Here is a 70610-nt window from a genome sequence, read left to right on the forward strand (position 1 = left end):
TCTGTGGTCTCCACAGGGGATTCAGACATCCTTTCGTCTTGGGAGATGCAAGACGAGCCTGCATTCAAGTCACTGCAGGGATATCCGGCTTTATTTCGAGTCAGGGCATGGCGGTGTCCATTCCACTTGAGGCCGCAAACTCAGGTTCCCTCTCACATAGAGCTGAGAGAAGCCTCCTCTTGAGGTGCTTGTGGTAAGGTGATATTCCTCTGGAGTCGAAGCCAGGGACTAACCTCTCATCTCGAGTTGATTTTTGGTCCACGGAGCTCTTTCGTGTTGCTACAGTGACCTCAGGATCCCTCTAGCCTTGAAACAGTGTTCTTGGGGTTTCTCTGGAGTGCCATCAAGGAAATCAAGGCTCCTTTCCTGTGTGATGTGCAACACGGCATTGCTCTGCATGCAGTGCAGGGGAATCGGGCCTCATCTCGCGGCGAGGGGGAAGTCTCATGGTTTTTCTCGAGCTGCGGCGGGAATCTGGGGTATATTCTCGAGTTGCGACGGGGATGGTCCTTCCACACACGTATTTGTTCAGCGACGTCGGGACTCCTGCCTAGTTGCGAGGGACAACTTGGGATTCTCCTCGAGGGTTCGCAGGGCAATTGGGACGCCTCTCCAGCTGAGGCGGGAGACCAAGGGTCCCTTTCCACGTGCCACAGGAATCCTGGGACTCCTATCAAGTTTCACGAGGAGTCAGGCATCGTCTCCTTTGGAGGCACTGATCTCCGTGTCCCTCTGGAGTTTTCAAAGGATGTGAGGCCTCCGGTCGCGATGTGTTGGGGAACGAGGTCTTTCTCTGTGGTCTCCACAGGGGATTCAGACAACCTTTCGTGTTGGGAGATCCAAGACGAGCCTGCATTCAAGTCGCTGCAGGGATATCCGGCCTTATTTCCAGTCAGGTCATCGCGGTGTCCATTCCACTTGAGGCCGCAAACTCAGGGTCCCTCTCACATACCTAGAGCTGAGAGAAGCCTCCTCTTGAGGTGCTTGTGGTAAGGTGGTATTCCTCTGGAGGCGAAGCCAGGGACTAACCTCTCATCTCGAGTTGATTTTTCGTCCACGGAGCTCTTTCGTGTGGCTACAGTGACCTCAGGATCCCTCTAGCCTTGAAAGAGTGTTCTTGGGGTTTCTCTGGAGTGCCATCAAGGAAATCAAGGCTCCTTTCCTGTGTGATGTGCAACACGGCATTGCTCTGCAGGCAGTGCAGGGGAATCGGGCCTCATCTCGCGGCGAGGGGGAAGTCTCATGGTTTTTCTCGAGTTGCGGCGGGAACCTGGGGTATATTCTCGAGTTACGACGGGGATGGCCCTTCCACACACGTGTTTGTTCAGCGACGTCAGGACTCCTGCCTAGTTGCGAGGGACAACTCGGGATTCTCCTCGAGGCTTGGCAGGGCAATTGGGACGCCTCTCCAGCTGAGGCGGGAGACCAAGGGTCCCTTTCCACATGCTACAGGAATCCTGGGACTGCTATCAAGTTTCACGAGGAGTCAGGCATCGTCTCCTTTGGAGGCACTGATCTCCGCGTCCCTCTGGAGTTTTCAAAGGATGTGAGGCCTCCGGTCGCGATGAGGTGGGGAACTAGGTCTTTCTCTGTGGTCTCCACAGGGGATTCAGACATCCTTTCGTCTTGGGAGATGCAAGACGAGCCTGCATTCAAGTCACTGCAGGGATATCCGGCCTTATTTCGAGTCAGGGCATCGCGGTGTCCATTCCACTTGAGGCCGCAAACTCAGGGTCCCTCTCACATACCTAGAGCTGAGAGAAGCCTCCTCTTGAGGTGCTTGTGGTAAGGTGGTATTCCTCTGGAGTCGAAACCAGGGCCTATCCTCTCATCTCGAGTTGATTTTTGGTCCCCGGAGCTCTTTCGTGTTGCTACAGTGACCTCAGGATCCCTCTAGCCTTGAAACAGTGTTCTTGGGGTTTCTCTGGAGTGCCATCAAGGAAATCAAGGCTCCTTTCCTGTGTGATGTGCAACACGGCATTGCTCTGCATGCAGTGCAGGGGAATCGGGCCTCACCTCGCGGCGAGGGGGAAGTCTCATGGTTTTTCTCGAGTTGCGACGGGAACCTGGGGTATATTCTAGAGTTGCGACGGGGATGGCCCTTCCACACACGTGTTTGTTCAGCGACGTCAGGACTCCTGCCTAGTTGCGAGGGACAACTCGGGATTCTCCTCGAGGCTTGGCAGGGCAATTGGGACGCCTCTCCAGCTGAGGCGGGACACCAAGGGTTCCTTTCTACGTGCCACAGGAATCCTGGGACTCCTATCAAGTTTCACGAGGAGTCAGGCATCGTCTCCTTTGGAGGCACTGATTTCCGCGTCCCTCTGGAGCTTTCAAAGGATGTGAGGCCTCCGGTCGGGATGAGGTGGCGAACTAGGTCTTTCTCTGTGGTCTCCACAGGGGATTCAGACATCCTTTCCTCTTGGGAGATGCAAGACGAGCCTGCATTCAAGTCACTGCAGGGATATCCGGCCTTATTTCGAGTCAGGGCATCGCGGTGTCCATTCCACTTGAGGCCGCAAACTCAGGGTCCCTCTCACATACCTAGAGCTGAGAGAAGCCTCCTCTTGAGGTGCTTGTGGTAAGGTGGTATTCCTCTGGAGTCGAAACCAGGGCCTATCCTCTCATCTCGAGTTGATTTTTGGTCCCCGAAGCTCTTTCGTGTTGCTACAGTGACCTCAGGATCCCTCTAGCCTTTAAACAGTGTTTTTGGGGTTTCTCTGGCGTGCCATCAAGGAAATCAAGGCTCCTTTCCTGTGTGATGTGCAACACGGCATTGCTCTGCATGCAGTGCAGGGGAATCGGGCCTCATATCGTGGCGAGGGGGAAGTCTCATGGTTTTTCTCGAGTTGCGACGGGAACCTGGGGTATATTCTCGAGTTGCGACGGGGATGGCCCTTCCACACACGTGTTTGTTCAGCGACGTCAGGACTCCTGCCTAGTTGCGAGGGACAACTCGGGATTCTCCTCGAGGCTTGGCAGGGCAATTGGGACGCCTCTCCAGCTGAGGCGGGACACCAAGGGTTCCTTTCCACGTGCCACAGGAATCCTGGGACTCCTATCAAGTTTCACGAGGAGTCAGGCATCGTCTCCTTTGGAGGCACTGATCTCCGCGTCACTCTATAGCTTTCAAAGGATGTGAGGCCTCCCGTCGCGATGAGGTGGAGAACTAGGTCTTTCTCTGTGGTCTCCACAGGGGATTCAGACATCCTTTCGTCTTGAGAGATGCAAGACGAGCCTGCATTCAAGTCACTGCAGGGATATCCGGCCTTATTTCGAGTCAGGGCATCGCGGTGTCCATTCCACTAGAGGCCGCAAACTCAGGGTCCCTCTCACATACCTAGAGCTGAGAGAAGCCTCCTCTTGAGGTGCTTGTGGTAAGGTGGTATTCCTCTGGAGTCGAAGCCAGGGACTAACCTGTCATCTTGAGTTGATTTTTGGTCCACGGAGCTCTTTCATGTTGCTACAGTGACCTCAGGATCCCTCTAGCCTTGAAACAGTGTTCTTGGGGTTTCTCTGAAGTGCCATCAAGGAAATCAAGGCTCCTTTCCTGTGTTATGTGAAACACGGCATTGCTCTGCACGCAGTGCAGGGGAATCGGGCCTCATCTCGCGGCGAGGGGGAAGTCTCATGGTTTTTCTTGAGTTTCGGCGGGAACCTGGGTTATATTCTCGAGTTACGACGGGGATGGCCCTTCCACACACGTGTTTGTTCAGCGACGTCAGGACTCCTGCCTAGTGGCGAGGGACAACTCGGGATTCTCCTCGAGGCTTGGCAGGGCAATTGGGACGCCTCTCGAGCTGAGGCGGGAGACCAAGTGTCCCTTTCCCTGTGCCTCAGGAATCCTGGGACTCCTATCAAGATTCTCGAGGAGTCAGGCATCGTCTCCTATGGAGGCACTGATCTCCGCGTCCCTCTGGAATTTTCAAAGGATGTGAGGCCTCCGGTCGCGATGAGGTGGGGAACTAGGTCTTTCTCTGTGGTCTCCACAGGGGATTCAGACATCCTTTCGTCTTGGGAGATGCAAGACGAGCCTGCATTCAAGTCACTGCAGGGATATCCGGGCTTATTTTGAGTCAGGGCATCGCGGTGTCCATTCCACATGAGGCCGCAAACTCAGGTCCCCTCTCACATACCTAGAGCTGAGAGAAGCCTCCTCTTGAGGTGCTTGTGGTAAGGTGGTATTCCTCTGGAGTCGAAGCCAGGGACTAACCTCTCATCTCGAGTTGATTTTTGGTCCACGGAGCTCTTTCGTGTTGCTACAGTGACCTCAGGATCCCTTTAGCCTTGAAACAGTGTTCTTGGGGTTTCTCTGGAGTGCCATCAAGGAAATCAAGGCTCCTTTCCTGTGTGATGTGCAACACGGCATTGCTCTGCATGCAGTGCAGGGGAATCGGGCCTCATATCGTGGCGAGGGGGAAGTCTCATGGTTTTTCTCGAGCTGCGGCGGAAACCTGGGGTATATTCTCGAGTTACGACGGGGATGGCCCTTCCACACACGTGTTTGTTCAGCGAAGTCAGGACTCCTGCCTAGTTGCGAGTGACAACTCGAGATTCTCCTCGAGGCTTGGCAGGGCAATTGGGACGCCTCTCCAGCTGAGGCGGGAGACCAAGGGTCCCTTTCCACGTGCCACAGGAATCCTGGGACTCCTATCAAGTTTCACGAGGAGTCAGGCATCATTTCCTTTGGAGGCACTGATCTCCGCATCCCTCCGGAGTTTTCAAAGGATGTGAGGCCTCTGGTCGCGATGAGGTGGGGAACTAGGTCTTTCTCTGTGGTTTCCACAGTGGATTCAGACATCCTTTCCTCTTGGTAGATGCAAGACGAGAGTGCATTCAAGTCACTGCAGGGATATCCGGCCTTATTTCGAGTCAGTGCATCACGGTGTCCATTCCAATTGAGGCGGTAAATTCAGGGTCCCTCTCACATACCTAGAGCTGAGAGAAGCCTCCTCTTGAGGTGCTTGTGGTAAGGTGGTATTCCTCTGGAGTCAAAGCCAGGGACTAACCTCTCATCTCGAGTTGATTTTTGGTCCACGGAGCTCTTTCGTGTTGCTACAGTGACCTCAGGATCCCTCTAGCCTTGAAACAGTGTTCTTGGGCTTTCTCTGGAGTGCCATCAAGGAAATCAAGGCTCCTTTCCTGTGTGATGTGCAACACGGCATTGCTCTGCATGCAGTGCAGGGGAATCGGGCCTCATCTCGCGGCGAGGGGGAAGTCTCATGGTTTTTCTCGAGTTGCGACGGGAACCTGGGGTATATTCTAGAGTTGCGACGGGGATGGCCCTTCCACACACGTGTTTGTTCAGCGACGTCAGGACTCCTGCCTAGTTTCGAGGGACAACTCGGGATTCTCCTCGAGGCTTGGCAGGGCAATTGGGACGCCTCTCCAGCTGAGGCGGGACACCAAGGGTTACTTTCCACGTGCCACAGGAATCCTGGGACTCCTATCAAGTTTCACGAGGAGTCAGGCATCGTCTCCTTTGGAGGCACTGATCTCCGCGTCCCTCTGGAGCTTTCAAAGGATGTGAGGCCTCCGGTCGGGATGAGGTGGCGAACTAGGTCTTTCTCTGTGGTCTCCACAGGGGATTCAGACATCCTTTCGTCTTGGGAGATGCAAGACGAGCCTGCATTCAAGTCACTGCAGGGATATCCGGCTTTATTTCGAGTCAGGGCATGGCGGTGTCCATTCCACTTGAGGCCGCAAACTCAGGTTCCCTCTCACATAGAGCTGAGAGAAGCCTCCTCTTGAGGTGCTTGTGGTAAGGTGATATTCCTCTGGAGTCGAAGCCAGGGACTAACCTCTCATCTCGAGTTGATTTTTGGTCCACGGAGCTCTTTCGTGTTGCTACAGTGACCTCAGGATCCCTCTAGCCTTGAAACAGTGTTCTTGGGGTTTCTCTGGAGTGCCATCAAGGAAATCAAGGCTCCTTTCCTGTGTGATGTGCAACACGGCATTGCTCTGCATGCAGTGCAGGGGAATCGGGCCTCATCTCGCGGCGAGGGGGAAGTCTCATGGTTTTTCTCGAGCTGCGGCGGGAATCTGGGGTATATTCTCGAGTTGCGACGGGGATGGTCCTTCCACACACGTATTTGTTCAGCGACGTCGGGACTCCTGCCTAGTTGCGAGGGACAACTTGGGATTCTCCTCGAGGGTTCGCAGGGCAATTGGGACGCCTCTCCAGCTGAGGCGGGAGACCAAGGGTCCCTTTCCACGTGCCACAGGAATCCTGGGACTCCTATCAAGTTTCACGAGGAGTCAGGCATCGTCTCCTTTGGAGGCACTGATCTCCGTGTCCCTCTGGAGTTTTCAAAGGATGTGAGGCCTCCGGTCGCGATGTGTTGGGGAACGAGGTCTTTCTCTGTGGTCTCCACAGGGGATTCAGACAACCTTTCGTGTTGGGAGATCCAAGACGAGCCTGCATTCAAGTCGCTGCAGGGATATCCGGCCTTATTTCCAGTCAGGTCATCGCGGTGTCCATTCCACTTGAGGCCGCAAACTCAGGGTCCCTCTCACATACCTAGAGCTGAGAGAAGCCTCCTCTTGAGGTGCTTGTGGTAAGGTGGTATTCCTCTGGAGGCGAAGCCAGGGACTAACCTCTCATCTCGAGTTGATTTTTCGTCCACGGAGCTCTTTCGTGTGGCTACAGTGACCTCAGGATCCCTCTAGCCTTGAAAGAGTGTTCTTGGGGTTTCTCTGGAGTGCCATCAAGGAAATCAAGGCTCCTTTCCTGTGTGATGTGCAACACGGCATTGCTCTGCAGGCAGTGCAGGGGAATCGGGCCTCATCTCGCGGCGAGGGGGAAGTCTCATGGTTTTTCTCGAGTTGCGGCGGGAACCTGGGGTATATTCTCGAGTTACGACGGGGATGGCCCTTCCACACACGTGTTTGTTCAGCGACGTCAGGACTCCTGCCTAGTTGCGAGGGACAACTCGGGATTCTCCTCGAGGCTTGGCAGGGCAATTGGGACGCCTCTCCAGCTGAGGCGGGAGACCAAGGGTCCCTTTCCACATGCTACAGGAATCCTGGGACTGCTATCAAGTTTCACGAGGAGTCAGGCATCGTCTCCTTTGGAGGCACTGATCTCCGCGTCCCTCTGGAGTTTTCAAAGGATGTGAGGCCTCCGGTCGCGATGAGGTGGGGAACTAGGTCTTTCTCTGTGGTCTCCACAGGGGATTCAGACATCCTTTCGTCTTGGGAGATGCAAGACGAGCCTGCATTCAAGTCACTGCAGGGATATCCGGCCTTATTTCGAGTCAGGGCATCGCGGTGTCCATTCCACTTGAGGCCGCAAACTCAGGGTCCCTCTCACATACCTAGAGCTGAGAGAAGCCTCCTCTTGAGGTGCTTGTGGTAAGGTGGTATTCCTCTGGAGTCGAAACCAGGGCCTATCCTCTCATCTCGAGTTGATTTTTGGTCCCCGGAGCTCTTTCGTGTTGCTACAGTGACCTCAGGATCCCTCTAGCCTTGAAACAGTGTTCTTGGGGTTTCTCTGGAGTGCCATCAAGGAAATCAAGGCTCCTTTCCTGTGTGATGTGCAACACGGCATTGCTCTGCATGCAGTGCAGGGGAATCGGGCCTCACCTCGCGGCGAGGGGGAAGTCTCATGGTTTTTCTCGAGTTGCGACGGGAACCTGGGGTATATTCTAGAGTTGCGACGGGGATGGCCCTTCCACACACGTGTTTGTTCAGCGACGTCAGGACTCCTGCCTAGTTGCGAGGGACAACTCGGGATTCTCCTCGAGGCTTGGCAGGGCAATTGGGACGCCTCTCCAGCTGAGGCGGGACACCAAGGGTTCCTTTCCACGTGCCACAGGAATCCTGGGACTCCTATCAAGTTTCACGAGGAGTCAGGCATCATCTCCTTTGGAGGCACTGATCTCCGCATCCCTCTGGAGCTTTCAAAGGATGTGAGGCCTCCGGTCGGGATGAGGTGGCGAACTAGGTCTTTCTCTGTGGTCTCCACAGGGGATTCAGACATCCTTTCCTCTTGGGAGATGCAAGACGAGCCTGCATTCAAGTCACTGCAGGGATATCCGGCCTTATTTCGAGTCAGGGCATCGCGGTGTCCATTCCACTTGAGGCCGCAAACTCAGGGTCCCTCTCACATACCTAGAGCTGAGAGAAGCCTCCTCTTGAGGTGCTTGTGGTAAGGTGGTATTCCTCTGGAGTCGAAACCAGGGCCTATCCTCTCATCTCGAGTTGATTTTTGGTCCCCGAAGCTCTTTCGTGTTGCTACAGTGACCTCAGGATCCCTCTAGCCTTTAAACAGTGTTTTTGGGGTTTCTCTGGCGTGCCATCAAGGACATCAAGGCTCCTTTCCTGTGTGATGTGCAACACGGCATTGCTCTGCATGCAGTGCAGGGGAATCGGGCCTCATATCGTGGCGAGGGGGAAGTCTCATGGTTTTTCTCGAGTTGCGACGGGAACCTGGGGTATATTCTCGAGTTGCGACGGGGATGGCCCTTCCACACACGTGTTTGTTCAGCGACGTCAGGACTCCTGCCTAGTTGCGAGGGACAACTCGGGATTCTCCTCGAGGCTTGGCAGGGCAATTGGGACGCCTCTCCAGCTGAGGCGGGACACCAAGGGTTCCTTTCCACGTGCCACAGGAATCCTGGGACTCCTATCAAGTTTCACGAGGAGTCAGGCATCGTCTCCTTTGGAGGCACTGATCTCCGCGTCACTCTATAGCTTTCAAAGGATGTGAGGCCTCCCGTCGCGATGAGGTGGAGAACTAGGTCTTTCTCTGTGGTCTCCACAGGGGATTCAGACATCCTTTCGTCTTGGGAGATGCAAGACGAGCCTGCATTCAAGTCACTGCAGGGATATCCGGCCTTATTTCGAGTCAGGGCATCGCGGTGTCCATTCCACTAGAGGCCGCAAACTCAGGGTCCCTCTCACATACCTAGAGCTGAGAGAAGCCTCCTCTTGAGGTGTTTGTGGTAAGGTGGTATTCCTCTGGAGTCGAAGCCAGGGACTAACCTGTCATCTTGAGTTGATTTTTGGTCCACGGAGCTCTTTCATGTTGCTACAGTGACCTCAGGATCCCTCTAGCCTTGAAACAGTGTTCTTGGGGTTTCTCTGAAGTGCCATCAAGGAAATCAAGGCTCCTTTCCTGTGTTATGTGAAACACGGCATTGCTCTGCACGCAGTGCAGGGGAATCGGGCCTCATCTCGCGGCGAGGGGGAAGTCTCATGGTTTTTCTTGAGTTTCGGCGGGAACCTGGGTTATATTCTCGAGTTACGACGGGGATGGCCCTTCCACACACGTGTTTGTTCAGCGACGTCAGGACTCCTGCCTAGTGGCGAGGGACAACTCGGGATTCTCCTCGAGGCTTGGCAGGGCAATTGGGACGCCTCTCGAGCTGAGGCGGGAGACCAAGTGTCCCTTTCCCTGTGCCTCAGGAATCCTGGGACTCCTATCAAGATTCTCGAGGAGTCAGGCATCGTCTCCTATGGAGGCACTGATCTCCGCGTCCCTCTGGAATTTTCAAAGGATGTGAGGCCTCCGGTCGCGATGAGGTGGGGAACTAGGTCTTTCTCTGTGGTCTCCACAGGGGATTCAGACATCCTTTCGTCTTGGGAGATGCAAGACGAGCCTGCATTCAAGTCACTGCAGGGATATCCGGGCTTATTTTGAGTCAGGGCATCGCGGTGTCCATTCCACATGAGGCCGCAAACTCAGGTCCCCTCTCACATACCTAGAGCTGAGAGAAGCCTCCTCTTGAGGTGCTTGTGGTAAGGTGGTATTCCTCTGGAGTCGAAGCCAGGGACTAACCTCTCATCTCGAGTTGATTTTTGGTCCACGGAGCTCTTTCGTGTTGCTACAGTGACCTCAGGATCCCTTTAGCCTTGAAACAGTGTTCTTGGGGTTTCTCTGGAGTGCCATCAAGGAAATCAAGGCTCCTTTCCTGTGTGATGTGCAACACGGCATTGCTCTGCATGCAGTGCAGGGGAATCGGGCCTCATATCGTGGCGAGGGGGAAGTCTCATGGTTTTTCTCGAGCTGCGGCGGGAACCTGGGGTATATTCTCGAGTTACGACGGGGATGGCCCTTCCACACACGTGTTTGTTCAGCGAAGTCAGGACTCCTGCCTAGTTGCGAGTGACAACTCGAGATTCTCCTCGAGGCTTGGCAGGGCAATTGGGACGCCTCTCCAGCTGAGGCGGGAGACCAAGGGTCCCTTTCCACGTGCCACAGGAATCCTGGGACTCCTATCAAGTTTCACGAGGAGTCAGGCATCATTTCCTTTGGAGGCACTGATCTCCGCATCCCTCCGGAGTTTTCAAAGGATGTGAGGCCTCTGGTCGCGATGAGGTGGGGAACTAGGTATTTCTCTGTGGTTTCCACAGTGGATTCAGACATCCTTTCCTCTTGGTAGATGCAAGACGAGCCTGCATTCAAGTCACTGCAGGGATATCCGGCCTTATTTCGAGTCAGTGCATCACGGTGTCCATTCCAATTGAGGCGGTAAATTCAGGGTCCCTCTCACATACCTAGAGCTGAGAGAAGCCTCCTCTTGAGGTGCTTGTGGTAAGGTGGTATTCCTCTGGAGTCAAAGCCAGGGACTAACCTCTCATCTCGAGTTGATTTTTGGTCCACGGAGCTCTTTCGTGTTGCTACAGTGACCTCAGGATCCCTCTAGCCTTGAAACAGTGTTCTTGGGCTTTCTCTGGAGTGCCATCAAGGAAATCAAGGCTCCTTTCCTGTGTGATGTGCAACACGGCATTGCTCTGCATGCAGTGCAGGGGAATCGGGCCTCATCTCGCGGCGAGGGGGAAGTCTCATGGTTTTTCTCGAGTTGCGGTGGGAAACTGGGGTATATTCTCGAGTTACGACGGGGATGGCCCTTCCACACACGTGTTTGTTCAGCGACGTCAGGACTCCTGCCTAGTTGCGAGGGACAACTCGGGATGCTCCTCGAGGCTTGGAAGGGCAATTGGGACGCCTCTCCAGCTGAGGCGGGAGACCAAGGGTCCCTTTCCACGTGCCACAGGAATCCTGGGACTCCTATCAAGTTTCACGAGGAGTCAGGCATCATCTCCTTTGGAGGCACTGATCTCCGCGACCCTCTCGAGTTTTCAAAGGATGTGAGGGCTCCGGTCGCGATGTGTTGGGGAACGAGGTCTTTCTCTGTGGTCTCCACAGGGGATTCAGACAACCTTTCGTGTTGGGAGATGCAAGACAAGCCTGCATTCAAGTCGCTGCAGGGATATCCGGCCTTATTTCCAGTCAGGGCATCGCGGTGTCCATTCCACTTGAGGCCGCAAACTCAGGGTCCCTCTCACATACCTAGAGCTGAGAGAAGCCTCCTCTTGAGGTGCTTGTGGTAAGGTGGTATTCCTCTGGAGTCGAAGCCAGGGACTAACCTCTCATCTCCAGTTGATTTTTCGTCCACGGAGCTCTTTCGTGTTGCTACAGTGACCTCAGGATCCCTCTAGCCTTGAAAGAGTGTTCTTGGGGTTTTTCTGGAGTGCCATCAAGGATATCAAGGCTCCTTTCCTGTGTGATGTGCAACACGGCATTGCTCTGCACGCAGTGCAGGGAAATCGGGCCTCATCTTGTGGCGAAGGGGAAGTCTCATGGTTTTTCTCGAGTTGCGGCGGGAACCTGGGGTATATTCTCGAGTTACGACGGGGATGGCCCTACCACACTCGTGTTTGTTCAGCGACGTCAGGACTCCTGCCTAGTTGCGAGGGACAACTCGGGATTCTCCTCGAGGCTTGGCAGGGAAATTGGGACGCCTCTCCAGCTGAGGCGGGAGACCAAGGGTCCCTTTGCACATGCTACAGGAATCTTGGGACTGCTATCAACTTTCACGAGGAGTCAGGCATCGTCTCCTTTGGAGGCACTGATCTCCGCGTCCCTCTGGAGTTTTCAAAGGATGTGAGGCCTCCGGTCGCGATGAGGTGGGGAACAAGGTCTTTCTCTGTGGTCTCCACAGGGGATTCAGACATCCTTTCGTCTTGGCAGATGCAAGACGAGCCTGCATTCAAGTCACTGCAGGGATATCCGGCCTTATTTCGAGTCAGGGCATCGCGGTGTCCATTCCACTTGAGGCCGCAAACTCAGGGTCCCTCTCACATACCTAGAGCTGAGAGAAGCCTCCTCTTGAGGTGCTTGTGGTAAGGTGGTATTCCTCTGGAGTCGAAGCCAGGGCCTATCCTCTCATCTCGAGTTGATTTTTGGTCCCCGGAGCTCTTTCGTGTTGCTACAGTGACCTCAGGATCCCTCTAGCCTTGAAACAGTGTTCTTGGGGTTTCTCTGGAGTGCCATCAAGGAAATCAAGGCTCCTTTCCTGTGTGATGTGCAACACGGCATTGCTCTGCATGCAGTGCAGGGGAATCGGGCCTCATCTCGCGGCGAGGGGGAAGTCTCATGGTTTTTCTCGAGTTGCGACGGGAACCTGGGGTATATTCTAGAGTTGCGACGGGGATAGCCCTTCCACACACGTGTTTGTTCAGCGACGTCAGGACTCCTGCCTAGTTGCGAGGGACAACTCGGGATTCTCCTCGAGGCTTGGCAGGGCAATTGGGACGCCTCTCCAGCTGAGGCGGGACACCAAGGGTTCCTTTCCACGTGCCACAGGAATCCTGGGATTCCTATCAAGTTTCACGAGGAGTCAGGCATCGTCTCCTTTGGAGGCACTGATCTCCGCGTCCCTCTGGAGCTTTCAAAGGATGTGAGGCCTCCGGTCGGGATGAGGTGGCGAACTAGGTCTTTCTCTGTGGTCTCCACAGGGGATTCAGACATCCTTTCCTCTTGGGAGATGCAAGACGAGCCTGCATTCAAGTCACTGCAGGGATATCCGGCCTTATTTCGAGTCAGGGCATCGCGGTGTCCATTCCACTTGAGGCCGCAAACTCAGGGTCCCTCTCACATACCTAGAGCTGAGAGAAGCCTCCTCTTGAGGTGCTTGTGGTAAGGTGGTATTCCTCTGGAGTCGAAACCAGGGCCTATCCTCTCATCTCGAGTTGATTTTTGGTCCCCGAAGCACTTTCGTGTTGCTACAGTGACCTCAGGATCCCTCTAGCCTTTAAACAGTGTTTTTGGGGTTTCTCTGGAGTGCCATCAAGGAAATCAAGGCTCCTTTCCTGTGTGATGTGCAACACGGCATTGCTCTGCATGCAGTGCAGGGGAATCGGGCCTCATATCGTGGCGAGGGGGAAGTCTCATGGTTTTTCTCGAGTTGCGACGGGAACCTGGGGTATATTCTCGAGTTGCGACGGGGATGGCCCTTCCACACACGTGTTTGTTCAGCGACGTCAGGACTCCTGCCTAGTTGCGAGGGACAACTCGGGATTCTCCTCGAGGCTTGGCAGGGCAATTGGGACGCCTCTCCAGCTGAGGCGGGACACCAAGTGTTCCTTTCCACGTGCCACAGGAATCCTGGGACTCCTATCAAGTTTCACGAGGAGTCAGGCATCGTCTCCTTTGGAGGCACTGATCTCCGCGTCACTCTATAGCTTTCAAAGGATGTGAGGCCTCCAGTCGCGAAGAGGTGGGGAAGTAGGTTTTTCTCTGTGGTCTCCCCAGGGGATTCAGACATCCTTTCGTCTTGGGAGATGCAAGACGAGCCTGCATTCAAGTCACTGCAGGGATATCCGGCCTTATTTCGAGTCAGGGCATCGCGGTGTCCATTCCACTAGAGGCCGCAAACTCAGGGTCCCTCTCACATACCTAGAGCTGAGAGAAGCCTCCTCTTGAGGTGCTTGTGGTAAGGTGGTATTCCTCTGGAGTCGAAGCCAGGGACTAACCTGTCATCTTGAGTTGATTTTTGGTCCACGGAGCTCTTTCATGTTGCTACAGTGACCTCAGGATCCCTCTAGCCTTGAAACAGTGTTCTTGGGGTTTCTCTGAAGTGCCATCAAGGAAATCAAGGCTCCTTTCCTGTGTTATGTGAAACACGGCATTGCTCTGCACGCAGTGCAGGGGAATCGGGCCTCATCTCGCGGCGAGGGGGAAGTCTCATGGTTTTTCTTGAGTTTCGGCGGGAACCTGGGTTATATTCTCGAGTTACGACGGGGATGGCCCTTCCACACACGTGTTTGTTCAGCGACGTCAGGACTCCTGCCTAGTGGCGAGGGACAACACGGGATTCTCCTCGAGGCTTGGCAGGGCAATTGGGACGCCTCTCGAGCTGAGGCGGGAGACCAAGTGTCCCTTTCCCTGTGCCTCAGGAATCCTGGGACTCCTATCAAGATTCTCGAGGAGTCAGGCATCGTCTCCTATGGAGGCACTGATCTCCGCGTCCCTCTGGAATTTTCAAAGGATGTGAGGCCTCCGGTCGCGATGAGGTGGGGAACTAGGTCTTTCTCTGTGGTCTCCACAGGGGATTCAGACATCCTTTCGTCTTGGGAGATGCAAGACGAGCCTGCATTCAAGTCACTGCAGGGATATCCGGGCTTATTTTGAGTCAGGGCATCGCGGTGTCCATTCCACATGAGGCCGCAAACTCAGGTCCCCTCTCACATACCTAGAGCTGAGAGAAGCCTCCTCTTGAGGTGCTTGTGGTAAGGTGGTATTCCTCTGGAGTCGAAGCCAGGGACTAACCTCTCATCTCGAGTTGATTTTTGGTCCACGGAGCTCTTTCGTGTTGCTAAAGTGACCTCAGGATCCCTTTAGCCTTGAAACAGTGTTCTTGGGGTTTCTCTGGAGTGCCATCAAGGAAATCAAGGCTCCTTTCCTGTGTGATGTGCAACACGGCATTGCTCTGCATGCAGTGCAGGGGAATCGGGCCTCATATCGTGGCGAGGGGGAAGTCTCATGGTTTTTCTCGAGCTGCGGCGGGAACCTGGGGTATATTCTCGAGTTACGACGGGGATGGCCCTTCCACACACGTGTTTGTTCAGCGAAGTCAGGACTCCTGCCTAGTTGCGAGTGACAACTCGAGATTCTCCTCGAGGCTTGGCAGGGCAATTGGGATGCCTCTCCAGCTGAGGCGGGAGACCAAGGGTCCCTTTCCACGTGCCACAGGAATCCTGGGACTCCTATCAAGTTTCACGAGGAGTCAGGCATCATTTCCTTTGGAGGCACTGATCTCCGCATCCCTCCGGAGTTTTCAAAGGATGTGAGGCCTCTGGTCGCGATGAGGTGGGGAACTAGGTCTTTCTCTGTGGTTTCCACAGTGGATTCAGACATCCTTTCCTCTTGGTAGATGCAAGACGAGCCTGCATTCAAGTCACTGCAGGGATATCCGGCCTTATTTCGAGTCAGTGCATCACGGTGTCCATTCCAATTGAGGCGGTAAATTCAGGGTCCCTCTCACATACCTAGAGCTGAGAGAAGCCTCCTCTTGAGGTGCTTGTGGTAAGGTGGTATTCCTCTGGAGTCAAAGCCAGGGACTAACCTCTCATCTCGAGTTGATTTTTGGTCCACGGAGCTCTTTCGTGTTGCTACAGTGACCTCAGGATCCCTCTAGCCTTGAAACAGTGTTCTTGGGCTTTCTCTGGAGTGCCATCAAGGAAATCAAGGCTCCTTTCCTGTGTGATGTGCAACACGGCATTGCTCTGCACGCAGTGCAGGGGAATCGGGCCTCATCTCGCGGCGAGGGGGAAGTCTCATGGTTTTTCTCGAGTTGCGGTGGGAAACTGGGGTATATTCTCGAGTTACGACGGGGATGGCCCTTCCACACACGTGTTTGTTCAGCGACGTCAGGACTCCTGCCTAGTTGCGAGGGACAACTCGGGATGCTCCTCGAGGCTTGGAAGGGCAATTGGGACGCCTCTCCAGCTGAGGCGGGAGACCAAGGGTCCCTTTCCACGTGCCACAGGAATCCTGGGACTCCTATCAAGTTTCACGAGGAGTCAGGCATCATCTCCTTTGGAGGCACTGATCTCCGCGACCCTCTCGAGTTTTCAAAGGATGTGAGGGCTCCGGTCGCGATGTGTTGGGGAACGAGGTCTTTCTCTGTGGTCTCCACAGGGGATTCAGACAACCTTTCGTGTTGGGAGATGCAAGACAAGCCTGCATTCAAGTCGCTGCAGGGATATTCGGCCTTATTTCCAGTCAGGGCATCGCGGTGTCCATTCCACTTGAGGCCGCAAACTCAGGGTCCCTCTCACATACCTAGAGCTGAGAGAAGCCTCCTCTGGAGGTGCTTGTGGTAAGGTGGTATTCCTCTGGAGTCGAAGCCAGGGACTAACCTCTCATCTCCAGTTGATTTTTCGTCCACGGAGCTCTTTCGTGTTGCTACAGTGACCTCAGGATCCCTCTAGCCTTGAAAGAGTGTTCTTGGGGTTTCTCTGGAGTGCCATCAAGGATATCAAGGCTCCTTTCCTGTGTGATGTGCAACACGGCATTGCTCTGCACGCAGTGCAGGGAAATCGGGCCTCATCTTGTGGCGAAGGGGAAGTCTCATGGTTTTTCTCGAGTTGCGGCGGGAACCTGGGGTATATTCTCGAGTTACGACGGGGATGGCCCTTCCACACTCGTGTTTGTTCAGCGACGTCAGGACTCCTGCCTAGTTGCGAGGGACAACTCGGGATTCTCCTCGAGGCTTGGCAGGGCAATTGGGACGCCTCTCCAGCTGAGGCGGGAGACCAAGGGTCCCTTTGCACATGCTACAGGAATCTTGGGACTGCTGTCAACTTTCACGAGGAGTCAGGCATCGTCTCCTTTGGAGGCACTGATCTCCGCGTCCCTCTGGAGTTTTCAAAGGATGTGAGGCCTCCGGTCGCGATGAGGTGGGGAACAAGGTCTTTCTCTGTGGTCTCCACAGGGGATTCAGACATCCTTTCGTCTTGGGAGATGCAAGACGAGCCTGCATTCAAGTCACTGCAGGGATATCCGGCCTTATTTCGAGTCAGGGCATCGCGGTGTCCATTCCACTTGAGGCCGCAAACTCAGGGTCCCTCTCACATACCTAGAGCTGAGAGAAGCCTCCTCTTGAGGTGCTTGTGGTAAGGTGGTATTCCTCTGGAGTCGAAACCAGGGCCTATCCTCTCATCTCGAGTTGATTTTTGGTCCCCGGAGCTCTTTCGTGTTGCTACAGTGACCTCAGGATCCCTCTAGCCTTGAAACAGTGTTCTTGGGGTTTCTCTGGAGTGCCATCAAGGAAATCAAGGCTCCTTTCCTGTGTGATGTGCAACACGGCATTGCTCTGCATGCAGTGCAGGGGAATCGGGCCTCATCTCGCGGCGAGGGGGAAGTCTCATGGTTTTTCTCGAGTTGCGACGGGAACCTGGGGTATATTCTAGAGTTGCGACGGGGATAGCCCTTCCACACACGTGTTTGTTCAGCGACGTCAGGACTCCTGCCTAGTTGCGAGGGACAACTCGGGATTCTCCTCGAGGCTTGGCAGCGCAATTGGGACGCCTCTCCAGCTGAGGCGGGACACCAAGGGTTCCTTTCCACGTGCCACAGGAATCCTGGGATTCCTATCAAGTTTCACGAGGAGTCAGGCATCGTCTCCTTTGGAGGCACTGATCTCCGCGTCCCTCTGGAGCTTTCAAAGGATGTGAGGCCTCCGGTCGGGATGAGGTGGCGAACTAGGTCTTTCTCTGTGGTCTCCACAGGGGATTCAGACATCCTTTCGTCTTGGGAGATGCAAGACGAGCCTGCATTCAAGTCACTGCAGGGATATCCGGCCTTATTTCGAGTCAGGGCATCGCGGTGTCCATTCCACTAGAGGCCGCAAACTCAGGGTCCCTCTCACATACCTAGAGCTGAGAGAAGCCTCCTCTTGAGGTGCTTGTGGTAAGGTGGTATTCCTCTGGAGTCGAAGCCAGGGACTAACCTGTCATCTTGAGTTGATTTTTTGTCCACGGAGCTCTTTCATGTTGCTACAGTGACCTCAGGATCCCTCTAGCCTTGAAACAGTGTTCTTGGGGTTTCTCTGAAGTGCCATCAAGGAAATCAAGGCTCCTTTCCTGTGTTATGTGAAACACGGCATTGCTCTGCATGCAGTGCAGGGGAATCGGGCCTCATCTCGCGGCGAGGGGGAAGTCTCATGGTTTTTCTTGAGTTTCGGCGGGAACCTGGGTTATATTCTCGAGTTACGACGGGGATGGCCCTTCCACACACGTGTTTGTTCAGCGACGTCAGGACTCCTGCCTAGTGGCGAGGGACAACTCGGGATTCTCCTCGAGGCTTGGCAGGGCAATTGGGATGCCTCTCGAGCTGAGGCGGGAGACCAAGTGTCCCTTTCCCTGTGCCACAGGAATCCTGGGACTCCTATCAAGATTCTCGAGGAGTCAGGCATCGTCTCCTATGGAGGCACTGATCTCCGCGTCCCTCTGGAATTTTCAAAGGATGTGAGGCCTCCGGTCGCGATGAGGTGGGGAACTAGGTCTTTCTCTGTGGTCTCCACAGGGGATTCAAACATCCTTTCATCTTGGGAGATGCAAGACGAGCCTGCATTCAAGTCACTGCAGGGATATCCGGCCTTATTTCGAGTCAGGGCATCGCGGTGTCCATTTCACTAGAGGCCGCAAACTCAGGGTCCCTCTCACATACCTAGAGCTGAGAGAAGCCTCCTATTGAGGTGCTTGTGGTAAGGTGGTATTCCTCTGAAGTCGAAGCCAGGGACTAACCTGTCATCTCGAGTTGATTTTTGGTCCACAGAGCTCTTTCGTGTTGCTACAGTGACCTCAGGATCCCTCTAGCCTTGAAACAGTGTTCTTGGGGTTTCTCTGGAGTGCCATCAAGGAAATCAAGGCTCCTTTCCTGTGTGATGTGCAACACGGCATTGCTCTGCATGCAGTGCAGGGGAATCGGGCCTCATCTCGCGGCGAGGGGGAAGTCTCATGGTTTTTCTTGAGTTGCGACGGGAACCTGGGGTATATTCTAGAGTTGCGACGGGGATGGCACTTCCACACACGTGTTTGTTCAGCGACGTCAGGACTCCTGCCTAGTTGCGAGGGACAACTCGGGATTCTCCTCGAGGCTTGGCAGGGCAATTGGGACGCCTCTCCAGCTGAGGAGGGAAACCAAGGGTTCCTTTCCACGTGCCACAGGAATCCTGGGACTCCTATCAAGTTTCACGAGGAGTCAGGCATCGTCTCCTTTGGAGGCACTGATCTTCGCGTCCCTCTGTAGCTTTCAAAGGATGTGAGGCCTCCGGTCGCGATGAGGTGGAGAACTAGGTCTTTCTCTGTGGTCTCCACAGGGGATTCAGACATCCTTTCGTCTTGGGAGATGCAAGACGAGCCTGCATTCAAGTCACTGCAGGGATATCCGGCCTTATTTCGAGTCAGGGCATCGCGGTGTCCATTCCACTTGAGGCCGCAAACTCAGGGTCCCTCTCACATACCTAGAGCTGAGAGAAGCCTCCTCTTGAGGTGCTTGTGGTAAGGTGGTATTCCTCTGGAGTCGAAACCAGGGCCTATCCTCTCATCTCGAGTTGATTTTTGGTCCCCGAAGCACTTTCGTGTTGCTACAGTGACCTCAGGATCCCTCTAGCCTTTAAATAGTGTTTTTGGGGTTTCTCTGGAGTGCCATCAAGGAAATCAAGGCTCCTTTCCTGTGTGATGTGCAACACGGCATTGCTCTGCATGCAGTGCAGGGGAATCGGGCCTCATATCGTGGCGAGGGGGAAGTCTCATGGTTTTTCTCGAGTTGCGACGGGAACCTGGGGTATATTCTCGAGTTGCGACGGGGATGGCCCTTCCACACACGTGTTTGTTCAGCGACGTCAGGACTCCTGCCTAGTTGCGAGGGACAACTCGGGATTCTCCTCGAGGCTTGGCAGGGCAATTGGGACGCCTCTCCAGCTGAGGCGGGACACCAAGTGTTCCTTTCCACGTGCCACAGGAATCCTGGGACTCCTATCAAGTTTCACGAGGAGTCAGGCATCGTCTCCTTTGGAGGCACTGATCTCCGCGTCACTCTATAGCTTTCAAAGGATGTGAGGCCTCCCGTCGCGATGAGGTGGAGAACTAGGTCTTTCTCTGTGGTCTCCACAGGGATTCAGACATCCCTTCGTCTTGGGAGATGCAAGACGAGCCTGCATTCAAGTCACTGCAGGGATATCCGGCCTTATTTCGAGTCAGGGCATCGCGGTGTCCATTCCACTAGAGGCCGCAAACTCAGGGTCCCTCTCACATACCTAGAGCTGAGAGAAGCCTACTCTTGAGGTGCTTGTGGTAAGGTGGTATTCCTCTGGAGTCGAAGCCAGGGACTAACCTGTCATCTTGAGTTGATTTTTGGTCCACGGAGCTCTTTCATGTTGCTACAGTGACCTCAGGATCCCTCTAGCCTTGAAACAGTGTTCTTGGGGTTTCTCTGAAGTGCCATCAAGGAAATCAAGGCTCCTTTCCTGTGTTATGTGAAACACGGCATTGCTCTGCACGCAGTGCAGGGGAATCGGGCCTCATCTCGCGGCGAGGGGGAAGTCTCATGGTTTTTCTTGAGTTTCGGCGGGAACCTGGGTTATATTCTCGAGTTACGACGGGGATGGCCCTTCCACACACGTGTTTGTTCAGCGACGTCAGGACTCCTGCCTAGTGGCGAGGGACAACTCGGGATTCTCCTCGAGGCTTGGCAGGGCAATTGGGATGCCTCTCGAGCTGAGGCGGGAGACCAAGTGTCCCTTTCCCTGTGCCACAGGAATCCTGGGACTCCTATCAAGATTCTCGAGGAGTCAGGCATCGTCTCCTATGGAGGCACTGATCTCCGCGTCCCTCTGGAATTTTCAAAGGATGTGAGGCCTCCGGTCGCGATGAGGTGGGGAACTAGGTCTTTCTCTGTGGTCTCCACAGGGGATTCAGACATCCTTTCGTCTTGGGAGATGCAAGACGAGCCTGCATTCAAGTCACTGCAGGGATATCCGGCCTTATTTCGAGTCAGGGCATCGCGGTGTCCATTTCACTAGAGGCCGCAAACTCAGGGTCCCTCTCACATACCTAGAGCTGAGAGAAGCCTCCTATTGAGGTGCTTGTGGTAAGGTGGTATTCCTCTGAAGTCGAAGCCAGGGACTAACCTGTAATCTCGAGTTGATTTTTGGTCCACGGAGCTCTTTCGTGTTGCTACAGTGACCTCAGGATCCCTCTAGCCTTGAAACAGTGTTCTTGGGGTTTCTCTGGAGTGCCATCAAGGAAATCAAGGCTCCTTTCCTGTGTGATGTGCAACACGGCATTGCTCTGCATGCAGTGCAGGGGAATCGGGCCTCATCTCGCGGCGAGGGGGAAGTCTCATGGTTTTTCTTGAGTTGCGACGGGAACCTGGGGTATATTCTCGAGTTGCGACGGGGATGGCACTTCCACACACGTGTTTGTTCAGCGACGTCAGGACTCCTGCCTAGTTGCGAGGGACAACTCGGGATTCTCCTCGAGGCTTGGCAGGGCAATTGGGACGCCTCTCCAGCTGAGGAGGGAAACCAAGGGTTCCTTTCCACGTGCCACAGGAATCCTGGGACTCCTATCAAGTTTCACGAGGAGTCAGGCATCGTCTCCTTTGGAGGCACTGATCTTCGCGTCCCTCTGTAGCTTTCAAAGGATGTGAGGCCTCCGGTCGCGATGAGGTGGAGAACTAGGTCTTTCTCTGTGGTCTCCACAGGGGATTCAGACATCCTTTCTTCTTGGGAGATGCAAGACGAGCCTGCATTCAAGTCACTGCAGGGATATCCGGCCTTATTTCGAGTCAGGGCATCGCGGTGTCCATTCCACTTGAGGACAAAAACTCTGGGTCCCAATCATATACCTAGAGCTGAGAGAAGCCTCCTCTTGAGGGGCTTGTGGTAAGGTGGTATTCCTCTGGAGTTGAAGCCAGGGACTAACCTCTCATCTCGAGTTGATTTTTGGTCCACAGAGCTCTTTCGTGTTGCTACAGAGACCTCAGGATCCCTCTAGCCTTGAAACAGTGTTCTTGGGGTTTCTCTGGAGTGCCATCAAGGAAATCAAGGCTCCTTTCCTGTGTGATGTGCAACACGGCATTGCTCTGCACGCAGTGCAGGGGAATCGGGTCTCATCTCGCGGCGAGGGGAAGTCTCATGGTTTTTCTCGAGTTGCGGCGGGAACCTGGGGTATATTCTCGAGTTGCGACGGGGATGGCCCTTCCACACACGTGTTTGTTCAGCGACGTCAGGACTCCTGCCTAGTTGCGAGGGACAACTCGGGATTCTCCTCGAGGCTTGGCAGGGCAATTGGGACGCCTCTCCAGCTGAGGCAGGAGACCAAGGGTCCCTTTCCACGTGCCACAGGAATCCTGGGACTCCTATCAAGTTTCACGAGGAGTCAGGCATCCTCTCCTTTGAAAGCACTTATCTCCGCGTCCCTCTGGAGTTTTCAAAGGATGTGAGGCCTCCGGTCGCGATGAGGTGGGGAACTACGTCTTTCTCTGTGGTCTCCACAGGGGATTCAGACATCCTTTCGTCTTGGGAGATGCAAGACGAGCCTGCATTCAAGTCACTGCAGGGATATCCGTCCTTATTTCGAGTCAGGGCATCGCGGTGACCATTCCACTTGAGGCCGCAAACTCAGGGTCCCTCTCACATACCTAGAGCTGAGAGAAGCCTCCTCTTGAGGTGCTTGTGGTAAGGTGGTATTCCTCTGGAGTCGAAGCCAGGGCCTAACCTCTCATCTCAAGTTGATTTTTGGTCCACGGAGCTCTTTCGTGTTGCTCCAGTGACCTCAGGATCCGTCTAGCCTTGAAACAGTGTTCTTGGGGTTTCTCTGGAGTGCCATCAAGGAAATCAAGGCTCCTTTCCTGTGTGATGTGCAACACGGCATTGCTCTGCATGCAGTGCAGGGGAATCGGGCCTCATCTCGTGGCGAGGGGGAAGTTTCATGGTTTTTCTCGAGTTGCGGCGGGAACCTGGGGTATATTCTCGAGTTACGACGGGGATGGCCCTTCCACACACGTGTTTGTTCAGCGAAGTCAGGACTCCTGCCTAGTTGCGAGGGACAACTCGGGATTCTCCTCGAGGCTTGGCAGGGCAATTGGGACGCATCTCCAGCTGAGGCGGGAGACCAAGGGTCCCTTTCCACGTGCCACAGGAATCCTGGGACTCCTATCAAGTTTCACGAGGAGTCAGGCATCGTCTCCTTTGGAGGCACTGATCAACGCATCCCTCTGGAGTTTTCAAAGGATGTGAGGCCTCTGGTCGCGATGAGGTGGGGAACTAGGTCTTTCTCTGTGGTTTCCACAGTGGATTCAGACATCCTTTCGTCTTGGGAGATGCAAGACGAGCCTGCATTCAAGTCACTGCAGGGATATCCGGCCTTATTTCGAGTCAGGGCATCGCGGTGTCCATTCCACTTGAGGCCGCAAACTCAGGGTCCTCTCACATACCTAGAGCTGAGAGAAGCCTCCTCTTGAGGTGCTTGTGGTAAGGTGGTATTCCTCTGGAGTCAAAGCCAGGGACTAACCTCTCATCTCGAGTTGATTTTTGGTCCACGGAGCTCTTTCGTGTTGCTACAGTGACCTCAGGATCCCTCTAGCCTTGAAACCGTGTTCTTGGGGTTTCTCTGGAGTGCCATCAAGGAAATCAAGGCTCCTTTCCTGTGTGATGTGCAACACGGCATTGCTCTGCACGCAGTGCAGGGGAATCGGGCCTCATCTCGCGGCGAGGGGGAAGTCTCATGGTTTTTCTTGAGCTGCGGCGGGAATCTGGGGTATATTTCCGAGTTGCGACGGGGATGGCCCTTCCACACACGTGTTTGTTCAGAAAAGTCAGGAATCCCGCCTAGTTGCGAGGGACAACTCGGGATTCTCCTCGAGGGTTGGCAGGGCAATTGGGACGCCTCTCCAGCTGAGGCGGGAGACCAAGGGTCCCTTTCCACGTGCCACAGGAATCGTGGGACTTCTATCAAGTTTCTCGAGGAGTCAGGCATCGTCTCCTTGGAGGCACTGATCTCCTCGTCCCTCTGGAGTTTTCAAAGGATGTGAGGCCTCCGGTCGCAATGTGTTGGGGAACGAGGTCTTTCTCTGTGGTCTCCACAGGGGATTCAGACAACCTTTCGTGTTGGGAGATGCAAGACAAGCCTGCATTCAAGTCACTGCAGGGATATCCGGCCTTATTTCCTGTCAGGGCATCGCGGTGTCCATTCCACTTGAGGCCGCAAACTCAGGGTCCCTCTCACATACCTAGAGCTGAGAGAAGCCTCCTCTTGAGGTGCTTGTGGTAAGGTTGTATTCCTCTGGAGTCGAAGCCAGGGCCTAACCTCTCATCTCGAGTTGATTTTTGGTCCACGGAGCTCTTTTGTGTTGCTACAGTGACTTCAGGATCCCTCTAGCCTTGAAACAGTGTTCTTGGGGTTTCTCTGGAGTGCCATCAAGGAAATCAAGGCTCCTTTCCTGTGTGATGTGCAACACGGCATTGCTCTGCACGCAGTGCAGGGGAATCGGGCCTCATCTCGCCGCGAGGGGGAAGTCTCATGGTTTTTCTCGAGTTGCGGCGGGAACCTGGGGTATATTCTCGAGTTACAACGGGGATGGCCCTTCACACACATGTTTGTTCTGCCACGTCAGGACTCCTGCCTAGTTGCGAGGGACAACTCGGGATTCTCCTCGAGGCTTGGCAGGGCAATTGGGACGACTCTCCACCTGAGGCGGAAGACCAAGGGTCCCTTTCCACGTGCCACAGGAATCCTGGGACTCCTGTCAAGTTTCACGAGGAGTCAGGCATCGTCTCCTTTGGAGGCACTGATCTCCGCGTACCTCTGGAGTTTTCAAAGGATGTGAGGCCTCCGGTCGCCATGAGGTGGGGAACTAGGTCTTTCTCTGTGGTCTCCACAGGGGATTCAGACATCCTTTCGTCTTGGGAGATGCAAGACGAGCCTGCATTCAAGTCACTGCAGGGATATCCGGCCTTATTTCAAGTCAGGGCATCGCGGTGTCCATTCCACTTGAGAACAAAAACTCAGGGTCCCAATCACATACATACAGCTGAGAGAAGCCTCCTCTTGAGGGGCTTGTGGTAAGGTTGTATTCCTCTGGAGTCGAAGCCAGGGACTAACCTCTCATCTCGAGTTGATTTTTGGTCCACGGAGCTCTTTCGTTTTGCTACAGTGACCTCAGGATCCCTCTAGCCTTGAAACAGTGTTCTTGGGGTTTCTCTGGAGTGCCATCAAGGAAACCAAGGCTCCTTTCCTGTGTGATGTGCAACACGGCATTGCTCTGCACGCAGTGCAGGGGAATCGGGCCTCATCTCGCGCCGAGGGGGAAGTCTCATGGTTTTTCTCGAGTTGCGGCGGGAACCTGGGGTATATTCTCGAGTTGCGACGGGGATGGCCCTTCCACACACGTGTTTGTTCAGCGACGTCAGGACTCCTGCCTAGTTTCGATGGACAACTCGGGATTCTCCTCGAGGCTTGGCAGGGCAATTGGGACGCCTCTCCAGCTGAGGCGGGAGACCAAGGGTCCCTTTCCACGTGCCACAGGAATCCTGGGACTCCTATCAAGTTTCACGAGGAGTCAGGCATCGTCTCCTTTGGAGGCACTGATCTCCGCGTCCCTCTGGAGTTTTCCAAGGATGTGAGGCCTCCGGTCGCGATGAGGTGGGGAACTAGGTCTTTCTCTGTGGTCTCCACAGGGGATGCAGACATCCCTTCGTCTTGGGAGATGCAAGACGAGCCTGCATTCAAGTCACTGCAGGGATATCGGGCCTTATTTCGAGTCAGGGCATCGCGGTGTCCATTCCACTTGAGGCCGCAAACTCAGGGTCCCTCTCACATACCTAGAGCTGAGAGAAGCCTCCTCTTGAGGTGCTTGTGGTAAGGTGGTATTCCTCTGGAGTCGAAGCCAGGGACTAACCTCTCATCTCGAGTTGATTTTTGGTCCCCGGAGCTCTTTCGTGTTGCTACAGTGACCTCAGGATCCCTCTAGCCTTGAAACAGTGTTCTTGGGGTTTCTCTGGAGTGCCATCAAGGAAATCAAGGCTCCTTTCCTGTGTGATGTGCAACACGGAATTGCTCTGCACGCAGTGCAGGGGAATCGGGCCTCATCTCGCGGCGAGGGGGAAGTCTCATGGTTTTTCTCGAGTTGCGGCGGGAACCTGGGGTATATTCTCGAGTTACGACGGGGATGGCCCTTCACACACATGTTTGTTCTGCCACGTCAGGACTCCTGCCTAGTTGCGAGGGACAACTCGGGATTCTCCTCGAGGCTTGGCAGGCAATTGGGACGACTCTCCACCTGAGGCGGAAGACCAAGTGTCCCTTTCCCTGTGCCATAGGAATCCTGGGACTCCTATCAAGATTCTCGAGGAGTCAGGCATCGTCTCCTTTGGAGGCACTGATCTCCGCGTCCCTCTGGAATTTTCAAAGAATGTGAGGCCTCCGGTCGCGAAGAGGTGGGGAACTAGGTCTTTCTCTGTGGTCTCCACAGGGGATTCAGACATCCTTTCGTCTTGGGAGATGCAAGACGAGCCTGCATTCAAGTCACTGCAGGGATATCCGGCCTTATTTCGAGTCAGGGCATCGCGGTGTCCATTTCACTAGTGGCCGCAAACTCAGGGTCCCTCTCACATACCTAGAGCTGAGAGAAGCCTCCTATTGAGGTGCTTGTGGTAAGGTGGTATTCCTCTGAAGTCGAAGCCAGGGACTAACCTGTCATCTCGAGTTGATTTTTGGTCCACAGAGCTCTTTCGTGTTGCTACAGTGACCTCAGGATCCCTCTAGCCTTGAAACAGTGTTCTTGGGGTTTCTCTGGAGTGCCATCAAGGAAATCAAGGCTCCTTTCCTGTGTGATGTGCAACACGGCATTGCTCTGCACGCAGTGCAGGGGAATCGGGCCTCATCTCGCGGCGAGGGGGAAGTCTCATGGTTTTTCTCGAGTTGCGACGGGAACCTGGGGTATATTCTCGAGTTGCGACGGGGATGGCACTTCCACACACGTGTTTGTTCAGCGACGTCAGGACTCCTGCCTAGTTGCGAGGGACAACTCGGGATTCTCCTCCAGGCTTGGCAGGGCAATTGGGACGCTTCTCCAGCTGAGGAGGGAAACCAAGGGTTCCTTTCCACGTGCCACAGGAATCCTGGGACTCCTATCAAGTTTCACGAGGAGTCAGGCATCGTCTCCTTTGGAGGCACTGATCTCCGCGTCCCTCTGGAGCTTTCAAAGGATGTGAGGCCTCCGGTCGCGATGAGGTGGAGAACTAGGTCTTTCTCTGTGGTCTCCACAGGGGATTCAGACATCCTTTCGTCTTGGGAGATGCAAGACGAGCCTGCATTCAAGTCACTGCAGGCATATCCGGCCTTATTTCGAGTCAGGACATCGCGGTGTCCATTCCACTAGAGGCCGAAAACTCAGGGTCCCTCTCACATACCTAGAGCTGAGAGAAGCCTCCTCTTGAGGTGCTTGTGGTAAGGTGGTATTCCTCTGGAGTCGAAGCCAGGGAATAACCTGTCATCTCGAGTTGCCTTTTGGTCCACGGAGCTCTTTCGTCTTGCTACAGTGACCTCAGGATCCCTCGAGCCTTGAAACAGTGTTCTTGGGGTTTCTCTGGAGTGCCATCAAGGAAATCAAGGCTCCTTTCCTGTGTGATGTGCAACACGGCATTGCTCTGCACGCAGTGCACGGGAATCGGGCCTCATCTCACGGCGAAGGGGAAGTCTCATGGTTTTTCTCGAGTTGCGGCGGGAACCTGGGGTATATCCTCGAGTTGCGACGGGGATGGCCCTTCCACACACGTGTTTGTTCAGGGACGTCAGGACTCCTGCCTAGTTGTGAGGGACAACTCGGGATTCTCCTCGAGGCTTGGCAGGGCAATTGGGACGCCTCTCCAGCTGAGGTGGGTGACCAAGTGTCCCTTTCCACGTGCCACAGGAATCCTGGGACTCCTATCATGTTTCACGAGGAGTCAGGCATCGTCTCCTTTGGAGGCACTGATCTCCGCGTCCCTCTGGATTTTTCAAAGGATGTGAGGCCTCCGGTCGCGATGAGGTGGAGAACTAGGTCTTTCTCTGTGGTCTCCACAGGGGATTCAGACATCCTTTCGTCTTGGGAGATGCAAGACGAGCCTGCATTCAAGTCACTGCAGGCATATCCGGCCTTATTTCGAGTCAGGGCATCGCGGTGTCCATTCCACTAGAGGCCGCAAACTCAGGGTCCCTCTCACATACCTAGAGCTGAGAGAAGCCTCCTCTTGAGGTGCTTGTGGTAAGGTGGTATTCCTCTGGAGTCGAAGCCAGGGAATAACCTGTCATCTCGAGTTGCCTTTTGGTCCACGGAGCTCTTTCGTCTTGCTACAGTGACCTCAGGATCCCTCGAGCCTTGAAACAGTGTTCTTGGGGTTTCTCTGGAGTGCCATCAAGGAAATCAAGGCTCCTTTCCTGTGTGATGTGCAACACGACATTGCTCTGCACGCAGTGCACGGGAATCGGGCCTCATCTCACGGCGAAGGGGAAGTCTCATGGTTTTTCTCGAGTTGCGGCGGGAACCTGGGGTATATCCTCGAGTTGCGACGGGGATGGCCCTTCCACACACGTGTTTGTTCAGGGACGTCAGGACTCCTGCCTAGTTGTGAGGGACAACTCGGGATTCTCCTCGAGGCTTGGCAGGGCAATTGGGACGCCTCTCCAGCTGAGGTGGGTGACCAAGTGTCCCTTTCCACGTGCCACAGGAATCCTGGGACTCCTATCATGTTTCACGAGGAGTCAGGCATCGTCTCCTTTGGAGGCACTGATCTCCGCGTCCCTCTGGATTTTTCAAAGGATGTGAGGCCTCCGGTCGCGATGAGGTGGAGAACTAGGTCTTTCTCTGTGGTCTCCACAGGGGATTCAGACATCCTTTCGTCTTGGGAGATGCAAGACGACCCTGCATTCAAGTCACTGCAGGGATATCCGGCCTTATTTCGAGTCAGGGCATCGTGGTGTCCATTCCACTAGAGGCCGCAAACTCAGGGTCCCTCTCACATACCCAGAGCTAGAGAGAAGCCTGCTCTTGAGGTGGTTGTGCTAAGGTGGTATTCCTCTGGAGTTGAAGCCAGGGACTAACCTCTCATCTCGAGTTGATTTTTGGTCCCCGGAGCTCTTTCGTGTTGCTACAGTGACCTCAGGATCCCTCTAGCCTTGAAACAGTGTTCTTGGGTTTTCTCTGGAATACCATCAAGGAAATCAAGGCTCCTTTCCTGTGTGATGTGCAACACGGCATTCCTCTGCACACAGTGCAGGGGAATCGGGCCTCATCTCGCGGCGAGGGGAAAGTCTCATGGTTTTTCTCGAGTTGCGGTGGGAAACTGGGGTATATTCTCGAGTTACGACGGGGATGGCCCTTCCACACACGTGTTTGTTCAGCGACGTCAGGACTCCTGCCTAGTTGGGAGGGACAACTCGGGATTCTCCTCGAGGCTTGGCAGGGCAATTGGGACGCCCCTCCAGCTGAGGCGGGAGACCAAGGGTCCCTTTCCACGTGCCACAGGAATCCTGGGACTCCTATCAAGTTTCACGAGGAGTCAGGCATCGTCTCCTTTGGAGGCACTGATCTCCGTGTCCCTCTGGAGCTTTCCAAGGATGTGAGGCCACCGGTCGCGATGAGGTGGGGAACTAGGTCTTTCTCTGTGGTCTCCACAGGGGATTCAGACATCCTTTCGTCTTGGGAGATGCAAGACGAGCCTGCATTCAAGTCACTGTAGGGATATCCGGCCTTATTTCGAGTCAGGGCATAGCGGTGTCCATTCCACTAGAGGCCACAAACTCAGGGTCCCTCTCACATACCTAGAGCTGAGAGAAGCCTCCTCTTGAGGTGCTTGTGGTAAGGTTGTATTCCTCTGGAATCGAAGCCAGGGCCTAACCTCTCATCTCGAGTTGATTTTTGGTCCCCGGAGCTCTTTTGTGTTGCTACAGTGACTTCAGGATCTCTCTAGCCTTGAAACAGTGTTCTTGGGGTTTCTCTGGAGTACCATCAAGGAAATCAAGGCTCCTTTCCTGTGTGATGTGCAACACGGCATTGCTCTGCACGCAGTGCAGGGGAATCGGGCCTCATCTCGCGGCGAGGGGGAAGTCTCATGGTTTTTCTCGAGTTGCGGCGGGAACCTGGGGTATATTCTCGAGTTGCGACGGGGATGGCCCTTCCACCCACGTGTTTGTTCAGCGACGTCAGGACTCCTGCCTAGTTTCGAGGGACAATTCGGGATTCTCCTCGAGGCTTGGCAGGGCAATTGGGACGCCTCTCCAGCTGAGGCGGGAGACCAAGGGTCCCTTTCCACGTGCCACAGGAATCCTGGGACTCCTATCAAGTTTCACGAGGAGTCAGGCATCGTCTCCTTTGGAGGCACTGATCTCCGCGTCCCTCTGGAGCTTTCAAAGGATGTAAGGTCTCCGGTCGCGATGAGGTGGGGAACTAGGTCTTTCTCTGTGGTCTCCACAGGGGATTCAGACATCCTTTCGTCTTGGGAGATACAAGACGAGCCTGCATTCAAGTCACTGCAGGCATATCCGGCCTTATTTCGAGTCAGGGCATCGCGGTGTCCATTCCACTTGAGGCCGCAAACTCAGGATCCCTCTCACATACCTAGAGCTGAGAGAAGCCCCCTCTTGAGGTGCTGTGGTAAGGTGGTATTCCTCTGGAGTCGAAGCCAGGGAATAACCTCTCATCTCGAGTTGATTTTTGGTCCACGGAGCTCTTTCGTGTTGATACAGTGACCTCAGGATCCCTCTAGCCTTGAAACAGTGTTCTTGGGGTTTCTCTGGAGTGCCATCAAGGAAATCAAGGCTCCTTTCCTGTGTGATGTGCAACACGGCATTGCTCTGCACGCAGTGCAGGGGAATCGGGCCTCATATTGTGGCGAGGGGGAAGTCTCATGGTTTTTCTCGAGCTGCGGCGGGAACCTGTGGTATATTCTCGAGTTACGAATGGGATGGCCCTTCGACACACATGTTTGTTCAGCGACGTCAGGACTCCTGCCTAGTTTCGAGGGACAACTCGGGATTCTCCTCGAGGCTTGGCAGGGCAATTGGGACGCCTCTCCAGCTGAGGCGGGAGACCAAGGGTCCCTTTCCACGTGCCACAGGAATCCTGGACTCCTTTCAAGTTTCACGAGGAGTCAGGCATCGTCTCCTTTGGAGGCACTGATCTCCGCGTCCCTCTGGAGTTTTCAAAGGATGTGAGGCCTCCGGTCGCCTTGAGGTGGGGAACTAGGTCTTTCTCTGTGGTCTCCACAGGGGATTCAGACATCCTTTCGTCTTGGGAGATGCAAGACGAGCCTGCATTCAAGTCACTGCAGGGATATCCGGCTTATTTCGAGTTAAGGCATCGCAGTGTCCATTCCGCTTGAGGTCAAAACCTCAGGGTCCCTCTCACATACATAGAGCTGAGAGACGCCTCCTCTTGAGGGGCTTGTGGTAAGGTCGTATTCCTCTGGAGTCGAAGCCAGGGACTAACCTGTCATCTCCAGTTGATTTTTGGTCCCCGGAGCTCTTTCGTGTTGCTACAGTGACCTCAGAATCCCTCTAGCCTTGAAACAGTGTTCTTGGGGTTTCTCTGGAGTGCCATCAAGGAAATCAAGGCTCCTTTCCTGTGTGATGTGCAACACGGCATTGCTCTGCACGCAGTGCAGGGGAATCGGGCCTCATCTCGCGGCGAGGGGGAAGTCTCATGGTTTTTCTCGAGTTGCGGCGGGAACCTGGGGTATATTCTCGAGTTGCGACGGGGATGGCCCTTCCACACACGTGTTTGTTCAGCGACGTCAGGACTCCTGCCTAGTTGCGAGGGACAACTCGGGATTCTCCTCGAGGCTTGGCAGGGCAATTGGGACGCCTCTCTAGCTGAGGCGGGAGACCAAGCGTCCCTTTCCAAGTGCCACAGGAATCCTGGGACTCCTATCAAGTTTCACGAGGAGTCAGGCATCGTCTCCTTTGGAGGCATGGATCTCCGAGTACCTCTGGAGTTTTCAAAGGATGTGAGGCCTCCGGTGGCGATGAGGTGGGGAACTAGGTCTTTCTCTGTGGTCTAAACAGGGGATTCAGACATCCTTTCGTCTTGGGAGATGCAAGAAGAGCCTGCATTCAAGTCACTGCAGGGATATCCGGCCTTATTTCGAGTCAGGGCATCGCGGTGTCCATTCCACTTGAGGCCGCAAACTCAGGGTCCCTCTCACATACCTAGAGCTGAGAGAAGCCTCCTCTTGAGGTGCTTGTGGTAAGGTGGTATTCCTCTGGAGTCGAAGCCAGGGCCTAACCTCTCATCTCGAGTTGATTTTTGGTCCCCGGAGCTCTTTCGTGTTGCTACAGTAACCTCAGGATCCCTTTAGCCTTGAAACAGTGTTCTTGGGGTTTCTCTGGAATGCCATCAAGGAAACCAAGGCTCCTTTCCTGTGTGATGTGCAACACGGCATTGCTCTGCACGCAGTGCAGGGGAATCGGGCCTCATCTCGCGGCGAGGGGGAAGTCTCATGGTTTTTCTCGAGTTGCGGCGGGAACCTGGGGTATATTCTCGAGTTACGACGGGGATGGCCCTTCCACACACGTGTTTGTTCAGCGACGTCAGGACTCCTGCCTAGTTGCGAGGGACAACTCGGGATTCTCCTCGAGGCTTGGCAGGGCAATTGGGACGCCTCTCCAGCTGAGGCGGGAGACCAAGGGTCCCTTTTCACGTGCCACAGGAATCCTGGGACTCCTATCAAGTTTCATGAGGAGTCAGGCATCGTCTCCTTTGGAGGCACTGATCTCCGCGTCCCTCTGGAGCTTTCAAAGGATGTGAGGCCTCCGGTCGCGATGAGGTGGAGAACTAGGTCTTTCTCTGTGTTCTCCACAGGGGATTCAGACATCCTTTCGTCTTGGGAGATGCAAGACGAGCCTGCATTCAAGTCACTGCAGGCATATCCGGCCTTATTTCGAGTCAGGGCATCGCGGTGTCCAATCCACTAGAGGCCGCAAACTCAGGGTCCCTCTCACATACCTAGAGCTGAGAGAAGCCTCCTCTTGAGGTGCTTGTGGTAAGGTGGTATTCCTCTGGAGTCGAAGCCAGGGAATAACCTGTCATCTCGAGTTGCCTTTTGGTCCACGGAGCTCTTTCGTCTTGCTACAGTGACCTCAGGATACCTCTAGCCTTGAAACAGTGTTCTTGGGGATTCTCTGGAGTGCCATCAAGGAAATCAAGGCTCCTTTCCTGTGTGATGTGCAACACGGCATTGCTCTGCACGCAGTGCAGGGGAATCGGGCCTCATATCGTGGCGAGGGGGAAGTCTCATGGTTTTTCTCGAGTTGCGGCGGGAACCTGGGGTATATTCTCGAGTTGCGACGGGGATGGCCCTTCCACACACGTGTTTGTTCAGCGACGTCAGGACTCCTGCCTAGTTTCGAGGGACAACTCGGGATTCTGCTCGAGGTTTGGCAGGGCAATTGGGACGCCTCTCCAGCTGAGGCGGGAGACCAAGGGTCCCTTTCCACGTGCCACAGGAATCCTGGGACTCCTATCAAGTATCACGAGGAGTCAGGCATCGTCTCCTTTGGAGGCACTGATCTCCGCGTCCCTCTGGAGTTTTCAAAGGATATGAGGCCTCCGGTTGCGATGAGGTGGGGAACTAGGTCTTTCTCTGTGGTGTCCACAGAGGATTCAGACATCCTTTCGTCTTGGGAGATGCAAGACGAGCCTGAATTCAAGTCACTGCAGGGATATCCGGCCTTATTTCGAGTCAGGGCATCGCGGTGTCCATTCCACTAGAGGCCGCAAACTCAGGGTCCCTCTCACATACCTAGAGCTGAGAGAAGCCTCCTCTTGAGGTGCTTGTGGTAAGGTGGTATTCCTCTGGAGTCGAAGCCAGGGACTAACCTCTCATCTCGAGTTGATGTTGGTCCACGGAGCTCTTTCGTGTTGCTCCAGTGACCTCAGGATACCTCTAGCCTTGAAACAGTGTTCTTGGGCTTTCTCTGGAGTGCCATCAAGGAAATCAAGGCTCCTTTCCTGTGTGATGTGCAACACGGCATTGCTCTGCACGCAGTGCAGGGGAATCGGGCCTCATATCGTGGCGAGGGGGAAGTCTCATGGTATTTCTCGAGCTGCGGCGGGAACCTGTGGTATATTCTCGAGTTACGAAGGGGATGGCCCTTCCACACACGTGTTTGTTCAGCGACGTCAGGACTCCTGCCTAGTTGCGAGGGACAACTCGGGATTCTCCTCGAGGCTTGGCAGGGCAATTGGGACGCCTCTCCAGCTGAGGCGGGAGACCAAGGGTCCCTTTTCACGTGCCACAGGAATTCTGGGACTCCTATCAAGTTTCACGAGGAGTCAGGCATCGTCTCCTTTGGAGGCACTGATCTCCGCGTCCCTCTGGAGCTTTCAAAGGATGTGAGGCCTCCGGTCGCGATGAGGTGGAGAACTAGGTCTTTCTCTGTGGTCTCCACAGGTGATTCAGACATCCTTTCGTCTTGGGAGATGCAAGACGAGCCTGCATTCAAGTCACTGCAGGCATATCCGGCCTTATTTCGAGTCAGGGCATCGCGGTGTCCATTCCACTAGAGGCCGCAAACTCAGGGTCCCTCTTACATACCTAGAGCTGAGAGAAGCCTCCTCTTGAGGTGCTTGTGGTAAGGTTGTATTCCTCTGGAGTCGAAGCCAGGGAATAACCTGTCATCTCGAGTTGCCTTTTGGTCCACGGAGCTCTTTCGTCTTGCTACAGTGACCTCAGGATACCTCTAGCCTTGAAACAGTGTTCTTGGGTTTATTCTGGAGTGCCATCAAGGAAATCAAGGCTCCTTTCCTGTGTGATGTGCAACACGGCATTGCTCTGCACGCAGTGCAGGGGAATCGGGCCTCATATCGTGGCGAGGGGGAAGTCTCATGGTTTTTCTCGAGTTGCGGTGGGAACCAGGGGTATATTCTCGAGTTGCGACGGGGATGGCCCTTCCACACACGTGTTTGTTCAGCGACGTCAGGATTCCTGCCTAGTTTCGAGGGACAACTCGGGATTCTCCTCGAGGCTTGGCAGGGCAATTGGGACGCCTCTCCAGCTGAGGCAGGAGACCAAGGGACCCTTTCCACGTGCCACAGGAATCCTGGGACTCCTATCAAGTTTCACGAGGAGTCAGGCATCGTCTCCTTTGGAGGCACTGATCTCCGCGTCCCTCTGGAGTTTTCAAAGGATGTGAGGCCTCCGGTTGCCTTGAGGTGGGGAACTAGGTCTTTCTCTGTGGTCTCCACAGGGGATTCAGACATCCTTTCGTCTTGGGAGATGCAAGACGAGCCTGCATTCAAGTCACTGCAGGGATATCCGGCCTTATTTCGAGTTAGGGCATCGCAGTGTCCATTCCGCTTGAGGCCAAAAACTCAGGGTCCCTCTCACATACATAGAGCTGAGAGACGCCTCCTCTTGAGGGGCTTGTGGTAAGGTCGTATTCCTCTGGAGTCGAAGCCAGGGACTAACCTGTCATCTCGAGTTGATTTTTGGTCCCCAGAGCTCTTTCGTGTTGCTACAGTGACCTCAGGATCCCTCTAGCCTTGAAACAGTGTTCTTGGGGTTTCTCTGGAGTGCCATCAAGGAAATCAAGGCTCCTTTCCTGTGTGATGTGCAACACGGCATTGCTCTGCACGCAGTGCAGGGGAATCGGGCCTCATCTCGCGGCGAGGGGGAAGTCTCATGGTTTTTCTCGAGTTGCGGCGGAACCTGGGGTATATTCTCGAGTTGCGACGGGGATGGCCCTTCCACACACGTGTTTGTTCAGCGATGTCAGGACTCCTGCCTAGTTGCGAGGGACAACTCGGGATTCTCCTCGAGGCTTGCAGGGCAATTGGGACGCCTCTCTAGCTGAGGCGGGAGACCAAGCGTCCCTTTCCAAGTGCCACAGGAATCCTGGGACTCCTATCAAGTTTCACGAGGAGTCAGGCATCGTCTCCTTTGGAGGCACTGATCTCCGCGTCCCTCTGGAGTTTTCAAAGGATGTGAGGCCTCCGGTGGCGATGAGGTGGGGAACTAGGTCTTTCTCTGTGGTCTAAACAGGGAATTCAGACATCCTTTCGTCTTGGGAGATGCAAGAAGAGCCTGCATTCAAGTCACTGCAGGGATATCCGGCCTTATTTCGAGTCAGGGCATCGCGGTGTCCATTCTACTTGAGGCCGCAAACTCAGGGTCCCTCTCACATACCTAGAGCTGAGAGAAGCCTCCTCTTGAGGTGCTTGTGGTAAGGTGGTATTCCTCTGGAGTCGAAGCCAGGGAATAACCTCTCATCTCGAGTTGATTTTTGGTCCCCGGAGCTCTTTCGTGTTGCTACAGTATCCTCAGGATCCCTTTAGCCTTGAAACAGTGTTCTTGGGGTTTCTCTGGAATGCCATCAAGGAAACCAAGGCTCCTTTCCTGTGTGATGTGCAACACGGCATTGCTCTGCACGCAGTGCAGGGGAATCGGGCCTCATCTCGCGGCGAGGGGGAAGTCTCATGGTTTTTCTCGAGTTGCGGCGGGAACCTGGGGTATATTCTCGAGTTACGACGGGGGATGGCCCTTCCACACACGTGTTTGTTCAGCGACGTCAGGACTCCTGCCTAGTTGCGAGGGACAACTCAGGATTCTCCTCGAGGCTTGGCAGGGCAATTGGGACGCCTCTCCAGCTGAGCGGGAGACCAAGGGTCCCTTTTCACGTGCCACAGGAATCCTGGGACTCCTATCAAGTTTCATGAGGAGTCAGGCATCGTCTCCTTTGGAGGCACTGATCTCCGCGTCCCTCTGGAGCTTTCAAAGGATGTGAGGCCTCCGGTCGCGATTAGGTGGAGAACTAGGTCTTTCTCTGTGTTCTCCACAGGGGATTCAGACATCCTTTCGTCTTGGGAGATGCAAGACGAGCCTGCATTCAAGTCACTGCAGGCATATCCGGCCTTATTTCGAGTCAGGGCATCGCGGTGTCCATTCCACTAGAGGCCGCAAACTCAGGGTCCCTCTCACATACCTAGAGCTGAGAGAAGCCTCCTCTTGAGGTGCTTGTGGTAAGGTGGTATTCCTCTGGAGTCGAAGCCATGGAATAACCTGTCATCTCGAGTTGCCTTTTGGTCCACGGAGCTCTTTCGTGTTGCTACAGTGACCTCAGGATCCCTCTAGCCTTGAAACAGTGTTCTTGGGGTTTCTCTGGACTGCCATCAAGGAAATCAAGGCTCCTTTCATGTGTGATGTGCAACACGGAATTGCTCTGCACGCAGTGCAGGGGAATCGGGCCTCATCTCGCGGCGAGGGGGAAGTCTCATGGTTTTTCTCGAGTTGCGGCGGGAACCTGGGGTATATTCTCGAGTTACGACGGGGATGGCCCTTCCAGCCACGTGTTTGATCAGCGACGTCAGGACTCCTGCCTAGTTGCGAGGGACAACTCGGGATTCTCCTCGAGGCTTGGCAGGGCAATTGGGACGCCTCTCCAGCTGAGGCGGGAGACCAAGGGTCCCTTTCCACGTGCCACAGGAATCCTGGGACTCCTATCAAGTATCACGAGGAGTCAGGCATCGTCTCCTTTGGAGGCACTGATCTCCGCGTCCCTCTGGAGTTTTCAAAGGATATGAGGCCTCCGGTCGGGATGAGGTGGCGAACTAGGTCTTTCTCTGTGGTGTCCACAGGAGATTCAGACATCCTTTCGTCTTGGGAGATGCAAGACGAGCCTGAATTCAAGTCACTGCAGGGATATCCGGCCTTATTTCGAGTCAGGGCATCGCGGTGTTCATTCCACTAGAGGCCGCAAACTCAGGGTCCCTCTCACATACCTAGAGCTGAGAGAAGCCTCCTCTTGAGGTGCTTGTGGTAAGGTGGTATTCCTCTGGAGTCGAAGCCAGGGACTAACCTCTCATCTCGAGTTGATGTTGGTCCACGGAGCTCTTTCGTGTTGCTCCAGTGACCTCAGGATACCTCTAGCCTTGAAACAGTGTTCTTGGGCTTTCTCTGGAGTGCCATCAAGGAAATCAAGGCTCCTTTCCTGTGTGATGTGCAACACGGCATTGCTCTGCACGCAGTGCAGGGGAATCGGGCCTCATATCGTGGCGAGGGGGAAGTCTCATGGTATTTCTCGAGCTGCGGCGGGAACCTGTGGTATATTCTCGAGTTACGAAGGGGATGGCCCTTCCACACACGTGTTTGTTCAGCGACGTCAGGACTCCTGCCTAGTTGCGAGGGACAACTCGGGATTCTCCTCGAGGCTTGGCAGGGCAATTGGGACGCCTCTCCAGCTGAGGCGGGAGACCAAGGGTCCCTTTTCACGTGCCACAGGAATCCTGGGACTCCTATCAAGTTTCACGAGGAGTCAGGCATCGTCTCCTTTGGAGGCACTGATCTCCGCGTCCCTCTGGAGCTTTCAAAGGATGTGAGGCCTCCGGTCGCGATGAGGTGGAGAACTAGGTCTTTCTCTGTGGTCTCCACAGGGGATTCAGACATCCTTTCGTCTTGGGAGATGCAAGACGAGCCTGCATTCAAGTCACTGCAGGCATATCCGGCCTTATTTCGAGTCAGGGCATCGCGGTGTCCATTCCACTAGAGGCCGCAAACTCAGGGTCCCTCTTACATACCTAGAGCTGAGAGAAGCCTCCTCTTGAGGTGCTTGTGGTAAGGTTGTATTCCTCTGGAGTCGAATCCAGGGAATAACCTGTCATCTCGAGTTGCCTTTTGGTCCACGGAGCTCTTTCGTGTTGCTACAGTGACCTCAGGATACCTCTAGCCTTGAAACAGTGTTCTTGGGGTTATTCTGGAGTGCCATCAAGGAAATCAAGGCTCCTTTCATGTGTGATGTGCAACACGGCATTGCTCTGCACGCAGTGCAGGGGAATCGGGCCTCATATCGTGGCGAGGGGGAAGTCTCATGGTTTTTCTCGAGTTGCGGCGGGAACCTGGGGTATATTCTCGAGTTGCGACGGGGATGGCCCTTCCACACACGTGTTTGTTCAGCGACGTCAGGATTCCTGCCTAGTTTCGAGGGACAACTCGGGATTCTCCTCGAGGCTTGGCAGGGCAATTGGGACGCCTCTCCAGCTGAGGCAGGAGACCAAGGGACCCTTTCCACGTGCCACAGGAATCCTGGGACTCCTATCAAGTTTCACGAGGAGTCAGGCATCGTCTGCTTTGGAGGCACTGATCTCCGCGTCCCTCTGGAGTTTTCAAAGGATATGAGGCCTCCGGTCGCGATGAGGTGGGGAACTAGGTCTTTCTTTGTGGTCTCCACAGGAGATTCAGACATCCTTTCGTCTTGGGAGATGCAAGACGAGCCTGCATTCAAGTCCCTGCAGGGATATGCGGCCTTATTTCGAGTCAGGGCATCGCGGTGTCCATTCCACTAGAGGCCGCAAACTCAGGGTCCCTCTCACATACCTAGAGCTGAGAGAAGCCTCCTCTTGAGGTGCTTGTGGTAAGGTGGTATTCCTCTGGAGTCGAAGCCAGGGACTAACCTCTCATCTCGAGTTGATGTTGGTCCACGGAGCTCTTTCGTGTTGCTCCAGTGACCTCAGGATACCTCTAGCCTTGAAACAGTGTTCTTGGGCTTTCTCTGGAGTGCCATCAAGGAAATCAAGGCTCCTTTCCTGTGTGATGTGCAACACGGCATTGCTCTGCACGCAGTGCAGGGGAATCGGGCCTCATATCGTGGCGAGGGGGAAGTCTCATGGTATTTCTCGAGCTGCGGCGGGAACCTGTGGTATATTCTCGAGTTACGAAGGGGATGGCCCTTTCACACACATGTTTGTTCAGCGACGTCAGGACTCCTGCCTAGTTGCGAGGGACAACTCGGGATTCTCCTCGAGGCTTGGCAGGGCAATTGGGACGCCTCTCCAGCTGAGGCAGGAGACCAAGGGACCCTTTCCACGTGCCACAGTAATCCTGATACTCCTTTAATGTTTCACGAGGAGTCAGGCATCGTCTCCTTTGGAGGCACTGATCTCCGCGTACCTCTGGAGTTTTCAAAGGATCTGAGGCCTCCGGTCGCGATGAGGTGGGGAACTAGGTCTTTCTCTGTGGTCTCCAAAGGGTATTCAGACATCCTTTCGTCTTGGGAGATGCAAGACGAGCCTGCATTCAAGTCACTGCAGGGATATCCGGCCTTATTTCGAGTCAGGGCATCGCGGTGTCCATTCCACTTGAGGCCGCAAACTCAGGGTCCCTCTCACATACCTAGAGCTGAGAGAAGCCTCCTCTTGAGGTGCTTGTGGTAAGGTGGTATTCCTCTGGAGTCGAAGCCAGGGACTAACCTCTCATCTCGAGTTGATTTTTGGTCCACGGAGCTCTCTCGTGTTGCTACAGTGACCTCAGGATCCCTCTAGCCTTGAAACAGTGTTCTTGGGGTTTCTCTGGAGTGCCATCAAGGAAATCAAGGCTCCTTTCCTGTGTGACGTGCAACACGGCATTGCTCTGCACGCAGTGCAGGGGAATCGGGCCTCATCTCGCGGCGAGGGGGAAGTCTCATGGTTTTTCTCGAGTTGCGGCGGGAACCTTGGGTATATTCTCGAGTTACGATGGGGATGGCCTTCCACACACGTGTTTGTTCAGCGACGTCAGGACTCCTGCCTAGTTGCGAGGGACAACTCGGGATTCTCCTCGAGGCTTGGCAGAGCAATTGGGACGCCTCTCCAGCTGAGGCGGGAGACCAAGGGTCCCTTTCCTCATGCCACAGGAATCCTGGGACTCCTATTAAGTTTCACGAGGAGTCAGGCATCGTCTCCTTTGGAGGCACTGATCTCCGCGTCCCTCTGGAGTTTTCAAAGGATGTGAGGCCTCCGGTCGCGATGAGGTGGGGAACTAGGTCTTTCTCTGTGGTCTCCACAGGGGATTCAGACATCCTTTCGTCTTGGGAGATGCAAGACGAGCCTGCATTCAAGTCACTGCAGGCATATCCGGCCTTATTTCGAGTCAGGGCATCGCGGTGTCCATTCCACTAGAGGCCGCAAACTCAGGGTCCCTCTCACATAGCTAGAGCTGAGAGAAGCCTCCTCTTGAGGTGCTTGTGGTAAGGTGGTATTCCTCTGGAGTCGAAGCCAAGGACTAACCTCTCATCTCGAGTTGATTTTTGGTCCTCGGAGCTCTTTTGTGTTGCTACAGTGACCTCAGGATCCCTCTAGCCTTGAAACAGTGTTCTTGGGGTTTCTCTGGAGTGCCATCAAGGAAATCAAGGCTCCTTTCCTGTGTGATGTGCAACACGGCATTGCTCTGCACGCAGTGCAGGGGAATCGGGCCTCATCTCGCCGCGAGGGGGAAGTCTCATGGTTTTTCTCGAGTTGCGGCGGGAACCTGGGGTATATTCTCGAGTTACGACGGGGATGGCCCTTCCACACACGTGTTGGTTCAGCGACGTTAGGACTCCTGCCTAGTTGCGAGGGACAACTCGGGATTCTCCTCGAGGCTTGGCAGGGCAATTGGGACGCCTCTCCAGCTGAGGCGGGAGACCAAGTGTCCCTTTCCACGTGCCACAGGAATCCTGGCACTCCTATCAAGTTTCACGAGGAGTCAGGCATCGTCTCCTTTGGAGGCACTGATCTCCGTGTCCCTCTGGAGTTTTCAAAGGATGTGAGGCCTCCGGTCGCGATGAGGTGGGGAACTAGGTCTTTCTCTCTGGTCTCCAAAGGGGATTCAGACATCCTTTCGTCTTGGGAAATGCAAGACGAGCCTGCATTCAAGTCACTGCAGGGAAATCCGGCCTTATTTCGAGTAAGGGCATCGCGGTGTCCATTCCACTTGAGGCCACAAACTCAAGGTCCCTCTCACATACCTAGAGCTGAGAGAAGTCTCCTCTTGAGGTGCTTGTGGTAAGGTGGTATTCCTCTGGAGTCGAAGCCAGGGACTAACCTCTCATCTCGTGTTGATTTTTGCTCACGGAGCTCTTTCGTGTTGCTATAGTGACCTCAGGATCCCTCGAGCCTTGAAACAGTGTTCTTGGGGTTTCTCTGGAGTGCCATCAAGGAAATCAAGGCTCCTTTCCTGTGTGATGTGCAACACGGAATTACTCTGCACGCAGTGCAGGGGAATCAGGCCTCATCTCGCGGCGAGGGGGAAGTCTCATGGTTTTTCTCGAGTTGCGGCGGGAACCTGGGGTGTATTCTCGAGTTACGACGGGGATGGCCCTTCCACACACGTGTTTGTTCAGCGACGTCAGGACTCCTGCCTAGTTGCGAGGGACAACTAGGGATTCTCCTCGAGGGTTGGCAGGGCAATTGGGACGCCTCTCCAGCTGAGGCGGAAGACCAAGGGTCCCTTTCCACGTGTCGCAGGAATCCTGGGACTCCTATCAAGTTTCACGAGGAGTCAGGGGTCGTCTCCTTTGGAGGCACTGATCTCCGCGTCCCTCTGGAAGTTTTCCAAGGCTGTGAGGCTTCCGGTCGCGATGAGGTGGGGAACTAGGTCTTTCTCTGTGGTCTCCAAAGGGGATTCAGACATCCTTTCGTCTTGGGAGATGCAAGACGAGCCTGCATTCAAGTCACTGCAGGCATATCCGGCCTTATTTCGAGTCAGGGCATCGCGGTGTCCATTCCACTTGAGGCCGCAAACTCAGGGTCCCTCTCACATAGCTAGAGCTGAGAGAAGCCTCCTCTTGAGGTGCTTGTGGTAAGGTGGTATTCCTCTGGAGTCGAAGCCAGAAACTAACCTTTCATCTCGAGTTGATTTTTGGTCCACGGAGCTCTTTCGTGTTGCTACAGTGACCTCAGGATCCCTCTAGCCTTGAAACAGTGTTCTTGGGGTTTCTCTGGAGTGCCATCAAGGAAATCAAGGCTCCTTTCCTGTGTGATGTGCAACACGGAATTGCTCTGCACGAAGTGCAGGGGAATCGGGCCTGATCTCCCGGCGAGGGGGAAGCTCATTGTTTTTCTCGAGTTGCGGCGGGAACCTGGGGTATATTCTCGAGTTACGACGGGGATGGCCCTTCCACACACGTGTTTGTTCAGCAAAGTCAGGACTCCTGCCTAGTTGCGAGGGACAACTCCGGATTCTTCTCGAGGCTTGGCAGGGCAATTGGGACGCCTCTTCAGCTGAGGGGGGAGACCATGGGTCCCTTTCCTCATGCCGCAGGAATCCTGGGACTCCTATCAAGTTCACGAGGAGTCAGGTATCGTCTCCTTTGGAGGCACTGATCTCCGCATCCCTCTGGAGTTTTCAAAGGATGTGAGGCCTCTAGTCGCGATGAGGTGGCGAACTATGTCTTTCTCTGAGGTCTCCACAGGGGATTCAGACATCCTTTCGTTTTGGGAGATGCAGGACGAGCCTGCATTCAAGTGACTGCAGGGGTATCCGGCCTTATTTCGAGTCAGGGCATCGCGGTGTCTATTCCACTTGAGGCCGCAAACTCAGGGTCCCTCTCACATACCTAGAGCTGAGAGAAGCCTCCTCTTGAGGTGCTTGTGGTAAGTTGGTATTCCTCTGGAGTCGAAGCCAGGGACTAATCTCTCATCTCGAGTTGATTTTTGGTCCACGGAGCTCTTTCTTGTTACTACAGTGACCTCAGGATCCCTCGAGCCTTGAAACAGTGTTCTTGGTCTTTCTCTGGAGTGCCATCAAGGAAATCAAGGCTCCTTTCCTGTGTGATGTGCAACACGGCATTGCTCTGCACGCAGTGCAGGGGAATCGGGCCTCATCTCGTGGCGAGGGGGAAGTCTCATGGTTTTTCTCGAGTTGCGGCGGGAACCTGGGGTATATTCTCGAGTTACGACGGGGATGGCCCTTCCACACACGTGTTTGTTCAGCGACGTCAGAACTCCTGCCTAGTTGCGAGGGACAACTCGGGATTCTCCTCGAGGCTTGGCAGGGCAATTGGGACGCCTCTCCAGCTGAGGCGGGAGACCAAGGGTCCCTTTCTACGGGCCACAGGAATCCTGGGACTCCTATCAAGTTTCACGAGGAGTCAGGCATCGTCCCCTTTGGAGGCAGTGATCTCCGGGTCCCGCTGGAGTTTTCAAAGGATGTGAGGCCTCCGGTCGCGATGAGGTGGGGAACTAGGTCTTTCTCTGTGGTCTCCAAAGGGTATTCAGACATCCTTTCATCTTGGGAGATGCAAGACGAGCCTGCATTCAAGTCACTGCAGGCATATCCAGCCTTATTTCGAGTCAGGGCATCGCGGTGTCCATTCCACTTGAGGCCGCACACTCAGGGTCCCTCTCACATACCTTGAGCTGAGAGAAGCCTCCTCTTGAGGTGCTTGTGGTAAGGTGGTATTCCTCTGGAGTCGAAGCCAGGGACTAACGTCTCATCTCGAGTTGATTTGTGGTCCACGGAGCTCTTTCGTGTTGCTACAGTGACCTCAGGATCCCACTAGCCTTGAAACAGTGTTCTTGGGGTTTCTCTGGAGTGCCATCAAGGAAATGAAGGCTCCTTTCCTGTGTGATGTGCAACACGGAATTGCTCTGCAAGCAGTGCAAGGGAATCGGGCCTCATCTCGCCGCGAGGGGTAAGTCTCATGGTTTTGCTCGAGTTGCGGCGGGAACCTGGGGTATATTCTCGAGTTACGACGGGGATGGCCTTTCCACACACGTGTCTGTTCAGCGACGTCAGGACCCCTGCCTAGTTGCGAGGGACAACTCGGGATTCTCCTCGAGGCTTGGCAGGGCAATTGGGACGCCTCTCCAGCTGAGGCGGGAGACCAAGGGTCCCTTTCCACGTGCCACAGGAATCCTGGGACTCCTATCAAGTTTCACGAGGAGTCAGGCATCGTCTCCTTTGGAGGCACTGATCTCCGCGTCCCTCTGGAGTTTTCAAAGGATGTGAGGCCTCCGGTGGCGATGAGGTGGGGAACTAGGTCTTTCTCTGTGGTCTAAACAGGGAATTCAGACATCCTTTCGTCTTTGGAGATGCAAGAAGAGCCTGCATTCAAGTCACTGCAGGGATATCCGGCCTTATTTCGAGTCAGGGCATCGCGGTGTCCATTCCACTTGAGGCCGCAAACTCAGGGTCCCTCTCACATACCTAGAGCTGAGAGAAGCCTCCTCTTGAGGTGCTTGTGGTAAGGTGGTATTCCTCTGGAGTCGAAGCCAGGGAATAACCTCTCATCTCGAGTTGATTTTTGGTCCCCGGAGCTCTTTCGTGTTGCTACAGTATCCTCAGGATCCCTTTAGCCTTGAAACAGTGTTCTTGGGGTTTCTCTGGAATGCCATCAAGGAAACCAAGGCTCCTTTCCTGTGTGATGTGCAACACGGCATTGCTCTGCACGCAGTGCAGGGGAATCGGGCCTCATCTCGCGGCGAGGGGGAAGTCTCATGGTTTTTCTCGAGTTGCGGCGGGAACCTGGGGTATATTCTCAAGTTACGACGGGGATGGCCTTTCCACCCACGTGTTTGTTCATCGACTTCAGGACTGCTGCCTAGTTGCGAGGGACAACTCGGGATTCTCCTCGAGGCTTGGCAGGGCAATTGGGACGCCTCTCCAGCTGAGGCGGGAAACCAAGGGTCCCTTTCCACGTGAAACAGGAATCCTGGGACTCCTATCAAGTTTCACGAGGAGTCAGGCATCGTCTCCTTTGGAGGCACTGATCTCCGCGTACCTCTGGAGTTTTCAAAGGATGTGAGGCCTCCGGTCACGATGAGGTGGGAAACTAGGTCTTTCTCTGTGGTCTCCACAGGGTATTCAGACATCCTTTCATCTTGGGAGATGCAAGACGAGCCTGCATTCAAGTCACTGCAGGGATATCCGGCCTTATTTCGAGTCAGGGCATCGCGGTGTCCATTCCACTTGAGGCCGCAAACTCAGGGTCCCTCTCACATACCTAGAGCTGAGAGAAGCCTCCTCTTGAGGTGCTTGTGGTAAGGTGGTATTCCTCTGGAGTCGAAGCCATGGAATAACCTGTCATCTCGAGTTGCCTTTTGGTCCACGGAGCTCTTTCGTCTTGCTACAGTGACCTCAGGATCCCTCTAGCCTTGAAACAGTGTTCTTGGGGATTCTCTGGAGTGCCATCAAGGAAATCAAGGCTCCTTTCCTGTGTGATGTGCAATACGGCATTGCTCTGCACGCAGTGCAGGGGAATCGGGCCTCATATCGTGGCGAGGGGGAAGTCTCATGGTATTTCTCGAGCTGCGGCGGGAACCTGTGGTAAATCTCGAGTTACGAAGGGGATGGCCCTTCCACACACGTGTTTGTTCAGCGACGTCAGGACTCCTGCCTAGTTGCGAGGGACAACTCGGGATTCTCCTCGAGGCTTGGCAGGGCAATTGGGACGCCTCTCCAGCTGAGGCGGGAGACCAAGGGTCCCTTTTCACGTGCCACAGGAATCCTGGGACTCCTATCAAGTTTCACGAGGAGTCAGGCATCGTCTCCTTTGGAGGCACTGATCTCCGCGTCCCTCTGGAGCTTTCAAAGGATGTGAGGCCTCCGGTCGCGATGAGGTGGAGAACTAGGTCTTTCTCTGTGGTCTCCACAGGGGATTCAGACATCCTTTCGTCTTGGGAGATGCAAGACGAGCCTGCATTCAAGTCACTGCAGGCATATCCGGCCTTATTTCGAGTCAGGGCATCGCGGTGTCCATTCCACTAGAGGCCGCAAACTCAGGGTCCCTCTTACATACCTAGAGCTGAGAGAAGCCTCCTCTTGAGGTGCTTGTGGTAAGGTTGTATTCCTCTGGAGTCGAAGTCAGGGAATAACCTGTCATCTCGAGTTGCCTTTTGGTCCACGGAGCTCTTTCGTCTTGCTACAGTGACCTCAGGATACCTCTAGCCTTAAAACAGTGTTCTTGGGGTTATTCTGGAGTGCCATCAAGGAAATCAAGGCTCCTTTCATGTGTGATGTGCAACACGGCATTGCTCTGCACGCAGTGCAGGGGAATCGGGCCTCATATCGTGGCGAGGGGGAAGTCTCATGGTTTTTCTCGAGTTGCGGCGGGAACCTGGGGTATATTCTCGAGTTGCGATGGGGATGGCCCTTCCACACACGTGTTTGTTCAACGACGTCAGGATTCCTGCCTAGTTTCGAGGGACAACTCGGGATTCTCCTCGAGGCTTGGCAGGGCAATTGGGACGCCTCTCCAGCTGAGGCAGGAGACCAAGGGACCCTTTCCACGTGCCACAGGAATCCGGGGACTCCTATCAAGTTTCACGAGGAGTCAGGCATCGTCTCCTTTGGAGGCACTGACCTCCGCGTCCCTCTGGAGTTTTCAAAGGATATGAGGCCTCCGGTCGCGATGAGGTGGGGAACTAGGTCTTTCTTTGTGGTCTCCACAGGAGATTCAGACATCCTTTCGTCTTGGGAGATGCAAGACGAGCCTGCATTCAAGTCACTGCAGGGATATGCGGCCTTATTTCGAGTCAGGGCATCGCGGTGTCCATTCCACTAGAGGCCGCAAACTCAGGGTCCCTCTCACATACCTAGAGCTGAGAGAAGCCTCCTCTTGAGGTGCTTGTGGTAAGGTGGTATTCCTCTGGAGTCGAAGCCAGGGACTAACCTCTCATCTCGAGTTGATGTTGGTCCACGGAGCTCTTTCATGTTGCTCCAGTGACCTCAGGATACCTCTAGCCTTGAAACAGTGTTCTTGGGCTTTCTCTGGAGTGCCATCAAGGAAATCAAGGCTCCTTTCCTGTGTGATGTGCAACACGGCATTGCTCTGCACGCAGTGCAGGGGAATCGGGCCTCATATCGTGGCGAGGGGGAAGTCTCATGGTATTTCTCGAGCTGCGGCGGGAACCTGTGGTATATTCTCGAGTTACGACGGGGATGGCCCTTTCACACACATGTTTGTTCAGCGACGTCAGGACTCCTGCCTAGTTGCGAGGGACAACTCGGGATTCTCCTCGAGGCTTGGCAGGGCAATTGGGACGCCTCTCCAGCCGAGGCGGCAGACCAAGGGTCCCTTTCCACGTGCCACAGTAATCCTGAGACTCCTTTAAAGTTTCACGAGGAGTCAGGCATCGTCTCCTTTGGAGGCACTGATCTCCGCGTCCCTCTGGAGTTTTCAAAGGATGTGAGGCCTCCGATCGCCTTGAGGTTGGAAACTAGGTCTTTCTCTGTGGTCTCCACAGGGGATTCAAACATCCTTTCGTCTTGGGAGATGCAAGACGAGCCTGCATTCAAGTCACTGCAGGGATATCCGACCTTATTTCGAGTCATGGCCTCGCAGTGTCCATTCCGCTTGAGGCCAAAAACTCAGGGTCCCTCTCACATACCTAGAGCTGAGAGAAGCCTCCTATTGAGGTGCTTGTGGTAAGGTGGTATTCCTCTGGAGTCGAAGCCAGGGAATAACCTCATCTCGAGTTGCCTTTTGGTCCACGGAGCTCTTTCGTGTTGCTACAGTGACCTCAGGATCCCTCTAGCCTTGAAACAGTGTTCTTGGGGTTTCTCTGGAGTGCCATCAAGGAAATCAAGGCTCCTTTCCTGTGTGATGTGCAATACGGCATTGCTCTGCACGCAGTGCAGGGGAATCAGGCCTCATCTCGCGGCGAGGGGGAAGTCTCATGGTTTTTCTCGAGTTGCGGCGGGAACCTGGGGTATATTCTCGAGTTGCGACGGGGATGGCCCTTCCACACACGTGTTTGTTCAGCGACGTCAGGACTCCTGCCTAGTTGCGAGGGACAACTCGGGATTCTCCTCGAGGCTTGGCAGGGCAATTGGGACGCCTCTCCAGCTGAGGTGGGAGACCAAGTGTCCCTTTCCACGTGCCACAGGAATCCTGGCACTCCTATCAAGTTTCACGAGGAGTCAGGCATCGTCTCCTTTGGAGGCACTGATCTCCGCGTCCCTCTGGAGTTTTCAAAGGATGTGAGGCCTCCGGTCGCGATGAGGTGGGGAACTAGGTCTTTCTCTGTGGTCTCCACAGGGGATTCAGACATCCTTTCGTCTTGGGAGATGCAAGACGAGCCTGCATTCAAGTCACTGCAGGGATATCCGGCCTTATTTCCAGTCAGGGCATCGCGGTGTCCATTCCACTAGACGCGGCAAACTCAGGGTCCCTCTCACACACCTAGAGCTGAGAGAAGCCTCCTCTTGAGGTGCTTGTGGTAAGGTGGTATTCCTCTGGAGTCGAAGCCAGGGACTAACCTCTCATCTCGAGTTGATTTTCGGTCCACGGAGCTCTTTCCTGTTGCTACAGTGACCTCAGGATCCCTCTAGCCTTGAAACAGTGTTCTTGGGGTTTCTCTGGAGTGCCATCAAGGAAATCAAGGCTCCTTTCCTGTGTGATGTGCAACACGGCATTGCTCTGCACACAGTGCAGGGGAATCGGGCCTCATCTCGCGACGAAGGGGAAGTCTCATGGTTTTTCTCGAGTTGCGGCGGGAACCTGGGGTTTATTCTCGAGTTGCGACGGGGATGGCCCTTCCACACACGTGTTTGTTCAGGGACGTCAGGACTCCTGGCTAGTTGCGAGGGACAACTCGGGATTCTCCTCGATGCTTGGTAGGTCATTTGGGACGCCTTTCCAGCTGAGGCGGGAGACCAAGGGTCCCTTTCCACGTGCCACAGGAATCCTGGGACTCCTATCAAGTTTCACGAGGAGTCAGGCATCGTCTCCTTTGGAGGCACTGATCTCCGCATACCTCTCTAGTTTTCAAAGGATCTGAGGCCTCCGGTCGCGATGAGGTGGGGAACTAGGTCTTTCTCTGTGGTCTCCAGAGGGTATTCAGACATCCTTTCGTCTTGGGAGATGCAAGACGAGCCTGCATTCAAGTCACTGCAGGGATATCCGGCCTTATTTCGAGTCAGGGCATCGCGGTGTCCATTCCACTTGAGGCCGCAAACTCAGGGTCCCTCTCACATACCTAGAGCTGAGAGAAGCCTCCTCTTGAGGTGCTTGTGGTAAGGTGGTATTCCTCTGGAGTCGAAGCCAGGGACTAACCTCTCATCTCGAGTTGATTTTTGGTCCACGGAGCTCTCTCGTGTTGCTACAGTGACCTCAGGATCCCTCTAGCCTTGAAACAGTGTTCTTGGGCTTTCTCTGGAGTGCCATCAAGGAAATCAAGGCTCCTTTCCTGTGTGACGTGCAACACGGCATTACTCTGCACGCAGTGCAGGGGAATCGGGCCTCATCTCGCGGCGAGGGGGAAGTCTCATGGTTTTTCTCGAGTTGCGGCGGGAACCTTGGGTATATTCTCGAGTTACGATGGGGATGGCCTTCCACACACGTGTTTGTTCAGCGACGTCAGGACTCCTGACTAGTTGCGAGGGACAACTGGGGATTCTCCTCGAGGCTTGGCAGAGCAATTGGGACGCCTCTCCAGCTGAGGCGGGAGACCAAGGGTCCCTTTCCTCATGCCACAGGAATCCTGGGACTCCTATTAAGTTTCACGAGGAGTCAGGCATCGTCTCCTTTGGAGGCACTGATCTCCGCGTCCCTCTGGAGTTTTCAAAGGATGTGAGGCCTCCGGTCGCGATGAGGTGGGGAACTAGGTCTTTCTCTGTGGTCTCCATAGGGGATTCAGACATCCTTTCGTCTTGGGAGATGCAAGACGAGCCTGCATTCAAGTCACTGCAGGGATATCCGGCCTTATTTCGAGTCAGGGCATCGCGGTGTCCATTCCACTTGAGGCCGCAAACTCAGGGTCCCTCTCACATACCTAGAGCTGAGAGAAGCCTCCTCTTGAGGTGCTTGTGCTAAGGTGGTATTCCTCTGGAGTCGAAGCCAGGGACTAACCTCTCATCTCGAGTTGATTTTTGGTCCTCGGAGCTCTTTTGTGTTGCTACAGTGACCTCAGGATCCCTCTAGCCTTGAAACAGTGTTCTTGGGGTTTCTCTGGAGTGCCATCAAGGAAATCAAGGCTCCTTTCCTGTGTGATGTGCAACACGGCATTGCTCTGCACGCAGTGCAGGGGAATCGGGCCTCATCTCGCGGCGAGGGGGAAGTCTCATGGTTTTTCTCGAGTTGCGGCGGGAACCTGGGGTATATTCTCGAGTTACGACGGGGATGGCCCTTCCACACACGTGTTGGTTCAGCGACGTTAGGACTCCTGCCTAGTTGCGAGGGACAACTCGGGATTCTCCTCGAGGCTTGGCAGGGCAATTGGGACGCCTCTCCAGCTGAGGCGGGAGACCAAGTGTCCCTTTCCACGTGCCACAGGAATCCTGGCACTCCTATCAAGTTTCACGAGGAGTCAGGCATCGTCTCCTTTGGAGGCACTGATCTCCGTGTCCCTCTGGAGTTTTCAAAGGATGTGAGGCCTCCGGTCGCGATGAGGTTGGGAACTAGGTCTTTCTCTGTGGTCTCCAAAGCGGATTCAGACATCCTTTCGTCTTGGGAAATGCAAGACGAGCCTGCATTCAAGTCACTGCAGGGAAATCCGGCCTTATTTCGAGCAAGGGCATCGCGGTGTCCATTCCACTTGAGGCCGCAAACTCAGGGTCCCTCTCACATACCTAGAGCTGAGAGAAGCCTCCTCTTGAGGTGCTTGTGGTAAGGTGGTATTCCTCTGGAGTCGAAGCCAGGGACTAACCTCTCATCTCGTGTTGATTTTTGCTCACGGAGCTCTTTCGTGTTGCTATAGTGACCTCAGGATCCCTCGAGCCTTGAAACAGTGTTCTTGGGGTTTCTCTGGAGTGCCATCAAGGAAATCAAGGCTCCTTTCCTGTGTGATGTGCAACACGGAATTACTCTGCACGCAGTGCAGGGGAATCAGGCCTCATCTCGCGGCGAGGGGGAAGTCTCATGGTTTTTCTCGAGTTGCGGCGGGAACCTGGGGTGTATTCTCGAGTTACGACGGGGATGGCCCTTCCACACACGTGTTTGTTCAGCGACGTCAGGACTCCTGCCTAGTTGCGAGGGACAACTAGGGATTCTCCTCGAGGGTTGGCAGGGCAATTGGGACGCCTCTCCAGCTGAGGCGGAAGACCAAGGGTCCCTTTCCACGTGTCACAGGAATCCTGGGACTCCTATCAAGTTTCACGAGGAGTCAGGGGTCGTCTCCTTTGGAGGCACTGATCTCCGCGTCCCTCTGGAAGTTTTCCAAGGCTGTGAGGCTTCCGGTCGCGATGAGGTGGGGAACTAGGTCTTTCTCTGTGGTCTCCAAAGGGTATTCAGACATCCTTTCGTCTTGGGAGATGCAAGACGAGCCTGCATTCAAGTCACTGCAGGGATATCCGGCCTTATTTCGAGTCAGGGCATCGCGGTGTCCATTCCACTTGAGGCCGCAAACTCAGGGTCCCTCTCACATAGCTAGAGCTGAGAGAAGCCTCCTCTTGAGGTGCTTGTGGTAAGGTGGTATTCCTCTGGAGTCGAAGCCAGAAACTAACCTCTCATCTCGAGTTGATTTTTGGTCCACGGAGCTCTTTCGTGTTGCTACAGTGACCTCAGGATCCCTCTAGCCTTGAAACAGTGTTCTTGGGGTTTCTCTGGAGTGCCATCAAGGAAATCAAGGCTCCTTTCCTGTGTGATGTGCAACACGGCATTGCTCTGCACGAAGTGCAGGGGAATCGGGCCTGATCTCCCGGCGAGGGGAAAGCTCATGGTTTTTCTCGAGTTGCGGCGGGAACCTGGGGTATATTCTCGAGTTACGACGGGGATGGCCCTTCCACACACGTGTTTGTTCAGCAAAGTCAGGACTCCTGCCTAGTTGCGAGGGACAACTCCGGATTCTCCTCGAGGCTTGGCAGGGCAATTGGGACGCCTCTCCAGCTGAGGCGGGAGACCAAGGGTCCCTTTCTACGGGCCACAGGAATCCTGGGACTCCTATCAAGTTTCACGAGGAGTCAGGCATCGTCCCCTTTGGAGGCAGTGATCTCCGGGTCCCGCTGGAGTTTTCAAAGGATGTGAGGCCTCTGGTCGCGATGAGGTGGGGAACTAGGTCTTTCTCTGTGGTCTCCAAAGGGTATTCAGACATCCTTTCATCTTGGCAGATGCAAGACGAGCCTGCATTCAAGTCACTGCAGGCATATCCAGCCTTATTTCGAGTCAGGGCATCGTGGTGTCCATTCCACTTGAGGCCGCAAACTCAGGGTCCCTCTCACATACCTAGAGCTGAGAGAAGCCTCCTCTTGAGGTGCTTGTGGTAAGGTGGTATTCCTCTGGAGTCGAAGCCAGGAACTAACGTCTCATCTCGAGTTGATTTGTGGTCCACGGAGCTCTTTCGTGTTGCTACAGTGACCTCCGGATCCCACTAGCTTTGAAACAGTGTTCTTGGGGTTTCTCTGGAGTGCCATCAAGGAAATCATGGCTCCTTTCATGTGTGATGTGCAACACGGAATTGCTCTGCAAGCAGTGCAAGGGAATCGGGCCTCATCTCGCCGCGAGGGGTAAGTCTCATGGTTTTGCTCGAGTTGCGGCGGGAACCTGGGGTATATTCTCGAATTACGACGGGGATGGCCCTTCCACACACGTGTCTGTTCAGTGACGTCAGGACCCCTGCCTAGTTGCGAGGGACAACTCGGGATTCTCCTCGAGGCTTGGCAGGGCAATTGGGACGCCTCTCCAGCTGAGGCGGGAGACCAAGTGTCCCTTTCCACGTGCCACAGGAATCCTGGCACTCCTATCAAGTTTCACGAGGAGTCAGGCATCGTCTCCGTTGGAGGCACTGATCTCCGCGTCCCTCTGGAGTTTTCAAAGGATCTGAAGCCTCGGGTCGCGATGAGGTGGGGAACTAGGTCTTTCTCTGTGGTCTCCACAGGGGATTCACACATCCTTTCGTCTTGGGAGATGCAAGACGAGCCTGCATTCAAGTCACTGCAGGCATATCCGGCCTTATTTCGAGTCAGGGCATCGCGGTGTCCATTCCACTTGAGGCCGCAAACTCAGGGTCCCTCTCACATACCTAGAGCTGAGAGAAGCCTCCTCTTGAGGTGCTTCTGGTAAGGTGGTATTCCTCTAGAGTCGAAGCCAGGGACTAATCTGTCATCTCGAGTTGACTTGTGGTCCTCGGAGCTCTTTCGTGTTGCTACAGTGACCTCAGGATCCCTTTAGCCTTGAAACAGTGTTCTTGGGATTTCTCTGGAGTGCCATCAAGGAAATCAAGGCTCCTTTCCTGTGTGATGTGCAACACGGCATTGCTCTGCATGCAGTGCAGGGGAATCGGGCCTCATCTTGCGACGAGGGGGAAGTCTCATGGTTTTTCTTGAGTTGCGGCGGGAACCTGGGGTATATTCTCGAGTTACGACGGGGATGGCCCTTCCACACACGTGTTTGTTCAGCGACGTCAGGACCCCTGCCTAGTTGCGAGGAACAACTCGGGATTCTCCTCGAGGCTTGGCAGGGCAATTGGGACTCCTCTCCAGCTGAGGCGGGAGAACAAGGGTCCCTTTCCACGTGCCACAGGAATCCTGGGACTCCTATCAAGTTTCACGAAGAGTCAGGCATCGTCTCCTTTGGAGGCACTGATCTCCACGTCCCTCTGGAGTTTTCAAAGGATGTGAGGCCTCCGGTCGCGATGAGGTGGGGAACTAGGTCTTTCTCTGTGGTCTCCACAGGGGATTCAGACATCCTTTCGTCTTGGGAGATGCAAGAAGAGCCTGCATTCAATTCACTGCAAGCATATCCGGCCTTATTTCGAGTCAGGGCATCGCGGTGACCATTCCTCTTGAGGCCGCAAACTCAGGGTCACTCTCACATACCTAGAGCTGAGAGAAGCCTCCTCTTGAGGTGCTTGTGGTAAGGTGGTATTCCTCTGGAGTCGAAGCCAGGGACTAACCTCTCATCTCGAGTTGACTTTTGGTCCACGGAGCTCTTTTGTCTTGCTACAGTGACCTCAGGATCCCTCAAACCTTGAAACAGTGTTCTTGGGGTTTCTCTGGAGTGCCATCAAGGAAATCAAGGCTCCTTTCCTGTGTTATATGCAACACGGCATTGCTCTGCACGCAGTGCAGGGGAATCGGGCCTCATCTCGCGGCGAGGGGGAAGTCTCATGGTTTTTCTCGAGTTGCGGCGGGAACCTGGGGTATATTCTCGAGTTACGACGGGGATGGCCCTTCCACACACGTGTTTGTTCAGCGACGTCAGGACTGCTGCCTATTTCCGAGGGACAACTCGGGATTCTCCTCGAGGCTTGGCAGGGCAATTGGGACGCCTTTCCAGCTGAGGCGGGAGACCAAGGGTCCCTTTCCTCGTGCCACAGGAATCCTGGGACTCCTATCAAGTTTCACGAGGAGTCAGGCATCGTTTCCTTTGGAGGCACTGATCTCCGCGTACCTCTGGAGTTTTCAAAGGATGTGAGGCCTCCGGTCGCGATGAGGTGGGGAACTAGGTCTTTCTCTGTGGTCTCCACAGGGGATTCAGACATCCTTTCGTCTTGGGAGATGCAAGAAGAGCCTGCATTCAAGTCACTGCAGAGATATTCGGCCTTATTTCGAGTCAGGGCATCGCGGTGTCCATTCCACTTGAGGCCGCAAACTCAGGGTCCCTCTCACATACCTAGAGCTGAGAGAAGCCTCCTCTTGAGGTGCTTGTGGTAAGGTGGTATTCCTCTGGAGTCGAAGCCAGGGACTAACCTCTCATCTCGAGTTGATTTGTGGTCCACGGAGCTCATTCATGATGCTACAGTGACCTCAGGATCCCTCTAGCCTTGAAACAGTGTTCTTGGGGTTTCTCTGGAGTGCCATCAAGGAAATCAAGGCTCCTTTCCTGTGTGATGTGCAACACGGCATTGCTCTGCACGCAGTGCAGGGGAATCGGGCCTCATCTCGCGGCGAGGGGGAAGTCTCATGGTTTTTCTCGAGTTGCGGCGGGAACCTGGGGTATATTTTCGAGTTACGACGGGGATGGCCCTTCGACACACGTGTTTGTTCAGCGACGTCAGGACTCCTGCCTAGTTGCGAGGGACAACTCGGGATTCTCCTCGAGGCTTGGCAGGGCAATTGGGACGTCTTTCCAGCTGAGGCGGGAGACCAAGTGTCCCTTTCCACGTGCCACAGGAATCCTGGGACTCCTATCAAGTTTCACGAGGAGTCAGGCATCGTCTCCTTTGGAGGCACTGATCTCTGCGTCCCTCTGGAGTTTTGAAAGGATGTGAGGTTTCCGGTCACGATGAGGTGGGGAACTAGGTCTTTCTCTGTGGTCTCCACAGGGGATTCAGACATCCTTTCCTCTTGGGAGATGCAAGACGAGCCTGCATTCAAGTCACTGCAGGCATATCCGGCCTTATTTCGAGTCAGGGCATCGCGGTGTCCATTCCACTTGAGGCCGCAAACTCAGGGTCCCTCTCACATTCCTAGAGCTGACAGAAGCCTCCTCTTGAGGTGCTTGTGGCAAGGTGGTATTCCTCTGGAGTCGAAGCCAGGAACTAACCTCTCATCTAGAGTTGATTTTTGGTCCACGGAGCTTTTTCGTATTGCTACAGTGACCTCAGGATCCCTCTAGCCTTGAAACAGTGTTCTTGGGGTTTGTCTGGAGTGCCATCAAGGAAATCAAGGCTCCTTTCCTGTGTGATGTGCAACACGGCATTGCTCTGCACGCAGTGCAGGGGAATCGGGCCTCATCTCACGGCGAAGGGGAAGTCTCATGGTTTTTCTCGAGTTGCGGCGGGAACCTGGGGTATATTCTCGAGTTACGACGGGGATGGCCCTTCCACACACGTGTTTCTTCAGCGACGTCAGGACCCCTGCCTAGTTGCGAGGGACAACTCGGGATTCTCCTCGAGGCTTGGCAGGGCAATTGGGACGCCTCTCCAGCTGAGGCGGGAGACCAAGGGTCCCTTTCCACGTGCCACAGGAATCCTGGGACTCCTATCAAGTTTGACGAGGAGTCAGGCATCGTCTCCTTTGGAGGCACTGATCTCCGCGTACCTCTGGAGTTTTCAAAGGATGTGAGGCCTCCGGTCGCGATGAGGTGGGGAACTAGGTCTTTCTCTGTGGTCTCCATAGGAGATTCAGACATCCTTTCTTCTTGGGAGATGCAAGACGAGCCTGCATTCAAGTCACTGCATGCATATCCGGCCTTATTTCGAGTCAGGGCATCGCGGTGTCCATTCCACTTGAGGCCGCAAACTCAGGGTCCCTCTCACATTCCTAGAGCTGAGAGAAGCCTCCTCTTGAGGTGCTTGTGGTAAGGTGCTATTCCTCTGGAGTCGAAGCCAGGGACTAACCTCTAATCTCTAGTTGATTTTTGGCCCACGGAGCTCTTTCGTGTTGCTACAGTGACCTCAGGATCTCTCTAGCCTTGAAACAGTGTTCATGGGGTTTCTCTGGAGTGTCATCAAGGAAATCAAGGCTCCTTTCCTGTGTGATGTGCAACACGGCATTGCTCTGCACACAGTGCAGGGGAATTGGGCCTCATCTTGTGGCGAGGGGGAAATCTCATGTTTTTTCTCGAGTTGCGGCGGGAACCTGGGGTATATTCTCGAGTTACGACGGGGATGGCCCTTCGACACACGTGTTTGTTCAGCGACGTCAGGACTCCTGCCTAGTTGCGAGGGACAACTCGGGATTCTCCTCGAGGCTTGGCAGGGCAATTGGGACGCCTCTCCAGCTGAGGCGGGAGACCAAGGGTCCCTTTCCACGTGCCACAGGAATCCTGGAACTCCTATCAAGTTTCACGAGGAGTCAGGCATCGTCTCCTTTGGAGGCACTGATCTCCGTGTCCCTCTGGAGTTTTCCAAGTATGTGAGGCCTCCGGTCGCGATGAGGTGGGGAACTAGGTCTTTCTCTGTGGTCTCCAAAGGGGATTCAGACATCCTTTCGCCTTGAGAGATGCTAGACGAGCCTGCATTCCAGTCACTGCAGGCATATCTGGCCTTATTTCGAGTCAGGGCATCGCGGTGTCCATTCCACTTGAGGCCACAAACTCAGGGTCCCTCTCACATTCCTAGAGCTGACAGAAGCCTCCTCCTGAGGTGCTTGTGGCAAGGTGGTATTCCTCTGGAGTCGAAGCCAGGGACTAACCTCTCATCTCGAGTTGATTTGTGGTCCACGGAGCTTTCTCGTCTTGCTACAGTGACCTCAGGATCGCTCTAGCCTTGAAACAGTGTTCTTGGGGTTTGTCTGGAGTGCCATCAAGGAAATCAAGGCTCCTTTCCTGTGTGATGTGCAACACGGCATTGCTCTGCACGCAGTGCAGGGGAATCGGGCCTCATCTCGCGGCGAGGGGGAAGTCTCATGGTTTTTCTCGAGTTGCGGCGGGAACCTGGGGTATATTCTCGAGTTACGACGGGGATGGCCCTTCCACCCACGTGTTTGTTCAGCGACGTCAGGACTCCTGCCTAGTTGCGAGGGACAACTCGGGATTCTCCTCGAGGCTTGGCAGGGCCATTGGGACGCCTCTCCAGCTGAGGCGGGAGACCAAGGGTCCCTTTCCACGTGCCACAGGAATCCTGGGACTCCTATCAAGTTTCACGAGGAGTCAGGCATCTTCTCCTTTGGAGGCACTGATCTCCGCGTCCCTCTGGAGTTTTCAAAGGATGTGAGGCCTCCGGTCGCGATGAGGTGGGGAACTAGGTCTTTCTCTGTGGTCTCCACAGGGGATTCAGACATCCTTTCGTCTTGGGAGATGCAAGACGAGCCTGCATTCAAGTCACTGCAGGCATATCCGGCCTTATTTCGAGTCAGGGCATCGCGCTGTCAATTCCACTTGAGGCCGCAAACTCAGGGTCCCTCTCACATTCCTAGAGCTGACAGAAGCATCCTCTTGAGGTGCTTGTGGTAAGGTGTTATTCCTCTGGAATCGAAGCCAGGGACTAACCTCTCATCTCGAGTTGATTTGTGGTCCACGGAGCTCTTTCGTGTTGCTACAGTGATCTCAGGATCCCTCTAGCCTTGAAACAGTGTTCTTGGGGTTTCTCTGGAGTGCCATCAAGGAAATCAAGGCTCCTTTCCTGTGTGATGTGCAACACGGCATTGCTCTGCACGCAGTGCAGGGGAATCGGGCCTCATCTCGCCGCGAGGGGGAAGTCTCATGGTTTTTCTCAAGTTGCGGCGGGAACCTGGGGTATATTCTCGAGTTACGACGGGGATGGCACTTCCAACCACGTGTTTGTTCAGCGACGTCAGGACCCCTGCCTAGTTGCGAGGGACAACTCGGGATTCTCCTCGAGGCTTGGCAGGGCAATTGGGACGCCTCTCCAGCTGAGGCGGGAGACCAAGGGTCCCTTTCCACCTGCCACAGGAATCCTGGGACTCCTATCAAGTTTCACGAGAAGTCAGGCATCGTCTCCTTTGGAGGCACTGATCTCCGTGTCCCTCTGGAGGTTTCCAAGTATGTGAGGCCTCCGGTCGCGATGAGGTGGGGAACTAGGTCTTTCTCTGTAGTCTCCACAGGGGATTCAGACATCCTTTCGTCTTGGGAGATGCAAGACGAGCCTGCATTCAAGTCACTGCAGGGATATCCGGCCTTATTTCGAGTCAGGGCATCGCGGTGTCCATTCCACTTGAGGCCGCAAACTCAGGGTCCCTCTCACACTCCTAGAGCTGAGAGAAGCCTCCTCTTGAGGTGCTTGTGGTAAGGTGGTATTCCTCTGGAGTCGAAGCCAGGGACTAACCTCTCATCTCGAGTTGATTTTTGGTGCACGGAGCTCTTTCGTGTTGCTACAGTGACCTCAGGATCTCTCTAGCCTTGAAACAGTGTTCATGGGGTTTCTCTGGAGTGTCATCAAGGAAATCAAGGCTCCTTTCCTGTGTGATGTGCAACACGGCATTGCTCTGCACGCATTGCAGGGGAATTGGGCCTCATCTCGTGGCGAGGGGGAAATCTCATGATTTTTCTCGAGTTGCGGCGGGAACCTGGGGTATATTCTCGAGTTACGACGGGGATGGCCCTTCGACACACGTGTTTGTTCAGCGACGTCAGGACTCCTGCCTAGTTGCGAGGGACAACTCGGGATTCTCCTCGAGGCTTGGCAGGGCAATTGGGACGCCTCTCCAGCTGAGGCGGGAGACCAAGGGTCCCTTTCCACGTGCCACAGGAATCCTGGGACTCCTATCAAGTTTCACGAGGAGTCAGGCATCGTCTCCTTTGGAGGCACTGATCTCCGTGTCCCTCTGGAGTTTTCCAAGGATGTGAGGCCTCCGATCGCGATGAGGTGGGGAACTAGGTCTTTCTCTGTGTTCTCCAAAGGGGATTCAGACATCCTTTCGCCTTGAGAGATGCTAGACGAGCTTGCATTCCAGTCACTGCAGGCATATCCGGCCTTATTTCGAGTCAGGGCATCGCGGTGTCCATTCCACTTGAGGCCACAAACTCAGGGTCCCTCTCACATTCCTAGAGCTGACAGAAGCCTCCTCTTGAGGTGCTTGTGGCAAGGTGGTATTCCTCTGGAGTCGAAGCCAGGGACTAACCTCTCATCTCGAGTTGACTTTTGTTCCACGGAGCTCTTTCGTTTTGCTACAGTGACCTCAGGATTCCTCTAGCCTTGAAACAGTGTTCTTGGGGTTTCTCTGGAGTGCCATCAAGGAAATCAAGGCTCCTTTCCTGTGTGATGTGCAACACTGCATTGCTCTGCACACAGTGCAGGGGAATCGGGCCTTATCTCGCGGCGAGGGGAAGTCTCATGATTTTTCTCGAATTACGGCGTGAACATGGGGTATATTCTCGAGTTACGACGGGGATGGCCCTTCCACACACGTGTTTGTTCAGCGACGTCAGGACTCCTGCCTAGTTGCGAGGGACAACTCGGGATTCTCCTCGAGGCTTGGCAGGGCAATTGGGACGCCTCTCCAGCTGAGGCGGGAGACCAAGGGTCCCTTTCCACGTGCCACAGGAATCCTGGGACTCCTATCAAGTTTCACGAGGAGTCAGGCATCTTCTCCTTTGGAGGCACTGATCTCCGCGTCCCTCTGGAGTTTTCAAAGGATGTGAGGCCTCCGGTCACGATGAGGTGGGGAACTAGGTCTTTCTCTGTGGTCTCCACAGGTGATTCAGACATCCTTTCGTCTTGGGAGATGCAAGACGAGCCTGCATTCAAGTCACTGCAGGGATATCCGGCCTTATTTCGAGTCAGGGCATCACTGTGTCCATTCCACTTGAGGCCGCAAATCAGGGTCCCTCTCACATTCCTAGAGCTGACAGAAGCATCCTCTTGAGGTGCTTGTGGTAAGGTGTTATTCCTCTGGAATCGAAGCCAGAGACTAACCTCTCATCTCAAGTTGATTTGTGGTCCACGGAGCTCTTTCGTGTTGCTACAGTGATCTCAGGTTCCCTCTAGCCTTGAAACAGTGTTCTTGGGGTTTCTCTGGAGTGCCATCAAGGAAATCAAGGCTCCTTTCTTGTGTGATGTGCAACACGGCATTGCTCTGCACGCAGTGCAGGGGAATCGGGCCTCATCTCACGGCGAAGGGGAAGTCTCATGGTTTTTCTCGAGTTGCGGCGGGAACCTGGGGTATATTCTCGAGTTTCGACGGGGATTGCCCTTCCACACACGTGTTTGTTCAGCAACGTCAGGACTCCTGCCTAGTTGCGAGGGACAACTCGGAATTCTCCTCGAGGCTTGGCAGGGCAATTGGGACGCCTCTCCAGCTGAGGCGTGAGACCAAGGGTCCCTTTCCACGTGCCACAGGAATCCTGGGACTCCTATCAAGTTTCACGAGGAGTCAGGCATCGTCTCCTTTGGAGGCACTGATCTCCGCGTCCCTCTGGAGTTTTCCAAGGATGTGGGGCCTCCGGTCGCGATGAGGTGGGGAACTAGGTCTTTCTCTGTGGTCTCCACAGGGGATTCAGACATCCTTTCGTCTTGGGAGATGCAAGACGAGCCTGCATTCAAGTCACTGCAGGCATATCCGGCCTTATTTCGAGTCAGGGCATCGCGGTGTCCATTCCACTTGAGGCCGCAAACTCAGGGTCCCTCTCACATACCTAGAGCTGAGAGAAGCCTCCTCTTGAGGTCCTTGTGGTAAGGTGCTATTCCTCTGGAGTCGAAGCCAGGGACTAACCTCTCATCTCGAGTTGATTTTTGGTCCACGGAGCTCCTTCGTGTTGCTACAGTGACCTCAGGATCTCTCTAGCCTTGAAACAGTGTTCATTGGGTTTCTCTGGAGTGTCATCAAGGAAATCAAGGCTCCTTTCCTGTGTGATGTGCAACACTGCATTGCTCTGCAAGCAGTGCAGGGGAATCGGGCCTCATCTCGTGGCGAGGGGGAAATCTCATGTTTTTTCTCGAGTTGCGGCAGGAACCTGGGGTATATTCTCGAGTTACGCCGGGGATGGCCCTTCCACACACGTGTTTGTTCAGCGACGTCAGGACTCCTGCCTAGTTGCGAGGGACAACTCGGGATTCTCCTCGAGGCTTGGCAGGGCAATTGGGACGCCTCTCCAGCTGAGGCGTGAGACCAAGGGTCCCTTTCCACGTGCCACAGGAATCCTGGGACTCCTATCAAGTTTCACGAGGAGTCAGGCATCGTCTCCTTTGGAGGCACTGATCTCCGCGTACCTCTGGAGTTTTCAAAGGATGTGAGGCCTCCGGTCGCCATGAGGTGGGGAACTAGGTCTTTCTCTGTGGTCTCCACAGGGGATTCAGACATCCTTTCGTCTTGGGAGATGCAAGACGAGCCTGCATTCAAGTCACTCCAGGCATATCCGGCTTTATTTCGAGTCAGGGCATCGCGGTGTCCATTCCACTTGAGGCCGCAAACTCGGGGTCCCTCTCACATACCTAGAGCTGAGAGAAGCCTCCTCTTGAGGTGCTTGTGGCAAGGTGGTATTCCTCTGGAGTCGAAGCCAGGGACTAATCTCTCATCTCGAGTTGATTTTTGGTCTACGGAGCTCTTTCGTGTTGCTACAGTGACCTCAGGATCCCTCTAGCTTTGAAACAGTGTTCTTGGAGGTTCTCTGGAGTGCCATCATGGAAATCAAGGCTCCTTTCCTGTGTGATGTGCAACACGGCACTGCTCTGCAGGCAGTGCAGGGGAATCGGGCCTCATCTCGCCGCGAGGAGGAAGTCTCTTGGTTTTTCTCGAGTTGGGGCGGGAACCTGGGGTATATTCTCGAGTTACGACGGGGATGGCCCTTCCACACACGTGTTTGTTCAGCGACGTCAGGACTTCTGCCTAGTTGCGAGAGACAACTCTGGATTCTCCTCGAGGCTTGGCAGGGCAATTGGGACGCCTCTCCAGCTGAGGCCGGAGACCAAGGGTCCCTTTCCACGTGCCACAGGAAACCTGGGACTCCTATCAAGTTTCTCGAGGAGTCAGGCATCGTCTCCTTTGGAGGCACTAATCTCCGCGTCCCTCTGTAGTTTTCAAAGGATGTGAGGCCTCCGGTCGCGATGAGGTGGGGAACTAGGTCTTTCTCTGTGGTCTCCACAGGGGATTCAGACAACCTTTCGTCTTGGGAGATGCAAGACGAGCCTGCATTCAAGTCACTGCAGCGAAATCCGGCCTTATTTCGAGTCAGGGCATCGCGGTGTCCATGCCACTTGAGGCCGCAAAGTCAGGGTCCCTCTCACATACCTAGAGCTGAGAGAAGCCTCCTCTTGAGGTGCTTGTGGCAAGGTGGTATTCCTCTGGAGTCGAAGCCAGGGACTAACCTCTCATCTCGAGTTGATTTTTGGTCCACGGAGCTTTTTCGTGTTGCTACAGTGACCTCAGGATCCCTCTAGCCTTGAAACAGTGTTCTTGGGGTTTCTCTGGAGTGTCATCAAGGAAATCAAGGCTCCTTTCCTGTGTGATGTGCAACACGGAATTGCTCTGCACGCAGTGCAGGGGAATCGGGCCTCATCTCGCGGCGAGGGGGAAGTCTCATGGTTTTTCTCGAGTTTCGGCGGGAACCTGGGGTATATTCTCGAGTTACGACGGGGATGGCCCTTCCACACACGTGTTTGTTCAGCGACGTCAGAACCCCTGCCTAGTTGCGAGGGACAACTCGGGATTCTCCTCGAGGCTTGGCAGGGCAATTGGGACGCCTCTCCAGCTGAGGCGGGAGACCAAGGGTCCCTTTCCACGTGCCACAGGAATCCTGGGACTCCTATCAAGTTTCACGAGGAGTCAGGCATCGTCTCCTTTGGAGGCACTGATCTCCGCGTCCCGCTGGAGTTTTCAAAGGATGTGAGGCCTCCGGTCGCGATGAGGTGGGGAACTAGGTCTTTCTCTGTGGTCTCCACAGGGGATTCAGACATCCTTTCGTCTTGGGAGATGCAAGACGAGCCTGCATTCAAGTCACTGCAAGGATATCCTGCCTTATTTCGAGTCAGGGCATCGCGGTGTCCATTCCACTTGAGGCCGCAAACTCAGGGTCCCTCTCACATACCTAGAGCTGAGAGAAGCCTCCTCTTGAGGTGCTTGTGGCAAGGTGGTATTCCTCTGGAGTCGAAGCCAGGGACGAACCTCTCATCTCGAGTTGATTTTTGGTCCACGGAGCTCTTTCGTGTTGCTACAGTGACCTCAGGATCCCTCTAGCCTTGAAACAGTGTTCTTTGGGTTTCTCTGGAGTGCCATCAAGGAAATCAAGGCTCCTTTCCTGTGTGATGTGCAACACGGCATTGCTCTGCACGCAGTGCAGGGGAATCGGGCCTCATCTCGCGGCGAGGGGGAAGTCTCATGGTTTTTCTCGAGTTGCGGCGGGAATCTGGGGTATATTCTCGAGTTACGACGGGGATGGCCCTTCCACACACGTGTTTGTTCAGCGACGTCAGGACCCCTGCCTAGTTGCGAGGGACAACTCGGGATTCTCCTCGAGGCTTGGCAGGGCAATTGGGACGCCTCTCCAGCTGAGGCGGGAGACCAAGGGTCCCTTTCCACGTGCCACAGGAATCCTGGGACTCCTATCAAGTTTCACGAGGAGTAGGCATCGTCTCCTTTGGAGGCACTGATCTCCGCGTCCCTCTGGAGTTTTCAAAGGATGTGAGGCCTCTGGTCGCGATGAGGTGGGGAACTAGGTCTTTCTCTGTGGTCTCCACAGGGGATTCAGACATCCTTTCGTCTTGGGAGATGCAAGACGAGCCTGCATTCAAGTCACTGCAGGGATATCCGGCCTTATTTCGAGTCAGGGCATCGCGGTGTCCATTCCATTTGAGGCCGCAAACTCAGGGTCCCTCTCAAACACCTAGAGCTGAGAGAAGCCTCCTCTTAAGGTATTTGTGGTAAGGTGGTATTCCTCTGGAGTAAAAGCCAGGGAATAACCTCTCATCTCAAGTTGATTTGTGGTCCACGGAGCTCTTTCATGTTCCTACAGTGACCTCAGGATCCCTCTAGCCTTGAAACAGTGTTCTTGGGGTTTCTCTGGAGTGTCATCAAGGAAATCAAGGCTCCTTTCCTGTGTGATGTGCAAAACGGAATTGCTCTGCACTCAGTGCAGGGGAATCGGGCCTCATCTCACCGCGAGGGGGAAGTCTCATGGTTTTTCTCGAGTTGCGGCGGGAACCTGGGGTATATTCTCGAGTTACGACGGGGATGGCCCTTCCACCCACGTGTTTGTTCAGCGACGTCAGGACTCCTGCCTAGTTGCGAGGGACAACTCGGGATTCTCCTCGAGGCTTGGCAGGGCAATTGGGACGCCTCTCCAGCTGAGGCGGGAGACCAAGGGTCCCTTTCCACGTGCCACAGGAATCCTGGGGCTCCTATCAAGTTTCACGAGGAGTCAGGCATCGTCTCCTTTGGAGGCACTGATCTCCGCGTCCCGCTGGAGTTTTCAAAGGATGTGAGGCCTCCGGTCGCGATGAGGTGGGGAACTAGGTCTTTCTCTGTGGTCTCCACAGGGGATTCAGACATCCTTTCGTCTTGGGAGATGCAAGACGAGCCTGCATTCAAGTCACTGCAGGGATATCCGGCCTTATTTCGAGTCAGGGCATCGCGGTGTCCATTCCACTTGAGGCCGCAAACTCAGGGTCCTTCTCACATACCTAGAGCTGAGAGAAGCCTCCTCTTGAGGTGCTTGTGGTAAGGTGGTATTCCTCTAGAGTCGAAGCCAGGGACGAACCTCTCATCTCGTGTTGATTTTTGGTCCACGAAGCACTTTCGTGTTGCTACAGTGACCTCAGGATCCCTCTAGCCTTGAAACAGTGTTCTTGGGGTTTCTCTGGAGTGTCATCAAGGAAATCAAGGCTCCTTTCCTGTGTGATGTGCAACACGGAATTGCTCTGCAAGCAGTGCAGGGGAATCGGGCCTCATCTCGTGGCGAGGGGGAAATCTCATGGTTTTTCTCGAGTTGCGGCAGGAACCTGGGGTATATTCTCGAGTTACGACGGGGATGGCCCTTCCACACATGTGTTTGTTCAGCGACGTCAGGACTCCTGCCTAGTTGCGAGGGACAACTCGGGATTCTCCTCGAGGCTTGGCAGGGCAATTGGGACGCCTCTCCAGCTGAGGCGTGAGACCAAGGGTCCCTTTCCACGTGCCACAGGAATCCTGGGACGCCTATCAAGTTTCACGAGGAGTCAGGCATCGTCTCCTTTGGAGGCACTGATCTCCGCGTACCTCTGGAGTTTTCAAAGGATGTGAGGCCTCCGGTCGCGATGAGGTGGGGAACTAGGTCTTTCTCTGTGGTCTCCACAGGGGATTCAGACATCCTTTCGTCTTGGGAGATGCAAGACGAGCCTGCATTCAAGTCACTCCAGGCATATCCGGCTTTATTTCGAGTCAGGGCATCGCGGTGTCCATTCCACTTGAGGCCGCAAACTCGGGGTCCCTCTCACATACCTAGAGCTGAGAGAAGCCTCCTCTTGAGGTGCTTGTGGCAAGGTGGTATTCCTCTGGAGTCGAAGCCAGGGACTAATCTCTCATCTCGAGTTGATTTTTGGTCCACGGAGCTCTTTCGTGTTGCTACAGTGACCTCAGGATCCCTCTTGCTTTGAAACAGTGATCTTGGAGGTTCTCTGGAGTGCCATCATGGAAATCAAGGCTCCTTTCCTGTGTGATGTGCAACACGGCACTGCTCTGCAGGCAGTGCAGGGGATTCGGGCCTCATCTCGCCGCGAGGGGGAAGTCTCATGGTTTTTCTCGAGTTGCGGCGGGAACCTGGGGTATATTCTCGAGTTACGACGGGGATGGCCCTTCCACCCACGTGTTTGTTCAGCGACGTCAGGACTGCTGCCTAGTTGCGAGGGACAACTCGGGATTCTCCTCGAGGCTTGGCAGGGCAATTGGGACGCCTTTTCAGCTGAGGTGGGAGACCAAGTGTCCCTTTCCTCGTGCCACAGGAATCCTGGGACTCCTATCAAGTTTCACGAGGAGTCAGGCATCGTTTCCTTTGGAGGCACTGATCTCCGCGTACCTCTGGAGTTTTCAAAGGATGTGAGGCCTCCGGTCGTGATGAGGTGGGGAACTAGGTCTTTCTCTGTGGTCTCCACAGGGGATTCAGACATCCTTTCGTCTTGGGAGATGCAAGACGAGCCTGCATTCAAGTCACTACAGGGATATCCGGCCTTATTTCGAGTCAGGGCATCGCGGTATCCATTCCACTTGAGGCCGCAAACTCAGGGTCCTTCTCACATACCTAGAGCTGAGAGAAGCCTCCTCTTGAGGTGCTTGTGGTAAGGTGGTATTCCTCTGGAGTCGAAGCCAGGGACGAACCTCTCATCTCGAGTTGATTTGTGGTCCACGAAGCACTTTCGTGTTGCTACAGTGACCTCAGGATCCCTCTAGCCTTGAAACAGTGTTCTTGGGGTTTCTCTGGAGTGTCATCAAGGAAATGAAGGCTCCTTTCATGTGTGATGTGCAACACGGCATTGCTCTGCATGCAGTCCAGGGGAATCGGGCCTCATCTCGCCGCGAGCGGGAAGTCTCATGGTTTTTCTAGAGTTGCGGCGGGAACCTGGGGTATATTCTCGAGTTACGACGGGGATGGCCCTTCCACACACGTGTTTGTTCAGCGACGTCAGGACCCCTGCCTAGTTGCGAGGGACAACTCGGGATTCTCCTCGAGGCTTGGCAGGGCAATTGGGACGCCTCTCCAGCTGAGGCGGGAGACCAAGGGTCCCTTTCCACGTGCCACAGGAATCCTGGGACTCCTATCAAGTTTCACGAGGAGTCAGGCATCGTCTCCTTTGGAGGCACTGATCTCCGCGTCCCTCTGTAATTTTCAAAGGATGTGAGGCCTCCGGTCGCGATGAGGTGGGGAACTAGGTCTTTCTCTGTGGTCTCCAAAGGGGATTCAGACAACCTTTCGTCTTGGGAGATGCAAGACGAGCCTGCATTCAAGTCACTGCAGCGAAATCCGGCCTTATTTCGAGTCAGGGCATCGCGGTGTCCATGCCACTTGAGGCCGCAAACTCAGGGTCCCTCTCACACAGCTAGAGCTGAGAGAAGCCTCCTCTTGAGGTGCTTGTGGTAAGGTGGTATTCCTCTGGAGTCGAAGCCAGGGACTAACCTCTCATCTCGAGTTGATTTTTGGTCCACGAAGCTCTTTCGTGTAGCTACAGTGACCTCAGGATCCCTCTAGCCTTGAAACAGTGTTCTTGGGGTTTCTCTGGAGTGTCATCAAGGAAATCAAGGCTCCTTTCCTGTGTGATGTGCAACACGGAATTGCTCTGCACGCAGTGCAGGGGAATCGGGCCTCATATCCCCGCGAGGGTGAAGTCTCATGGTTTTTCTCGAGTTGCGGCGGGAACCTGGGGTATATTCTCGAGTTACGACGGGGATGGCCCTTCCACACACGTGTTTGTTCAGCAACGTCAGGACTCCTGCCTAGTTGCGAGGGACAACTCGGGATTCTCCTCGAGGCTTGGCAGAGCAATTGGGACGGCTCTCCAGCTGAGGCGGGAGACCAAAGGTCCCTTTCCACGTGCCACAGGAATCCTGGGACTCCTATCAAGTTTCACGAGGAGTCAGGCATCGTCTCCTTTGGAGGAACTGATCTCCCTGTCCCTCTGGAGTTTTCAAAGGATGTGAGGCCTCCGGTCACGAGGAGGTGGGGAACTAGGTTTTTCTCTGTGGTCTCCCCAGGGGATTCAGACATCCTTTCGTCTTGGGAGATGCAAGACGAGCCTGCATTCAAGTCACTGCAGGGATATCCTTCCTTATTTCGAGTCAGGGCATCGCGGTGTCCATGCCACTTGAGGCCGCAAAGTCAGGGTCCCTCTCACATACCTAGAGCTGAGAGAAGCCTCCTCTTGAGGTGCTTGTGGTAAGGTGGTATTCCTCTGGAGTCGAAGCCAAGGACTAACCTCTCATCTCGAGTTGACTTTTGGTCCACGGAGCTCTTTCCTGTTGCTACAGTGAACTCAGGATCCCTCTAGCCTTGAAACAGTGTTCTTGGGGTTTCTCTGGAGTGCCATCAAGGAAATCAAGGCTCCTTTCCTGTGTGATGTTCAACACGGCATTGCTCTGCAGGCAGTGCAGGGAAATCGGGCCTCATCTCGCGGCGAGGGGGACGTCTCATGGTTTTTCTCGAGTTGCGGCGGGAACCTGGGGAATATTCTCGAGTTACGACGGGGATGGCCCTTCCACACACGTGTTTGTTCAGCGACGTCAGGACTCCTGCCTAGTTGCGAGGGACAACTCGGGATTCTCCTCGAGGCTTGGCAGGGCAATTGGGACGCCTCTCCAGCTGAGGCGGGAGACCAAGGGTCCCTTTCCACGTGCCACAGGAATCCTGGGACTCCTATCAAGTTTCACGAGGAGTCAGGCATCGTCTCCTTTGGAGGCACTGATCTCGGCGTCCCTATGGAGTTTTCAAAGGATGTGAGGCCTCTGGTCGCGATGAGGTGGGGAACTAGGTCTTTCTCTGTGGTCTCCACAGGGGATTCAGACATCCTTTCGTCTTGGGAGATGAAAGACGAGCCTGCATTCAAGTCACTGCAGGGATATCCGGCCTTATTTCGAGTCAGGGCATCGCGGTGTCCATTCCATTTGAGGCCGCAAACTCAGGGTCCCTCTCAAACACCTAGAGCTGAGAGAAGCCTCCTCTTAAGGTACTTGTGGTAAGGTGGTATTCCTCTGGAGTCAAAGCCAGGGAATAACCTCTCATCTCAAGTTGATTTGAGGTCCACGCAGCTCTTTCATGTTCCTACAGTGACCTCAGGATCCCTCTAGCCTTGAAACAGTGTTCTTGGGGTTTCTCTGGAGTGCCATCAAGGAAATCAAGGCTCCTCTCCAGTGTGATGTGCAACACGGCATTGCTCTGCACGCAGTGCAGGGGAATCGGGCCTCATCTCGGGGCGAGGGGGAAGTCTCATGGTTTTTCTCGAGTTGCGGTAGGAACCTGGGGTATATTCTCGAGTTACGACGGGGATGGCCCTTCCACACACGTGTTTGTTCAGCGACGTCAGGACTCCTGCCTAGTTGCGAGGGACAACTCGGGATTCTCCTCGAGGCTTGGCAGGGCAATTGGGACGCCTCTCCAGCTGAGGCGGGAGACCAAGGGTCCCTTTCCACGTGCCACAGGAATCCTGGGACTCCTATCAAGTTTCACGAGGAGTCAGGCATCGTCTCCTTGGGAGGCACTGATTTCCGCGTCCCTCTGGAATTTTCAAAGGATGTGAGGCCTCCAGTCGCGAAGAGGTGGGGAAGTAGGTTTTTCTCTGTGGTCTCCAAAGGGGATTCAGACATCCTTTCGTCTTGGGAGATGCAAGACGAGCCTGCATTCAAGTCACTGCAGGCATATCCGGCCTTATTTCGAGTCAGGGCATCGCGGTGTCCATTCCACTTGAGGCCGCAAACTCAGGGTCCCTGTCACATACCTAGAGCTGACAGAAGCCTCCTCTTGAGGTGGTTGTGGTAAGGTGGTATTCCTCTGGAGTCGAAGCCAGGGACTAACCTCTCATCTCGAGTTGACTTTTGGCCCACGGAGCTCTTTCGTGTTGCTACAGTGACCTCAGGATCCCTCTAGCCTTGAAACAGTGTTCTTGGGGTTTCTCTGGAGTGCCATCAAGGAAATCAAGGCTCCTTTCATGTGTGATGTGCAACACGGCATTGCTCTGCACGCAGTGCAAGGGAATCGGTCCTCATCTCGCGGCGAGGGGGAAGTCTCATGGTTTTTCTCTAGTTGCGGCGGGAACCTGGGGTATATTCTCGAGTTAAGACGGGGATGGCCCTTCCACACAACTGTTTGTTCAGCGACTTCAGGACTCCTGCCTAGTTGCGAGGGACAACTCGGGATTCTCCTCGAGGCTTGGC

This window comes from Cervus elaphus, chromosome X (assembly GCF_910594005.1).
Source record: "Cervus elaphus chromosome X, mCerEla1.1, whole genome shotgun sequence".
Taxonomy (NCBI): domain Eukaryota; kingdom Metazoa; phylum Chordata; class Mammalia; order Artiodactyla; family Cervidae; genus Cervus; species Cervus elaphus.